General features: G+C 44.7%; 2 protein-coding genes across 4 annotated transcripts in view; both read right to left on the reverse strand.

The window, feature by feature from the left end:
* Positions 1-21611: 21611 nt before the first annotated feature.
* On the reverse strand, positions 21612-29479 carry LOC127695390 (ly6/PLAUR domain-containing protein 8-like). Its single transcript, XM_052197498.1, has 5 exons — positions 29425-29479; positions 28949-29062; positions 26982-27140; positions 24646-24780; positions 21612-21975 (listed from the first exon to the last, which is right to left on the reverse strand). Exons 1-5 carry the CDS (start codon positions 29477-29479, stop codon positions 21638-21640), a joined length of 801 nt encoding a protein of 266 aa, XP_052053458.1. The 3' UTR covers positions 21612-21637.
* Positions 29480-69849: 40370 nt separating this feature from the next.
* The window catches only part of Sh3bp5l (SH3 binding domain protein 5 like), a 14194-nt gene continuing 11954 nt past the window's right edge, over positions 69850-72089 (reverse strand). For all 3 annotated transcript variants that reach the window (XM_052195099.1, XM_052195100.1, XM_052195101.1), the window contains exon 7: positions 69850-71615. In XM_052195099.1, the coding sequence (XP_052051059.1) occupies positions 71148-71615 (468 nt within the window). In that variant the 3' untranslated portion in view covers positions 69850-71147. The remainder of the gene's footprint in view (positions 71616-72089) is intronic.

Below are 72089 nucleotides of genomic sequence, written 5' to 3' on the forward strand. Positions count from 1 at the left end.
GTACTGTGGTGGTCAACATTACATTTAAGGTTTGAATTACTATGCATAAGATAACAAAATGTACAAATATTTTTAAGCACTGCTAACATATAAACCCCTAACTTATACAGACTGTACAGTAGCAACCCACTTCCCTTTTCCTTCTCCTCCTCCTTCCCCTCTTCCTCCCCCTCCTCCTTCTCCTCTTCCTCCTCCTCCTCCCCCTCCTTCTTCTTCAAGTAAAATTAACAAATAAAAAATAATCCATGATGTAGGGGGAGAGAGAGAAGTTTCCTAGACATAGTGACAGTCTTCAGTTGAGCCTATGTGCTTCACCAAAAAAAAAAAAAAAAAATCTCAAGTTTCTGGTGCTTATAGTTGTGGCCCTAACTCTTCAGCTATATATGTATGTGTGATCGTCAAGCCTTTATTATCCATTATCTAGCATAATAAAGATCTCAGCCATCCTAGTATCTCCAAAACCCTGGCCAGATTATATCTCATGGCATTTGAGATAAAGGTGACATACTGAAGGCCTGTTTATTTAATCCTTTTTCCAAAAGAGTAAATAATGATTGCTCATAGTAAATAAAACCTCACTCATGTTAATTTGATTGAAGAATAAATTTATTAGAGGTTCTAGAAAATAAAGCTTAAAATAGATACAAAATGATAAACTTTCCAAAATTCAACATTTTAACATATTAATCAATAACTCTAATAAGTTATTAATCTAGGCTTGATAAAGCACTGATGACTATTTTCATAGTCACAAGCTTAGGATTTTGAATTTTCTTTAAATGTCTTCTAAATATAAACTTAAAGATGCTTCTTTTATGCTAAAAAAAATCTATCTCTGTTCAGTCCACACACACACACACACACACACACACACACACATCCAGCCCTACATTTTAAACTCAGAATCACCTTTTGGATCCTCAAGCTTTTACTATGTCTCAAAGACATGAGTCTACTGCTTTTTCTACAATATAGATTTTAGTATAAATCACAAACATTAGTAATACTAATATATCTAAAACTTCTATCTCTTTTTGTAATTTTTTTAAAATTCCTGTAAGCTTTAGGAAATCAAAAGTTGGATCCACCTATCACAGGTCAAATGGACTCAAGATAAATGTTCCTGTCAATCAACAGCCTAGGCTTCCCCCTCCTACTGCTTATACCTGAGGGGGAGTTACAAATGTACAGTTCTCCCTTGAGCTCCTAAGCTTTAGCTTCTGTCCCTAGTCTATTTCCATCCCAGAAGATTTCTATCAGCTGAAAGACATCAGCAATCATCTGTAGACTACAAACTGCTCCAAAATCAATGAGCCCTAAACTTTCTGAAAGCTGATAAAAGCCAGTTCTATCTATGTGATTGAATCCTGTCTCTCCATCTGGGTCAACAAACCAGATGTTTCTAATGAATTCCCACCTATTCCCCACCACCTGTTGCTTGAATCCCCTCCTGGCCTTTGACCAATATTCCAACTTTCCTGGCCTCTGAAAACTGAGAAGTTGAGAAATACTTACAGAAGAGACTACATCATCTTTTATCCTCAACAAAAGGTTTGAATGTTAGGGCCAAAGGAAACTAACTCCCCTCTACCAGAAGGTTATTATATGGCTTTAGAAATATGAGCAAGTCATCCACCAAGGAGCAAAGATTTGACTCAGGCAACAACTCAAGGGGAGGAATGGATGGTTAACATTGCATTAGATTTTAATTAATTTGCTTAAATTGTGTGTGTGTACCAATATATATACACATATACTTATTTATATACATGCATATACACATACACATGTATGTACATATACACATATGTATGTCATATACATATATATACCTCTAATATGTAATCCCCTAACTTATACAGGCTGTACCCTAGTAGCCCACATTCCTTTTCGCCCAGAAATTGAAGATTATTCTTTTTGTATTGATATATTTTTTATTTACATTTCAAATGATTTCCCCTTTTCTGGGTCCCCACTCCCCACAAGTCCCCTAAGACCTCTTCCCTCCCCCTGTTCCTCCATCTACCCCTTCCCTTGCCTGTTCTGGAATTCCCCTATACTCTTGCACTGAGTCTTTCCAGAACCAGGGGACACTCCTCCATTCTTTTTGGACATCATTTAATTTGTGGATTATGTCTTGGGTATTCAAAGTTTCTAGGCTAATATCCACTTATCAGTGAGTGCATACCATGATTGATCTTTTGAGACTGGGTTACCTCACTTAGTATGATGTTCTCCAGCTCCATCCATTTGTCTAAGAATTTCATGAATTCATTGTTTCTAATGGCTGAATAGTACTCCATTGTGTAAATATACCACATTTTTTGTATCCATTCCTCCGTTGAAGGACACCTGGGTTCTTTCCAGCTTCTGGCTACTACAAATAGGGCTGCTATGAACATAGTGGAGCATGTATCCTTATTGCATGCTGAAGAATCCTCTGGGTATATGCCCAGGAGTGGTATAACAGGGTCCTCAGTAAGTGTCATGCCCAGTTTTCTGAGGAACTGCCAGACTGATTTCCAAAGTGATTGCACCATCTTGCAATCCCACCAGCAGTGGAGGAGTGTTCCTCTTTCTCCACATCCTTGCCAACACCTGCTGTCTCCTGAGTTTTTGACCTTAGTCATTCTGACTGGTGTGAGGTGAAATATCAGGGTTGTTTTGATTTGCATTTCCCTAATGATTAATGATGTTGAACATTTCTTAAGGTGTTTCTCAGCCCTCCGAAGTTCTTCATGTGAAAAGTCTTTGTTTAGCTCCGTACCCCACTTTTTAATGGGGTTGTTTGGTTCTCTGGGTTCTACCTTCTTGAGTTCTTTGTATATATTAGATATTAGCCCTCTGTCGGATTTAGGGTTGGTGAAGATCCTTTCCCAATCTGTTGGTTGACATTTTGTCCTTTTGACAGTGTCCTTTGCCTCACAGAAACTTTGTAGTTTTATGAGGTCCCATTTGTCAATTCTTGATCTTAGAGCATAAGCTATTGGTGTTCTACTCAGGAACTTTTCCCCTGTGCCCATGTCCTCAAGGGTCTTCCCCAGTTTCTTTTCTATTAGTTTCAGTGTGTCAGGTTTTATGTGGAGGTCCTTGATCCATTTGGAGTTGAGCTTAGTACAAGGAGATAAGAATGGATCTATTCGCATTCTTCTGCATGCTGACCTCCAATTGAACCAGCACCATTTGTCGAAAAGACTATCTTTTTTCCACTGGATGCGTTCAGCTCCTTTGTCGAAGATCAAGTGACCATAGGTGTGTTGGTTCATTTCTGGGTCTTCAATCCTATTACATTGATCCACTTGCTTGTCATTGTACCAATACCATGCAGTTTTTATTACTATTGCTCTGTAGTAAAGTTTAAAGTCTGGGATACTGAGTCCCCCTGTAGTTCTTTTACTGTTAAGAATAGTTTTAGCTATCCTGGGTTTTTTGTTATTCCAGATGAATTTGAGAATTGCTCTTTCTAACTCTATGAAGAACTGGGTTGGGATTTTTATGGATCTAGTTTCATTCATCTACATGTATGTGGTAGTTTAAATGAAAATGACTGAACTGGAGAGATGGCTCAGCAGTTAAGAGCACTAACTGCTCTTCCAGACATCCTGAGTTCAATTCTCAGCAACCACATGGTGGCTCACAACCGTCTGTAATGAGCTCTGATGCCCTCTTCTGAAGACATCAACAGTGTACTCACATACATAAAATAAATAAAACCTTTTTTAAAAGACTTATGCATCTAAAAATAAGTGAAAATGGGCCCCATGGACTCAGATTTGAATGCTTGGTCACCAGGGAGTGGCCCTATTAGATATAGCCTTGGTGAAGTAGGTGTGGAATTATTGAAGGAAGTGTGTCTCTGGGAGTAGGGGATTTGAGGTATCAGAAGCCCAATCCAGGCCCGGTGGCTTTCTCTTTTTTTCTGCTGCCTGCAGATGCAGATGTAGAACTCTCTCAGGTACCTCTCCAGAACCATGTCTATCTATGTCCCTCCATGCTTCTATGATGATACTGGACTAAACCTCTAAATAGAGTCTCTTCTCAGCAACAGAGCATTGACTAAGACAACATGGTTATACATGTTCCCTATAAGCATTTGTCAAAGACTCTGTCTTTCTTCAACAAGCAAGTCTGATTTTGACAACTTCATTTAAAAACACTATGTGGTTTCAACTGTTTGAGTTTACCCCAGGGCCCTCTATTCCATTCCATTTGTCAAAATGTGTTTTGTGAAAGTCCCGTGTTGATTTTGTTACTATGGAGATTGGATATTCTGTTATCCAATATTGCTCTTTATGCTCAGGATGCTTTTGGCTGTTCAGAGTCCTTTATGCTTCCTTATGAATGTTGGGAGTCTTTTTAAGCTCTGTGACAAATGTTGTTGAAATTTTGGTGACAATTACACTGAATCTATAGATTGTATTCAGTAAGCGAGCACTCTTCAAAATATCAATCTGCCCTCCCATTCAAGGATGGGCTTTTCAGTCATGTAGCTGTCTTCAACTCGGCCATATTGGTGTAAGCTAGTGGACCTCAACCAGTAGGCTGAGATCCCTTTGGAAGCTACATATCAGATATTTACATTATGATTCATAACAGTAATAAAATTTTATAAAGTATAACATTATTGTCAGGAGCCATAATAAGATAAGATAATATCATCATCATCAGGTGATATTTCAGGTGATCATCCTGAAATGGCCTTCTTCAGATTATTATATAATCTGCAGCAGGTGAGCCCTCATTAAGCAAGGCTGTGAGTGACTAATTTTAGGAAAGATTCCTGCTATTAATGTGCTTTTCCAGTTATTATTAAACATATATATTAATCAATAAGTAATCTCTTTGCATCCACGAAGATGTACTCTCTTATAGTGATGCTATGTAGACAAATAGATGACTTAAGTTTTAATGATGATCCTATAAGAATTCCTAAAATTATATCTGTGATTATTAAGCTCTTTTATAGTGGGACTGCTATTAGGTCCTTTTCCCATAGTCAAAACTGCATTGAGAACTCTTCCAGTCTCCTAAGTTTCACAAGTTAATTGCTCTTAGATGGCAACCAGACATTCTCCTACTCTGAGCACATTCCAAGAGGTTGTAAAACAATTAACCAAAGGTCATAAAAAGGGAACTAGGATTTATTACAGGTGCTAAGACAGAAGATAAAATATTGACTGGGTTTATCTATACAAAACTTCACTAATAACTTAGTGATGGTTTTAAACTTTCAGTGAACTTGTGAAAGACAAGTGATAGATGTTTAGCTAGATAATTACTCCTTTTTTGTATTCGATATATTCTTTATTTACTTATAATATTTATTTAATATTCTGGTATTCCCCTATACTGCTGCACTGAGCCTTTCCAGAACCAGGGGGCACTTCTTCCTTCTTCTTGGACATCATTTGATGTGTGCATTGTGTCTTGGTATTCCAAGCTTCTAGGCTAATATCCACTTATCAGTGAGTACATACCATGAGTGTTTTTTGTTGTTGTTGTTTTTTTTTTTTTGAGACAGGGTTTCTCTGTATAGCCCTGCTGTCCTGGAGCTCACTCTGTAGACAGGCTGGCCTCGAACTCAGAAATCTGCCTGCCTCTGCCACCCAGAGTGCTAGCATTACGGGTGTGCACCACAACCGCCAGACTACCATGAGTGTTCTTTTGAGACTGAGTTACCTCACTTAGGATGATGTTCTCCAGATCCATCTATTTGTCTAAGAATTTCATGAATTCATTGTTTCTAATGGCTGAATAGTACTCCATTGTGTATATATACCACATTTTTTGTATCCATTCCTCCGTTGAGGGATATCTGGGTTCTTTTCAAATTCTGGCTATTATAAATAGGGCTGCTGTGAACATAGTGGAGCATGTATCCTTACTACATGCTGGGGAATTGTCTGGGTATATGCCCAGGAGTGGTATAGCAGGGTCCTCTGGAAGTGTCGAGCCCAGTTCTCTAAGGAACTGCCAAACTCGATTTCCAGAGTGGTTGTACCAGCTTGCAGTCCTCCCAGCAGTGGAGGAGTATTCCTCTCTCTCCACATCCTCGCCAACACCTGCTGTCTCCTGAGTTTTTAATCTTAGCCTTTCTGACTAGTGTGAGGTGAAATCTCAAGGTTGTTTTGATTTGTATTTCCCTAATGACTAAGGATGTTGAACATTTCTTAAGGTACTTCTCAGCCATCCAAAGTTCTTCAGGTGAAAATTCTTTGTTTAGCTCTGTACCTCATTTTTAATAGGGTTATTTGGTTTTCTCGGGTCTAACTTCTTGAGTTCTTTGCATATATTGGATATAGGGCCTCTGTCAGATGAAGGGTTGGTGAAGATCTTTTCCCAATTTGTTGGTTGCTGATTTGTCCTTTTGATGGTGTCCTTTGCCTTACAGAAACTTTGTAATTTTATGAGGTCCCATTTGTTAATTCTTGATCTTAGAGCATAAACTATTGGTGTTCTGTTCAGGAACTTTCCCCCTGTGCCCATATCCTCAAGGGTCTTCCCCAGTTTTTTCTATTAGTTTCAGTGTGTCTGGATTTATGTGGAGGTTCTTGATCCACTTGGAGTTGAGCTTAGTACAAGGAGATAAGAATCGATCAATTCGCATTCTTCTGCATGTTGACCTCCAATTGAACCAGCACCATTTGTTGAAAAGGCTTTTTTCCACTGTATGTTTTCAGCTCCTTTGTCGAAGATCAAGTGACCATAGGGGTGTGGGTTCATTTCTGGGTCTTCAATCCTATTCCATTGATCCACCTGCCTGTCACTGTACCAATACCATGCAGTTTTTAAAACTATTGCTCTGTAATATTGCTTGAGGTCCGAGATACTGATTCCCCCAGAAGTTCTTTTACTGTTGAGAGTAGTTTTAGCTATCCTGGGTTTTTTGTTATTTGAATTTGTTATTTGTTGATGAATTTGAGAATTGCTCCTTCTAACTCTATGAAGAACTGAGCTGGGATTTTGATGGGGATTGCATTGAATCTGTAGATTGCTTTTGGCAAGATGGCCATTTTAGCTATATTAATCCTGCCAATCCATGAGCATGGAAGATTTTTCCATTTTCTGAGGTCTTCTTCAATTTCCTTCTTCAGAGACCTGAAGTTCTTGTCATATAGATCTTTCACTTGTTTGGTTAGAGTCACATCAAGGTACTTTATATTGTTTGTGGCTATTGTGAAGGGTGTCACTTCCCTAATTTCTTTCTCAGCCTGCTTATCCTTTGAGTATAGGAAGGCCACTGATTTGCTTGAGTTGATTCTATAACCTGCCACTTTGCTCAAGTTGTTTATCAGCTGTAGGAGTTCTCTGCTGGAGTTTTTTGGGTCACTTAAGTAGACTATCATATCATCTGCAAATAGTGATAGTTTGACTTCTTTCTTTCCAATTTGTATCCCTTTGACCTCCTTATGTTATCTAATTGCTCTAGTTAGTACCTCAAGTACTATATTGAAAAGATATGGAGAGAGGGGGCAGCCTTGTCTAGTCCCTGATTTTAGTGGGATTGCTTCAAGTTTCTCTCCATTTAGTTTGATGTTGGCTACCGGTTTGCTGTATATTGCTTTTACTATGAATGTTTGGGTATGGGCCTTGAATTCCTGTTTGTTCCAAGACTTTTAGCATGAAAGGATGCTGAATGTTGTCAAATGCTTTTTCAGCATCTAATGAAATGACCATGTGTTTTTTTTCTTTGAGTTTGTTTATGTAGTGGATTGCATTGATGGATTTCCATGTATTGAACCATCCCTGCATCCCTGGGATGAAGCCTACTTGATCATGGTGAATGATGGTTTTGATGTATTCTTGGATTCGGTTGGCAAGAATTTTATTGAATATTTTTGCATCGATATTCATAAGGGAAGTTGGTCTGAAGTTAAAAATAACATCAAAAATGACAGGAAGTAATAATCACTATTCCTTAATATCTCTTAACATCAATGGACTCAATTCCCCAATAAAAAGACATAGACTAACAGACTGGATACATAATCAGGACCCTACATTTTGCTGCATACAGGAAACACACCTCAGTGTCAAAGGCAAACACTACCTTAGGGTAAAAGGCTGGAAGACAATTTTATAAGCAAATGGTCTCAGGAGACAAGCCAGAATAGCCACTCTAATATCAGATAAAATTGACTTTCAACCTAAAGTCATCAAAAGAGCCATGGAAGGACACTTCTTGCTGGTCAAAGGAAAAATACACCAAGAAGACCTCTCAGTTCTGAACATGTATGCTCCAAATGCAAGGGCACCATCATTTGTAAAAAGAAACCTTACTAAAGCTCAAAGCACACATTGTACCTAACACAATAATTGTGGGTGACTTCAACACTCCACTATCCTCAATGGATCGATCAGGAAAACAGAAACTAAACAGGAACACAGTGAAACTAATTGAAGCTTTGGACCAATTGGAACATGTAACATGTGATCATGTATTCTGAAAGATGTTTTAGGGCTGAGGACAAAGAGTGAGACCAGAAGAATTTAGATAAGAGGAACAGAGGTGAGAAGAACAGAGCTGAGAGAAGAACTGAACTGAGGAGAAGTTTTTAGTCAGAAGAGAACAAGATTAGAAGGAGAATGCAGAGTGGAATAACTTTGAAACTATAGGTAATATTAAAAAACTAAGAGAGCAATCTGCAGAATGCAGAGGGAAAGAGGAAAAAGAAGATGCTGCAGAGAGCAGAAGGAGCAGGCAGGCTTCTCCTTACCATGGGACAGGACAGGTCCCAGGGTAAGGACAAGGTAAGCTTATTCTTTTAAAAGGAACAAAGCTTTTTTCTTATAAACATGGATTTAATTTGTTTAGCATTAAAAGGGTGGAAGCCTTTTCTTTCTCAATGCAATAAATATTGGAGTTCATTTTTCATCCAGAATGAGTGAAGTCTTTCTGCACCGGTGCTTGGTCTTTTGCTCCATATGCATATGTAAGTATGGATATGTATATACATATGTAATTGTGAAAATGCATGCAAGCTGGGCCCAACTGAATTTGTGTGGAAATGTATATGTTTGAAGCTGTGTATGAACTTATGTGAGATTATGCATATTCACTTATGTAAAAGTTTTTCTTTCTGCAAGTGTTATTCTTTTCTCCTGGTTCAATAGAAGTTTCTTGCTCCTAACTTCCCCCTAGCCTGACAAGCAAGAGACATCTGGACAATGGGGAAAAGGCTCTAGCAACTAACCCTTTATTTAATCTCCTGCTGTTTTAGGATGAGGTACTAAGTGCCTGAGACTGCAGTCTCTGTCTTCAGAGGAACACCAAAGGCAGGTTAGCATAATAACTTAGACTTAGATAAGTAAACTTTTTATTATACAGCAACCATACATTTTCCATAAGACAAAGTTTTACCCCAGAATTTCATAAGACCAAGTCTTACTCCCACCAATGTTCTTCCCCCCTCCCCCGGCCCCTTAGCTGCCTCAAGAACCGACAAGAAGACCTCCCAGCCAGGACTGGCTCCCAGCACATTATGGTTGGTGGATCACCACAAAATGATGAACTGTATTAAAGGGTCACAGCATTGGGAAGAGTGGGAACCACTGGTATAAGGAATCCTCTCTCTGGTGCTGAAAGCAACCTCAGTAAACTCACTGTCTCAGCAAAGCTGAATTGTTTATCTAACACCATTCGTTTCTCTCTAGGGTAAATGGATTCCCTAGACACAAATTGTTCATATTTCCCCAGGAAAAGCCAGACAACACTTGACTGTTGTGAACAGCCCTGCCTAACCACAGGAATGAAGATTTCTCTCTGAGAGCCTGATTTTTATTCTTTTGCAAGATGAACATATCTAATATACAGCACAGCACCTATCACTGATAACCCCACAGGTACACCTGAAAATCTGCTGAAGAGACATTCCATGCTAAATGTTTTCAAGAGAATTTAACATTAGGATTTGCAGTAAGAAAAATAAATTCAAATAGAACCTCATTTTCATATTGTGATTTGAGATACATTTTACTCTTTCTTTGAGAATTATAGTGACTGAGTATTTTGTGTGAGTATATGTGTCAGGCAAAATCAATGATACTCTTAATCATTAGCTTACAGTAAAGTAATTAAGCCTTTGTTAAATAGATTAAAATCTATATTGAACAGAAGGCATTTTATCCATGGTTAAGATGACTGCATCTGGGATTGAGGAGATGTCTCAGGGGGGAAAGGCACTTGTGGCACAATCATGGGGACACACACACACACACACACTGGATTAAAGACTCTAACACAAATGCTCATAGCATCTCTGTCACCCTCTAAAAACACCACAAGCATTTTTTCAATGAGGACATTCTGCTTTTTCTTCTTCTGTGACTACCTCTACAGTGAACTTTTTAGCAATGCCTTTGAGTCATCCTCGCTCCTAATTAAGGAATCAAGTACACTCATTGCTTCATCCAGGTAGACTTGGATGAGTCTATTTCTTTGGTTTGTATCAGTACACTTTCAAGTCTCTTCAAGAAGTCAGATAACACATTCCTAGTGCCTCCTCCCAGTATTTTCCAAGAAGTGACTCTCAGGGTATGTGTGTGAACTGTTAGAAAACACCATGTAGTGAGAACAGGGGATCTGCACATTCTGTTTTATATGGGCACATTGACACTTCATTCTGAAGGAGGTAATCTCCACAAGATGGAGTAACTTGAGAAGGAAGATCCTCAATTGAAAAAATACCTCCATCAGATTCATCTGAAGGCAAGTCTGTGATGCATTTTGTTCATATATGATATATATGGGAGGGCCTAGCCGTTGTGGGGGATTCTGTGCACAGAAGGTGGTCCTGGGTTGTGTACAGAAGCAGGCAGAGCAAGCCATGAGGAGCAAGCCAGTAGGTAGCACTCCTTCCTGAGTTTGGCTTCAGGACTTGCTCTCCTGTAACTCCTGCCTGAGTTTCCTCAATAATAGACTCTAATTTGTAAAAGAAAATAAACCTTTTTCTCCACAAGTTACTTTTGGTTATGATGTTCATCACAGCAACAGAAAGCAATGGTCAATAGACTTTATATGATCCTTCCTCTGGTGGTAATGGTTTTGGCCTTATGTTGTCAGAGCCAGAGATGTGTCTGGCATCTAGAGAGAAAAGGCCTGGGATGCTGCTCAAGTCCTCTAACACAGTAGATAGTGGACCCCTCAGGGATGCATCTGGATTCCAGTGTCAATAGCACAAGGCTGGGCCCTCCAACCTTATGCATAGTGTCTACAAGAAAATCTAGAGTATCTTGATAGATTATTCACTGAAAGTGAATATGAAATAACATGAAAACATTACCCATGGTATCCAGAAATACTTTACACCTTGACATGTGGCGTTCAACCCCACTGAAGAGCTAGCAAGATGAAGCACATCCATAATCCCAGCACTGAGGAAGTAATTCCAGAAGGACCAAGAGTTCAAGGTCATCCTCTTGCTCTACACAGCCTGAGCTAAATGAAGCCCCATCTCGGAAGTCCTAAAGGACCATGGGATTAGAGATCTTGATTTCTTGTATGGAAAAATATGACTTCAATGGTGACCAAAACAAAAACTGGGGACAAAGGAACCGAACTGCACTGCTGCACACAGTTCAACAGCTCCCCCTAGCCGCGTGACTCCCAAGGACTTCCGCACACAAGGACAAGGACAAACTGCATTTATGGGTGGTGACAGCTGCTTGACTTATAGGCAGATGAAGCCAGGGCTTCAGAGAACTGTAAACTGAAATTTAAAAAAATCTGATCTCAAGAAAAAAAATCTCTCCTATTGTCTTGTCCTGCCCCCACTCCACCCTGACATGCTGCTTTGAGACAGGCAAAGCTGGGAGTTGGGGGTGGGCTAGTAGCAGGGTGGGGGAGTAACAGGGGCAGGGATTGCAAGGGAGACTGAGATTGAGCCAAAGCCACTGCCAAGAAAGACCAAGCCAGTCCTAAATTGAAAAGTGGTCAGAGTCCGTCCGGGTATATCTGCTGGACTCCTATTTGATGTTTCAGTCAGTGTGATCAGGCAGAAGGATTCAGTGTCTAAGAAAGTCTAAAGAAGTACTAGGTATAATTATGAGTCTGTGTGCTGAAAAACACTTAATCCTGAAAGAAGATATGAGGCAGGGGAAGAAATAAAAGAGGGAAGGAAAGAGAAAAAAGAGGTAAAGGAGGGAGGAAGAGAAGGAGGGAGGAGGAAGGGAAGAAGGAAGGAAAAGAAGAAGGGAGAAAGAAGTGCTCAGCCTCGGCACCTCCTACAGACCAAGAATAGGGCTCACCACCCACTCCCATTTACTTTGCTTTTTGAAGCAAAGAGTTTGAGAAAGCATTGAAATATAGATTTGAGTTCATCAATACAGAGACATATGAGGACAGTGGCTGACGCTTCACAATACATGTGGGCATCTAAAAGAATCATGTTGACTCACCTTAACAATAGTTATATACATAAGATATCATTACTTCCTTATACACTGTTCATAGGACTTAGACTGTTAAAGCCTGTTGGAACCCTGTCCTTAGCTAAGGGAGGGTTCCTTAGTAAATAAGCTCTAAGGTTTATGGGGTGCATTCTACATATTTATAGACTGGTGATATAAAAGCACAGCTCAACAACAGCATCGTTACTGTAGGTAGGTCACAAGGAAGTAAAGATACATGCTTTTATATGCATGGCCTACATCTTATTTGTGAGAGCCTCTTTTGTTTCCCCTGTTTTTCTATCCGTTTCTCCTTCTGAGACATGGATCCCTTCACTTTAAGGGCTGATGAGAGTTGAAACTCCTTGTCCTAAGGTTTTTGTTTGGTTTCTCTTTGGTTTTGTGAGATGTGTGTGTGTGTATGTATGTGTGTGTGTGTGTGAGAGAGAGAGAGAGAGAGAGAGAGAGAGAGAGAGATTGATTTATGTACGTACTCACAGAGTCCAGAAGGAATGAGATCTCCTGGATCTGGGGCCATAGGCACTTGTGAGTCCCTCTGTGTGTGTGTGTGTGTGCGTGCCAGGAACCTACTCCAGTGTTCCTAACTTCTGAGCCATCTCTCCAGCCCCCTGAGGCTTCTTCAGGCTTGAGAGGGATGTGAATTAGGGGATTGAAAGTCTCTATCTGCCTGGACACCAAAGGCCTGCATTTAGGAAGCAAAGGATCAAAATAATTACATTAGAATTTGAGAAAGATTTCATCAGTGAGACATCAAATCATACAAAGTACAAAGCTTGCAGCCGATTTTCATGTTTAATTCAAGATTAACATAAAAAATGAGATGTCTTTCTCCCATGAAGATCTGAAGATGATACTTAGAAATCATCAAAACTGAAGTAAAAAGCTGGCAGATTTAGCATGAACATAAAGATCCAGAACAGATGATACATTACCCATGTTATCAGATATATACACACAGAATTCTTCCTTAATAATAACAAAGACCCCCTGTGATGTCAAAACACCAAGCAATGTTTGCTGCTTCTTAATGAGAAAAGCAGATGTGCATACTAAGATGGATACACTTGAGAATCTTCACAAAGAGAATAAATTTTGGCTGAGCATTTGGTATTAAGGGACACAGATGATCCTCAACATTTTTCAGAGCTGATATTTGGGTTTTACAATAATCAATGCTAAGAAGACCCTGAAAGGACCAGCTTCCAAACTGCAGTCCTCTACCTACCACTAACATTAATGTGCACAAGACATCTCAAGAACCATCGACACCTCTCCTGACCATTGTTCCCATTGCACAGGTGATAAAGCTAAAATACCACAGGTGAGAACCAAGATTGAAATTGAGAACCGTACTTTCAGATTTTAAAGATCCAGTCCCTGAACACTAAGCAAGAATTCTTCTGATGTATATAGCCTGAAGAAATGCACATGGGTAAACTCCCACAGGCCATGTGTCTGGGATCTGGCCAATGAAGAATAAATATAAACTGTGGATGTTACTACCAACCCTGTCTCTTCAGGAACACTGCACTGTCCCTTAGATTCTCTCTCTCTCTCTTTCTCTCTCTCTCTCTCTCTCTCTCTCTCTCTCTCTCTCTCTCTCTCTCTCTCTCTCTTTCTCACACACACACACACACACACATACACACATCAGAGAACTACATGCATAATATTCATTGAGTATTTTAAAAGTCCTAGGGGATGGTGGGATAGAAAGACCTTGGCCTCTTTACTCTCAAAGAAGAACTAACTGGTCAGGAAAACTGCCCAACTAGGACCATCTGGTAGGTAGCACCTTCACCAACTGGACAAGGATAAGTAACACAACCCATTAGTATCAAATTCCTCCTTAAACCCACAGCATTGCCAAAATGCGTAACTTCTATAAGAAAGTTGAGACAGGCTCAAACTGAGAGACCCTTTAGAAAACACTTGACAGATAACATTCTTACTTATCAAGGTCTTGAAAGATCCCAAAACTATCATAGACTGGAAGAGAAACATGAGATTCATTGTAGAGAACTAGAAAGAAGACCTGAAAGAGAACATAAGAGAAACCTGACAAATACAAATGAAATGTGCTAGCTGTTGAGATCTACTCCTTTTAGCATAACAGTAGCCATTTTATATTCAGTCTCTGTTTTGTTCATAAGGTGAAATTAAGTTCATGTTCTCAGACTCCTCTTCCTAGAAGTAATTATCCATAGCTGACACTGGAAGCATTCTCCTAAAAGATCATAACACTACTGTTGTATTGCTTATGCTTTGTTGTCTCAATGCTCTGAAACCCACCCCCAACCCCCATACACCACCCATCCACCACCCCTCTTACTTCACTTAGGGCCAATCAGCTTAAAAGTCAGCTGATAATACTTTATCTAGTTATCCAAAATGTAGTGCTGTCTCCACCCTTGCCTTCTGAACCTCTGGACTTGATTTTTCCTATAAAATGCCTGCCCTAAGAACAGACTAGTATCACAATTAGGCTCCCTGGTCCTTTCTTGTGGTCAGTCTTGGTGCGTGTGTTCAATAAACTATCCTTGCTTAAATGAGATTAGTGTTCCTATGGTTGGTTTGTGTGGTGATTCCTGAACCCCCAACATTGGCCAATGATGCCGTTCCAATGCTCATTTCCTCTTCAGTGCTATATTGAGGTGATGTGAGATGCATACCTAAAGAGAACTTAGCATGGTGGTTAGCTTTAATTGTCAAGTTGACACAACCCAGAAAGGGAGTGTCAATAAGAGTCTATCTGTGTTGGGTTGGTCTGTGGGTATGTCTAAGAAAGATTATCTTGATTGAGTCAATTGATGGGGGAAGACCCAACCCACCATAGATGGCACCATATCCTAGGAAGGGTGTCCTGAGGTGAAAGTGGAGAAGTTGAGCTGAGTATACACAAGCAATAAAGTAAGGTATATGCATACATTTCTCTTTGCTCTCGATTATAGATGTGGTAGACCAGCTGTCTAAAGCTCCTGCCCTGCAATGATGGACTGTAACCTGGAATTATGGTCTGAAAAAAATCCTTTCTTCCCTAAGTTGTTTTTTTTTTCAGAGTATTTTATCACAGAAACAGAAATTAAATTTGAGTAAAAATTTATACCGAGGAAGTGGCTTTGTTGCTGTAGTAGACCTGACTACATAGCTTTTATGCTTTGAACTGTTTTATAGGAAAAATGAGAGCATTTGACACATTGGGCTAGAAAAGCCACTGGATACTGGAAGAAGAAGAATGGGACATTTTAGTGGCAAACTGGAAGATTAAAAAAAAGTCTGTAAGAAATATAGACAGTTGAGACCCAGATTGTGGGTTTTAGAGAATATCTAAGACTCTATCAGGAATGGGATGCAGTCATTCTGTGTGGTATTTTGGCTAAGAATCTGTGTGTGTTGATCAAATTGGGACTGAAAAAGTAACTATGACGATCATAGAAATCCACACCACTGAAATGAAGTTCTTAACTTCAATGGAACAAAGAAACGTATTTCCTCAGGGTCAGCATACAGATCCTGACATAGGTGTGATCCAAGAGGGGCAGGCCACATCTCAAGCTGGCAGCAAATCTTAGAGCTAGAAGTGTCATCCACATGGTACTGGTTAGGAAAGTATAAAAGATAACAAGATTGAGGGCATCATGGAGAGGAGCTGAGGAGATGCTAAGACCATGTAAAGCTACTGGTATGGAATTGAGTCTCCCTAAAAAAGAAAAGGTGCATGTGTTTCAGGTGTTGGACCTAGATGGGTGGGGTTTCCTAAGTCATTTGGAGCAAAAAATTCCATTAGGAGCTTTAGATTCTGGACATTGGACCCACAAGATTTAGAATGTGCCCTGCTGGATTTCCAGTTTATTTGTATCTAATTGTATAATAGGATCCAAGACTTTTGTAGATCCCAAGACCTTTGTACAACTGATGCCATATTAGAGACACCATTCTGACCTTAGAACCTAGCATGTAGTCTTCAACACCTGCCAAAATGGGAACAAACACCTAGTCCAGAGTTCTAGGATCTGGGAAAGACCCTAAATGGACCAACCTTGCTTTTTGGCTCCTATAGTTCTGCTTCTCCCTAACTGTTCTTCCTAAGCAAAGTGTGTCAACCAAGATGTGGATTTTGTGCATGAATGGAAAAGAATAGGGAAGCTTGGGGCTACCCATTTCAAGCAAGTTCCCCTTGTAATCCTCCAGCTGGCAAATAAAGACTTTCTGCTGGTTTTAGGAGTCTGGTGTTCTTTAAATATGTCGCCTCATGACATTCTGAAGTCCCCAGCAAGATTCCCAGAGACACTAGAGCCTCAGATCCCCTGGGCCAATTGCACAAAGGACTGGTATTTCCTAGGGAGTGTGCACCCTGAGACGTTCCAGAATGCCAAGAACTTGTCCCACCTCTGCTCCAGATGTCTCCATCCTAAACAGGAAGCTACAGAAAGTCAACCTGGATCTGTCCTCTCTGGAGGTGAGTCTGTTTATAACACCTGCTGCATGGGGCACTTACAAAAGTCTGGACCCAGCCCTAGCTCTAGCATCTAGGATTTACATAGTTTAAATCTGGGTGGTGGCCACCTCTGGTTGTCCCTACTATGTGTCTTTCTGCGTTTTCCCTCTGTGTGTTTCCATCAAATCTGTTAGTAGAAGAAACAGATCTTTAATGGAAAGGGAAATGAGCCATTTTGCGATAGCTCCTGTTCCAGATAATACAATTCCCTCTCCTGGCTTCGGCGGGCACTGGGGGTGCTTACATCATGCACAGACATGCTTTCAGGCAAACACGCACACACCCTCAGACATCACAAATACGGTAAGTTGATGTCTGTAAGCATCCTGTAGATGGGCACCGTGGGACCAATTACTGCTGGAATCTTGACAAGTGCAGCAATTGCTGGGGTTTACCAAGCAGCAGGGGAGGGGATGAGCCTCTTTAAAGCCCTCACCCTGGGCCCCAGGCAGACATTTTGCGGAGTACTGGTCTCTTTTTTACGGGTCTTAGCTACTCTATAGCATACACCCTTTCACTGTGATGTAATCTCCTGCATTTTATAGACTCATCAAAAGGAATGGACAGTGTCATAGTTTCTTCATTCCTCAAACGGAAGCAACTAGGAGGCCTGAGAGTGTGAAGACCACCACAGCCCTTTCTTCTAGTTGAAGCTCCAGAAATCGAAGACCCTTGTGGATACCCATCATCCTTAGCCAAACAAACTCCTTGTCTTTTCTTCTCTTGTGACAATTTAAGAAGCTTTACATGCACACACCATCACCTAAGCCAGCAATGCCTAGGAGTCTGCATCCTTCCCTCACAAAAACGTATCATTGCTGTTTCCCAGCAATAGTGGAGAGCGCTGCTTGATTTCGAGGGGGCAAACTGCACTGTACTGAAAGCTTAGCATCCTGGCAGGAAAGCCACACTGGTTTGGGTTGGTTGAGAACAAACTGGTGGATTGTCACCAGAGCTGAAGTAGAGTTCAAAGCGACAGCTTTGGTTCCACTGTCAAAAGTAGGTGACCACTGAGATTGTGACTTGTTATGGATAACTATCTTGACCTCTGATTTATTTAATATATTTCAACAGATGTGAATTTATCATTTGATCAAAGTAAACTAATCAAGGTGTGTTTTGGAGGGTTTGTTGTTGTTGTTTTGGTTTGGTTTTTGGTTTTTGGTTTTGTTTTAAGACATGAGATCTTGCTTTGTTGCCTAGGCTGGCCCAAATTCCTGAGCTCAAGCCTTCTGCCTCAGTCTTCTGAGTAGTCGGGACAATAGGCATCATTGTCATGCCTGATCAAGGATCTTTTCCCAAAGAATGTCTGTGACACCTTGTCATCTTTAACACTATCCATTTTATTCACTGTCTCTGAAAACACACACTTTCTTACGTGGCTTGACAAGAACTTCAGAACCAGGCGGCTAGGATACTCTCTGGACATTCAAGCTCAGATAAGACACTTGCAGGGTTCTACTCGAGTTTTTCTTGGTGGTTTTTGTTGATTTGGTGAATTTATGCAGTGCAGTGTACTGAAGGGATTGGTGGCTATTGGTTCTCCTCACACTGTGTTTACCTAGCAGTGGCTCCTTAGCCTGCTCTCGCAGTTAAAGTGGCTACTCTATCTATAGTAGCTGAGTATACACTAGATAGTCTGAGTATTCACTCCCAGCAAGTGCATAAAACTTCCCCTCTAGCCTTCTTATTTTTCTTCAAGAGAATTTGTATCCTTAAGAGCAGTAGTAGTTTTTAACTCAATTTTAGCTAGTTTAATTTTTAACTCTACTGCCTAACTTTGATTTTCCTTTAAAAGGCCTCCAAACTGTGACCTTTCAAAAGGGAAACAGGGGTGCAGAAATTAAGCACCTTTCATTAATTCAACAGTTTTATAAAAACTACAAAAAAATATATAAAATACAACAGTCGTATTGTTACCTGTTTTCAAAGTAGCTTCTGGTGATTAACAGGCATTTTTAATTAGATATTTGCTTTATTTGCATTTCAAATGGTATCCCCTTTCCTCATTACCCCTCTGAAAACCACCATCCCATTCCCCCTCCCCCTCACATTTTTAAAAGAACATTTTCATTGTCCGATTAAGGAGCTCACAACCTATGAAGAAATAAATTTATCTTAAAGCAAAAAAAAATAAAATAAAAAAAGACTATGTTTTAAAAGTGTCGCGTTGTATGTCAAGCTGACAAAAGGCAGGGGTGATGATTGGCTTTAACTGTCAACTCAACTTAGAACAACCTGGGAAGAGAGTCTCGAGGAGGCATTGTCTATATTAGGTTGGCCTGTAGGTATGTCTTGTTGTGTGTTGGGCCAAGGGGGGTATCTTAATTAAATAATTGATATGCAAAAACACATTCCCCTATGGGTGGTGCCATTCCCTGGGCAGGGGGCCCTGAGCTGTATGATAAGAAATCAAGGTGATCAAGGTGATGCTGTGTGTGTCTCTCTGCTCTTAACTGTGGATGCCATATGGCCAGCTGCTTCACACTCCTGCTGCTGTGGCTTCTGAGTGTAAAAATGGAAACCGTGGTCTGAAATAAGTCATTTATCTTCTAAATATTGTGTGTGTGAGAGAGAGGGGGGGGAGCACAACAGACATGAGCACTAGATAATGGCACTCCTGGTTTTGTAACTTTTCAGTTAACATGAAATTCAAAATAAAAAACTAATGTGGGCTGGAGAGATTGCTCTGCGGTCAAGAGCAATTGCTGCTCTTGCAAAGGACCTGGATTCTCATCACAGAAGCCATATCAGGCTGTACCATCACCTGAAACTCCAGCCTCAGAGGAACTGGCACCCTCTTCTTGTCTCTGTGAGCACTGTACTCATGTGCTCACACACATCATACATACATGCATACATACACACATACATACATACATACATACATATGCACACATACATATGCACACATACATACACATATACATATATACATACACATACACACACATACATACATACATACACACATACACACACACAAATGCACATACTGTGTACATAGAAATAGCAAAAGTTAATGGTTTTAAAGATCTAAAGTAAGTCAGAACTGGCACAGTGATGTGTGCCATCATAGCCCCTGTGGTGGCTTGCTCCTGCTTCATTGTCAGTAGCTCTAAACAATAAAAACCCTTGCTAGCTCATACCTTTTGATTTCATTGTTGCAGAAAACCCTATTTATCCAAAACTAGTCCAATGCCCACCTTACTATTAAACCTGAACCCTGCAAGCTTGAGTCTGAGTGGCTGTCTTGTCCCCTATGTATCTGCTTTAGAATGGCTGACTAGGTTCAAGTCTCTTAAGTGAAGGAACCAGGGCTTTCTGTAAGTATCTGACACCCTGCACAGTTCTACCTCCTAACCCCAGGCTCTGAGCCCTGGTCCTCTGTCTTCCTGAAGACTTAATCACTCAACCAGTGGGAGCATTCTGGTCCTCAGAAATCCTTCTGCATATGCCCTTCTTGTTCTTCAAAGTGACAGGACCCTGCGGTGACATTTTTTTTTCATTTGCTGTGTGCCTCTGAACACAGCCAAGACAATGAATACCAGATTGAAAAGCTGATGAACTTCTGGTTGGTACTAGGAGCAGCACAGGACATGACAGAGCTCAGCTAGGGTACTTCCTGCATGTAACTACATAAGCAGTAGCAGGTGGGATGCTGGAGTACACGGATGCTAGAGTGCAGGGGTGCTGGAGTACAGGGATGCTGGAGTGCAGGGGTGCTGGCGTGTAGGGATGCTAGAGTGCAGGAGTGCTGGAGTACAGGGGTGCTGGAATGCAGGGATGATGAAGTGCAGGGATGCTGGAGTGCAGGGATGATGGAGCGCAGGGATGATGGAGTGCAGGGATACTAGAGTGCAGGGATGATGGAGTGCAGGGATGCTGGAACACAGGGATGATGGAGTGCAGGGATGATGGAGCCAGGGATGATGGAGTGCAGGAGTGCTGGAGTACAGGGATGCTGGAGTGCAGGGATGCTGGAGTGTAGGGATGCTAGAGTGCAGGGATGATGGAGTGCAGGGGTGCTGAAGTACAGGGATGATGGAGCGCAGGGGTGCTGAAGTACAGGGATGCTAGAGTGCAGGGATGATAGAGTGCAGGGATGCTAGAGTACAGGGACGATGGAGTGCAGGGATGCTGGAGCGCGGGGATGCTGGAGCACAGGTATGCTGGAGTGCAGGGATGATAGAGTGCAGGGATGATAGAGCACAGGGATGATTGATGGAGTGCAGGGATGATGGAGTGCAGGGATGATGGAGTGAGGGGATGATGGAGTGCAGGGATGATGGAGTGCAGGAATGATGGAGTGCGGGGACGCTAGAGTGCAGGGATGACAGAGCACAGGGATAATGGAGTACAGGGATGCTAGTAGAAAGTACCAGCAAGGCCACAGTTTTAGCTTCTCAGAAGCAAGATGAACCAGGAACAGAGATGTCATTGAGTCCTGAGGCAAAGAAGCAACCTATCTCCAAAGCTAAGACCCCCCCCCCACCTCCATCCAGAGATGAGAAGGTCTGGGCAGTGACTTGAACAACAACCAGCCCCAAACATATCAGAACAGATTGTCTAGACTGCAAGCAACACTTTAATAAAGGAGATACTGTGGCTGCTAGCATTTGCCTGGAGTCCTGTGACTTCCAACCCACTGGACAGTTTAACTGGAAGGTATGTGAAAAGAAAGGTGTTAACATCCCTGGGACACTGGATATGGGGCAGAGCTCAGGGACCTCAGAACAGCAGCTTCAGAAGAAGGAGGCTACTGAAGATAGAGGAGGTGAAGGAAACTTTGATGCCCAGGCTGGCCTGTGGGGTAACGGAGGTGGTAGAAGCTTTGATTCCTGGTGTGGTAATGGAGGTGACAGAAGTTTTGCCTCCTGGTGGGGTAGAAGAGGTGAAGGAAGTATTGGTGCCCGGTGGTGTAATGGTGGTCAAGTTGGACTCAGTGGGCTCCATGCAGTTAACCAACTGGAAAGCAAACTCTCCAACTGTTGTGTTAGCAGTGGACAGGAATTGACAAGTAGAGCTGGTGATATCGGAACAGCCCTTCAGCTCCACTCTGCCAGTATCTGGAGAGGTAAATGAGACAATCAGAACTCTGAACAACCCTCTGCCCAAGCCCCAGCCCATACAGTTATTCATCTGCAAGGAGTTGAACAGTGTGCAACAGCCCCTCGACTCCTGGAAGCCATCTGTAAGGAAGACGTCCAGAGTTAAGAATACCACACAGTAGCAGTACAAGAACTATGGAGGTCAGAGTCCAGGCCCCTCCTCACCCAACCCCAAAAGTCACTGAGGCTGTGAGAGGAGGGTTGCAAACCCAGACTTAAAAGAGAGCTGGGAGCTGGATCTTGGATGCCCTGTCTCTCATGCTCCTGTGGAGCTGTCCGATGAAAAAGCCAAAAACAAACCAGGTACGGCGGTGCACACATGCAAGCCCAGTACTTGGCAGACTGTAGCAGGAAGACCATGAGTTCAAGGCCAGCCTCAACTATGTGGCAAGACTCTATCAAGAAAAATACAAAAGGGAGGGGAGGGCAAAAGAAGGATGAGGGAGAGAAAGAGGAGAGAGAGAAAGAGAAATCAAAAGAAAAGGGGCAAGCATGGGTAACAGACTCAGGGGCCGTTATTTCTCACAACTCTCCACTCAGAAAAGAATGAGTCAATAGGCACCCTGGGCTCCACCCTGCCACCCAGCGTTTTCTTTCAGAAATCTTACTCCTCTGGATCTAACTTCTTCCTGTCTGAGCTTTCTTTGAGAAAAAAAGAAAAGTCAACAGAAAGTGCAGGGCAAATTCTCAGTATCTCTGTCTTATTTAAACTCAGAGCTCTGTTTATTTAAACCCAGTTTCAGATTCAAGTTGTAGGGAAAGGTCCGTGGCTCTTTGAATGACACAGCTATAACAGCAGCTACTTCTGAGTGGCTGTGCCTCTGAGTCTGTCAGCCGCAATTCAACTGTTCCTAGGAAACAGGGAGCTCGCTGAAGACTGAAGGAGCTCAAGGGTGTGAAGGGACTCGGTGCAGTCAGAGCGTAGTGTGAGAAAGAGTCCACTGAACCCCAGGAAGAAAGCAGTTTGCTCTTGCTTCACTGGCATCAGTGCTGACAGCTGAAATACTGTGTCAGGAAGTACAGTGCTTGACACATCTTGACAAGCAAGAAAAGGTCTGTTTGTGGGCTTTGAGCATTAATGAAGCAACATCACCAGGAGACGCGGGAATGACCTGAGCACAGAAAGTCTTTGCTGCTGTTGCTGCCTTTAGGCACAATTTCAGAATTAAAAATCAGGGCAGTGTGGGTACCTCGAGCATTTCCAAAGGAAAGTATGACTTTTGCAGAGGAAGAATGCATGTTTTGCATATGTGAGGCATCTGGGAGGTAGAGAAGGCAGACAGAAAAACACAGAGAGATTGAGAAAGTGAGAGGGAGAGAGCAGACATTCTGAGATATGAAATTTACAGAAGCAGTAAATATAGACCAGTGACTGCCAGAGGCTTGTAGGGTAGAAGAAAAGCTTGAGCCGGGGGAGGGGGGTCACAGACATTTTTCAGGACATGGCCTTCCTCTATGTGACACTGTCCTGGTGGAATGGACTATATCAGGAGTGACCCTGAGGTAAACTGGGGACTTGGGTGACAGTGAGTGCCTGTGTAGGCTCACCACTGAGGTGAGTGCCTTAACAATGATTGCAATTACACATGAGCCAGGCAGCAGAGGTGCATGGAGGGTGTCTGTGCCTTTAACCCAGCTCTACTGTACTCCTAAAATGTCTCTTCAAAACAGTTTTAAAGGGTTTAAAAAAAAACAGAATACCTGGATACACTGAAAGCTTCATGCTTCTTGTTAAGCTTTGAAGTTAATATTACACAGAAATCGAAATGAAATTTGTATTTGGGTGCAGATCTTAAACTCGTATTAGTCTGAGCTGTGTTTTAGCTGAAACAGGCTGGTTATTCATTTTTGATTGGTACCTTTTTTTTTCCTTCTTGGACATCACTAGACCACATTCCCAAGAGGTCTGTTAACCAGGATGGGCACCTTGGTTCCACCCACTGTACTGTGTAGGACACTGCACATTCACTTCCGGCCCTGACTCCTGACACTGGCCCTAGCCTTCCCCCACTATCCTCCTCTCTGCCCACTGCCCACCACCACAAAGGACCAGCAGAGATCCACTCTCTTCTAGGAAAAGAAGGACAGAGCTACAGGGCGGTAGTGGCCCCCGGGGCTGTTCCTTTAGGAAGAAGCAAACATGCACTGCAAGCTGCTATCAGGTTGGCTGGGTACTCTGGCAAAATGATGGTCATTCTCAGGTTACTTTTGTCGAAGAAAAGAAATAATTAGATTGCCCTAAGCTGCCCCAAACCAACACCTCTCAAGATACAAGAGAATGTGTGTGTGTGTGTGTGTGTGTGTGTGTGTGTGTGTGTGTGTGTGTGTGTGTGTTAAAAACAAATAAAAGTCATACATGTCCACACCTAAAGAGCAATGGCAGACGAGTAAAGAAACAAGTGCCAGGAGGACCATGCAGCCGGATAACTGAGCCAGGGTGTGACTACAGAAGCGCAGGAAAATGGCAACCAGATGTAGCCCTGGACAAAGAGCCGAAGTAGCAACCAGCAGAAGGCTGCCTGACAGTCTCTAGCTGAAAGCCATCCTGAGCTTATGCCCCCTCTTAGCTCAGCACTTGAATCTTGTTTCAGTCTGAGCCCAGGGAAGGAGCCGAAGCTATAGACTTACCATTTGTAAGCTGAGCAATGATGTGGACACATTGTTCTCCTTCATAGCACCACTGGGGTTTCTCCTCGCAGGCTGTGTCTTCGTGACCATAACAAGACATGCACTGCATGGCAGTGAAGTTCTGTGTTTTAGATTCTGGGTAGAGGAAAGGCGTTACTTAGATCCATGTTATCACACTGTCCTGACAGGCAGGGACAAGCACACAGAAAAGCTGCTGGACCCTCAGATCTAGCCCTGAAGATACGTGCTTTGCTCAAAGGGCTCCTATGCACAACTCCTGAGCTCCGCCCTTGTGAGACAGCCAGTTCTCAAGAATGGTGACACACGGTGCTGCGGACTAGACACAAGCGAGAAAGAGAAGACAAGCTGCAGTCAGTGCAGCATCAGCTGAGTGCTTGAAGCCTCCGCCAACAGGTGTCTGGTTGGCATGAAGACTTGCTCTGAGCATATGAAAATGGTCCATTTTCATATTGTGATAGAAAACTATTTTAAATCACATTGTCTGTGTTTATGATGATGAACCTCACCATCGCTGCCCAAACTTTTTGTTTTGTTTTGTTTTGTTTCTTCTTCTGAATCAGTGATTCACAACCTGTGAGTCATGACCATCAGAAAAACACACATTTCCAGTGGTCTTAGGAACTGAGACACTGCTCAGTAGCAAAGTTACAGTTATAAAATAGCAACAGGAATAAATTTATGGTTGGATGGTTATAATCCACAGGTTGAGAACTGCTGATCTAAATGAAGACTTTGATCTAGAAAACCATTTCACAAACTATGGTCCAGGAACTCCTGGTTCCCTGAGACCTGCAGAGACTCCAAATGATTAAAACCACTTTTATAAAACACCAAGATATTATCTGCTTCTTTTACTACTACACTGTCACATTGTGTGCATGCGGCAAATTTTCCAGAAGCCCCATGTAGTGGATGAGACCAAAGCAGATTAAATACAACAAGCAAATCTGAGATCCCAGCTTCCTGTGAAACCAGGAGTTAAACACTCTGTGAAAAAATATATTTGGGGGTGAGGAGGCTAGAGAGATAGCTTAGTAATTAAGAGCACAGGCTACTCTTCCAGAGAATCCAAGTGCAGTTCCCAGAAAGCATATGGCATATTACAATTCTTTTCGCTTTTTTTAGATTGATTGATTGATTGATTGATTGATTGATTGATTTATTATATGTAAGTACACTGTAGCTGTCTTCAGACACCCCAGAAGAGAGCATCAGATCTCATAACGGATGGTTGTGAGCCACCATGTGGTTTCTGGGATTTGAACTCAGGACCTTTGGAAGAGCAGTCAGTGTTCTTAACCACTGAGCCATCTCTCCAGCCCCATATAACAACTCTTTAACTACAGCTCCAGAGAGCCGATACCCACTTTTTAATTCCATGGGAATTACATATGCATGGAGCTCATAAATGCACACACATACACATAATATTTATTTTAATAAATAATGAATATATTACTATATACTATACATTAGTATATATAGTATTAGTATATATATAGTATTAGCATATTATATATAGTATATCTGTTTACATATATTCTGCTCATTAAATATTTTTGGAAGTTATTTCTAAGTAAAACTCTTACTAGTATATATATAAAACTTACTATTTGTTTTTCTTTTTTTGAGATAGAGTCTCACTATGTAGACCAGGTTGGCCTTGAACTTATTAGAGATCTAGCTACCTCTTCTGCTTCCAAAGGCGTGCTAGGGTTAAAAGCATGTGCAAACCCATTCAGCTAACTGATTTTACTTTGGAATATTTGAATTAAGATTTGTGAATTTGCTTAACTTTAATATCTAACCTGGTAAATGTTGACAAATGGAGGCCATATAAACAAAGGACTTGAGAAGTCTTCGATTGTTACTGAGACTTACAATGTTGCCAAGCGAGGTAACACACACCTATAATCCCAGCATTCAGGAGGCACAGGCAGGAGGACTGAGTGAAGGTCATCCTTGGCTCTGTAGCAAGTTTGATGTTAGTCTAGACTGTGGGAGACATTGCCTAAAAGAACTTCTTAGTTGAGGCCCTGATATCACAAAACTTAAAAATGACTAAGGAGCATTTGCTTCGCTTGCCACAGGAATGACCCGTGAAATCCCTGTCTTCACTGATGCAAAAGCATGATATCTGAGGTGGTTTAGCATTTCCCACATTTCTTGTGTAATTGCTATGAGTCGGATGTTAATGTTATCCAACTGTGTGCAGAAGTGCCTGGACTTGAGACATCCACCCCCAAACCAAGCAGAAAAGCAATCGTAGAGTGTAGAGGTGTGGCCCAGGACAGGCTGCTGGGCCCTATACAAACCATAGTAGGTGCTATTGCATGCCTCTCCTTGGCAGCACTGGCTTGCAAAATGGTATCTTTGGTCATCAAATAGACGCACAGTGAAGGCCACCTCAGTGCTGTTCTCGGTGCAATTCAATGCAGAGCAGAACTTGTTCTGGTACAAATGGAGGGACCCTCCTACACCAAGGCAAACACAGACTGTTAGTACCCAGAGAGCTTCAGTGAGAGCAGCATCCTGAGAAGACAGTGCTTCAGACAGGCACAGTTGACTTAACCCTTTGCTCAGCACAGTTTGGGAGAGACTGGAGAAAGATTCTTATACCAAGAAGAACCCAGCTGGGTAGTTTAACCCCAGCACCTGGGAAATAGAAGAAGGTAGATCTCTGTGAGTTCAAGGCCAGCCTGGTCTACATAGTGAGTTCCAGGCCAGCCATAGTGAGACCTTATCTTGGAAACAGCAACAAAAACAAACAAACAAAACAAACAAACAAGCAAAAAGCAAAGAGGAAACTGCTCCCCATCAGAGAACTCTTTCCTTCGTCAGATTAACAGAGAGATGGGTTAAACTCTGCCATTAGCTAACCTACACCTTGTAAGCCTCACTCATGTGGTCACGTGCAACCCAGAAGAGATAGAAGTGAGCCTGGAACATAGTTAAAAACTTACATACTGCTAAAAGTTTTCATGATATTGTTCATGCCATTGTTAACTGCATGTCTTGTTCTTGAACATGAGTTTTGCAGTGACAACCTTGTATCATGATGCCAAAAGGTTGGGTAAAACGCTTAGGCAGGAGAGACACCAGAAAAATGGTGGTCTAGACTAACATATAAACAGTACCACCACCACCCCAAGCCACTAAAGGTCTCAAAAAACAATAAAGCAGGCACAGTGAGATTTTGTATATGATTCAACATCACAGTAGCAGCTGTGGTTCCTTCCTAGAAACTACACGACTATCCAATCAGAGCTATGCAGTACGGAAACGTCAGCTGCATGTGGCTGTTACATTAAATGTGGATCAGTCAAAATGAATAAATTAAGGGATTTGGAGTGTGGCTCTGGGGTAGAGTGCTTGTCTGGCACATGCAGAGGCTTGTATTTAATGTCCAGTATCATACACGTACACACATACGCACACACACACACCACCACCACCACCACCACTACCAAAAAACATTAAGTTAGCTGGCCATGTTGGCATATAATCATAATTCCAGCATTCAAGCAGTTGAGAATGACATCAGCTTCCTCAGTGGCTCTCCACCTAATTTTTTGAAAAAGGGTCTTGAGGTGGTCTGGACCTCACCAGTTTTAGGCTGGCTGGCCATCAAGCTACAGGTTCCTCTGGTCTTAGCTGCCACCATGCTGGGGTTAAAGGCATTCACTACCATGTCTAGCCTTTGTACATAGATGCTGAGGGATAGTCTTTGATCCTCATGCTTTGTGGGCAAGCACTTCGCTGACTGACCCATCTCCTGGGCACCCATGCTTAGATGTCAGCAGTTGTCCTTGCTGCTTTTGTGCATGGAAGACTGCTAAGTACCCTGAGAGATAGATTCCCGGAGATCAGAGTGCCTGGGGAGGCATTCACTGACGAAAATGCATTTGATCTAAAAGAGAAAGAAGCCACGCTGTAGAAGAAAGAAATGACTGGAAAAAAAAATACAAATGTCTTGGGCAAAACACCTGCCTCTTATTCAGTCTGAGTTGCTCTAGCTGTTTACATCTACAAAAATGTGTCTACAGTGAGGTTTCAGTCAATAGAAGTGATTTCCACAATGCCACAGGGCCCATTGATTGTTTGATTCTGTGCCCGTATTCCCATCCAGCCTCTGCTCACCTCAGCCACTAGGGAGTTGCCTGCATGACCCAGTATTCCCTCTGCACTGTACAGCCCAGCTCTGACTCAGGTATCCCTCCTCTGGGCCTACCCTCCTTAGCTCCCACCTCCCACAAGTCCCAGTGACAGCAGCCCCACTCACCTAGAGTAGAATTGACATAGAACTCCACACAACTGAGGGACTCTGCCTTGCATTCGGTGGCATTGGCATAACAGGTGCTATTGAATTGGTTACACTGTGCACAACTCAGGGAGTCTGAGAGGACAAAGTATTTACAGAATACAGTCAACAACCAGCAGACATTCACAGAGCACCACACCTACAACAGGAAAAATATCCAGATGGGATGCCCAACCGTTCTCTGAGGATCCCGGAAACGGACATTATGAGATGAAGCCATGCCCATTAGTTTAGCCTCATCATTCACCATTCCCCAACAGGAAAATCCAACCCTGATCAGCCACAAAGTGGTCTTTCTGAAGGCAGAGTGGACACATGGGTTCTCTCACAACACAACAGGCCAGGTGGTAAGTACCACAGGACACCAAGAGCAAGAATGTTCTGCCGGGGTGGAAAAGAACACTGTATCACAAAGGGGGCTGTGTGGCCTCTCTTACCGACAACTGTGATGGCGAATGCCGCAACGACACCAACAATGAAGATGCCTCTCATGATGCTGGAGCTGGCTTCCCCAGAGGATGGGGGCCACAGAGCCTCAAACCTGGAGAGACACAGGGGGCAGCCCAGAATCTCAGAGGAATGCCTACTACCATAGTGTTTTAAAGACACTGAAACACTGATGCTGACTCTATCCTTGTGTCTGGGGAAAATATAAACCAGAGTCCTGCATGGGTGCACAGGGCTGTGACTCATATCCATGCAGTCCTGACACCAGGTTGAATTTAAGCTGCAGATGGGCAGACAGGCCAATTTCCAATTCTGCCGGGGCCAAAGTTGTGCCTATCAGATTTCTGTCACTCCAAAAATATGCCTGCGATGATCAATTTATAAGGAAGAAAGATTCACTGTCACTGATGGCTTCAAAAGTGTCAGTCGGGCTGAAGAGATGGCTCAGCCGTTAAGAGCACTGACTGATCTTCCAAAGGTCCTGAGTTCAGTTCCCAGAAACCACATGGTGTCTCATCTGTAATGGGATTGGATGCCCTCTTCTGGTGTCTGAAGACAGCGAGTGGCAGGACAGTGTACTCATATACATGAAATAAATAAATAAGTCTTAAAATAAAAAAGCGTAGGTCATTTTGACCTATCATAGGGACCTGTGTGGAAGGAGGTCTGTTCACCTGTGGCAGCCAGGAAAGTACAAGGAAAGAGGAGAGAGTCCCAGTGTCTGCCTCGATGAGCTAACTTCTTCTAGGCACCCTCCTAAAGGTCCCAGCACCTCACTGTAGAGCTGCAGGCTGATGACCGGACCATGAGCTTTTGGGGGCTACTTGAGATTCAGATCCTAACAGAGTCCTAGATAAATAGAGCTGCCCTGGGTTCCGTGTCCTCCTCAGGTCCCTCTGACTCTGCCTTCCCCTCAGCTTCCTCTCAAGTCCCCCGACACAGATCCTGTGTCCCCTCCCCACTCCAGTGTGCAATGAGTATTCTCCCTCCAGGAGTCTCCTGCACTCTTTCCCTGTGATGCTTGGTGGGAGGGGGAGGGCTTAGCTGTCGCCACCTATGCAGGTACCTGTGAGCTCTCTCTCTACTCCAAGCCCTTTACACACACTCATCTGTCCACCTTGGCAACCCGGTACTATTCTTAGAAGCTGGTCAAAAATGAGATGAAAGAAATGTGCTCAAAATCAAGCTCTTCCTCTGGAGAGGTGTCAGGGCTGGGACACACCCATTCCACTCTGCCATCCAACACTTGTGACATGCCTCAAAACCCCAGACCTGGACACATCAAAGCTCCTGAGTCAGATTAAAGTGTCACCAATTTCTCAGTACCTAGCCCTCTTTTTTGCAAATCATCTGAATTAGCTCTTTGAGGCTTGCTAGGGTTTTGGGAGTTTTTTGTTTTTGGTTTTGGTTTTTGTTTTTTGGCCACCTTTGTTAGGATCTTAGGTCACAACTTGGGAGTTTCACTTTGCCTGAATTAGCAACATGACACAGAAAACAAACATTTGCATGTATCCCTCCCTGGTCATGATCTTATTTACTCTATAAACTGCAGCCATGCCAAGTGTGGCTCTTCCGGGTTAATCTACTCAAGGGAGATAATGACACACCTGTCTGTCAGTGCAGGAACAACAGTACGGTTCAGATGCTCAGTAGCCACAGAGGCTGAGCAGCTGCCCCTAGGCAGGGCAGGCAGAACTCTTGCATCGATGGAGCTCCCCCTAATACCACTGCCACCACTACCACCACCACCACCACCACCACTACTACCCTGCACCCAAAAAATGCTACCACAAGCCGGGCTGGTGTCTGCACTTCCCCAGTCATGCAACCACAGGGAACAGCAAATCAACCCAGGCTCAAAGCAGGACATGCTCCAGGTTCTTCCCATGACAGTGGCCACAGACTGAGGAAGAGCTGACCCTTTCCAGGGAAAAGAGCCCTTTTCCTATTCCATCCAGTACTACCGCTCAAACGCACATCCCGTCACACTGCACACAGCAGTGTGGCCTTCTAGGTGACTTACTAGGGACTAGGGAAGAAGTAAAGGAAACTAGCCTGGTCAGAGGGACAGGAGGCCAACATGTTTTCCCAGTGGCCATGATGTTTAGAAACCCAGAAGATGGATAGCATATGTCTTGGTTAGAGTATGTGACATGCGAGCTCTGCATTCAACTCGTGTGTATCCATTCACATACCAAGGCACCTCTCCAGGCTGCAACCTCAACCGCTGGGAAAAGACTTCTAGAACCTAACTACTGGGAAGGAGGAGAGGAAGAGAGATAAAAGATGTCAGGAGAGGCAGCCATAGAAGGGCAATCACAGCACAAATCACCTCAGCTCCACCACCAGCCTAATGGTGAGCCTTATCTCCAGACGCAGAGAAGTCAGGACCTGGCTAGCAGACAGCAGAGAGGCAGAGCCTAGCAGAGCCTGTCAATCATGTCTATCGGCCAGAAGAACAAGGGTCTTATGTAGGCCAACCTAGCCTCAAAGTGACTTCGTAATCAAGGATGACCTTTAACTTCTAATCCTCCTGCCTCTGTATCCTGAGTTCTGGGATGACAGACATCCACTGTATCCAGTCTCCGAGGCACTAAGGATGGAACCCATCACTTCCTGTATCTCAGGCAAACACTCCACCACTTGAACTCCCATCTCCAGTCCCCTTCCTGACTTGCAACATTCAGCAAGGCAGATAGCATGCTTCCACAATTGTTGGCATCTGCCAGAGATGCCAGAGCTCAGAGACAGTGTGCCACAGGGACAATGGAATGCCACACAAACAGCCCCCTTCCCCTGGCCTCAACCTCTGCTACAGCCTGCCCATCTTGGGATCAGGACAGCAGTGGGCAACACTAAACTGGACGCTAGCCAGAGCAAGCAAGCCTGAGTTCCCTGAATGCTATCCCCTTACCCCCAGGATTCAGATTCTCCCAGGATCAGGCTCCAACCTCAGCGTCCCCTCACCTTCTGAGTGCAGTCAAGGACGCTATCCCAAGGAAGCTGCAATGTGTTGGAGCAAGCGTGAGGAGAGGCCTTATATAGTAGGTGTCTGTATGATCTGAAAACCCAGCTGCCTTTTGGGGAGGGGCCTTTTTGTTAGCCAGGCCCCAGCTTAGGGCTGTGAGACAGTGCCCTGCCCAACTATAGTGATCAAGTAACCCTTGGCCCCTGTGTAGGTGGTGTTCTCTCTGAGACCAGGAATTGGAAGTACCTGCCTTTCCCACAGTGTATGAGAGGACACAGTATGTTCCTGGTGTCAACCATAGCCTACTGACTCACTGCTATAACCTGGGAATGGCATTCCTGAACAACAGCTTGATTTACAGTCAACTCCCAGTTCTGGCAAAATCCTCATTTATACATGAGGAATTCCAGCTATGGAGGGAAAATGTAAGAGGCTTGCCCGTGGCAGGTCACGGGATGGGGTGGGATGGATCACAGGAGGGCCACACCACACAGAAAAAAAGAGTCTCAAGTCGTTTTTTGGCAAATGACTTAACTAGACTCAGCTTCAGAATTTTTCCAACGGAGATAAAGCTAAGCCTACTGTGCAGCTGCATGGGATAATGGGTGGGGCCACGAAGGGAAACTTGCCCACAGCAGGCTCTGCTCGGGCCTCCAGCAGGGATGACTGCCTTCTCTAACCACCAGGGTAGCTCTCTGTGCTCCATCTGAGCAGTCAGCATTGACTGGAGCCCAGGTCAGGTGCACTGGGAACCCCTCCTGGTCCCTCATGGGATGCTATGGTTCTCCTCATCTTTCTGTTGTCCTACCAACACACACACATACACACACACACACACACAGAGAGAGAGAGAGAGAGAGAGAGAGAGAGAGAGAGAGAGAGAGAGAGAGAGAGAGAGAGAGAAAGGGAACAACTCTGCCAAGAATGAAATTGATGAGCGTACCCACACCAATGCCCACAGTCTGAATTCAAACTCAGAAGTTCTTTACTCTTCAAAATAAATATCTCTTAGGCCGCTATGGTGGTGTCCACCTTTAATCCCAGAATTTGGAAGGCTGAGACAGGCAGATCTCTCTGAGTTCAAGGCGAGCCTTGTCTACATAGCAAGCTCTGGGCCAGTCAAGGCTGCATAGTAAGAGCTTGTCTCAAAAATAATAAGTAGAAATACATAAATACCACCTCTGTTACCTATCCTAGATCTCTCTCACCACACACAAACACACACACACACTTCCCTAGACACTTCTGGAGCCTCCTCCACATGTCAAGCTGACTAGGCATGTAGGAGAGGGTCTGTGACCTTTACTCTCCTGAAATGTTCTCTGAAGAGGAAGACAGAACATAAACAAATATACAATCAAGCAAAACAGAGAATAAGATCAGGGTCAATGCATCACCCAAATTGGGGGTGCGGGTCTGAGTTTTAAATAAAAACATCAGAATTGTCTGGAATAGAAGGCATAACCTGAGTCATATTTCGGAGTCCCAGCAGGACGTGGAGGACTTTAAGGGTTTGTGAATTTGTTTGACAGTTCTGAGAAACCCTATCAAGTGTTAGAATGAGGATGGACACAGGAAAACTAGACTAACCAATGCTAAGTCTCTTCAAGATACCCAGGATAGAGAGACAAAAGCAACCAAAAATATACGGTCTGCACACAGACTTTGCACTTCATGTCGCATATGTTACTTATTAACCTTGTTCACTATCAATGCTAGCTGTGTGAAATCCCAACAGCCCTAATAAAAATGAAGTCCTCATAAAATAAGACCTGCTGGTCATTTGTTCCTGGAAACCTCACGCCATCTTGCCATGTGTTTTCCAAGGCCATCTATTAGGAATGTTGGAGGGGTGTTAAGCCTTCGGAGTTGCTCACACAGATGATCTCGATCATGCTCCCCAATCAGTGTCAACACTGAAGGCAACAACAGCCTCTGGACTAGACTAGGAAGCTCTATATGATCACCCATCACAGCCCTGGGTTTAGTGCCCTCGATGTCCTGAATACCACACAGATGGGTATCACACTGCCTTTGACAGATGAGGAAAGTGAAGCCCAAAGAGGTCTAGAGAGACCTTCAGTCACAAGCCAGTTTTCCCTGCATCCCAACACAACTCAGGTGCACTGAGCCTCTCTACCCAAAGGGCTGGACACTGATGCCACCTACTAAGACCCTAGAGGTAAGGTATCTGTCATTGGACATCAAACATCTCATTCCATCATGTTGTAAGAAACCACTTCCCTGAAGCTGACCCTCAGTCTAACTGGCTAAGATGCCCAAGGACCCAAAGGAAGCCAGGCCCAGTATTTGGTCCAACTTTCACTCTTGAGCTGAGAATCATTGAGAGTAGCTCAGACACGCTGGTTTGACCATTTCTGGGGAAGAGAGTGAGGTCACCCCTTCTTAAACCAGGTCCCACTGAGGCAAGCCTAGCTGGGTCCCAGAAAGCTGTATGTATGTATGTGTGTATGTATGTATGTATATCTATGAATGTATGTATGCATGTCATCTATGTATGAATTATGAGTGTATATATGTATGTGTGTATTGTGTGTATGTATGTATGTAAACCTGGAGCAACTATAGGAAGTGGTTTCCTCCCAAAGTTTCTCTCAGTCTCCAACAAAGCTTACATGTGAGTTCCTCCAAAGAGCTCCATTGTAGTCAAGTGTGTAGAGTCATCAGGGAAGAGTTTGACAGAGGACTCCATCAAAAGGAACCACCCTTGCCCCGTCTGCCCTCTGTTTACTTCTGGGAGCTCTCATTGGCTGCCTTTGTCCTCTAGCTGCAATATCAAAACAGGCTAAAAAGTAATCAAAATCATAGTCCTCAATGTTCCCTGCCCCCACTCACTTCACAGAGGACCCAGGCACAACCTGAGACACAAGCTTCCCCATGGTCCATGCTCCTTGTTGAGGTGATGATCCTCAAGTTCCGTTCCTGTCTTCTGAGCTAGAAAACTGTCATCACTCACTCCTTAAGTGTTCCCAGCGACTCTGGCAAAGCCACCAACAGGGCCCTTTCAAAAGGGTGAGCATCTGTCTAGGTATAAATCCACTAACCAACACAGAAAATTTTCAGCATAATCATTTCTACAAAAACCTGTGAGCAGGTGACCCAGATCCCAGCATCCCAGTCAGCCTGGCAACTGGTAGCCACCTCCAGCCTCGAGGGATTTGACAGCCTCTTCTGGCCCGTTTGGGTACCTGCACATATGTGCCATACACCCACACAGACACACACACATATACACATAAATAAAATTTTACATTAAGATGTGGCATCCATTTTCTTTTTTAAACATTTTTTTAAAAATTAAAAAATAAAAAAGAGGCAGCAGTCCCCTCTTCCTCCATTGACCTCTTTGTTTTCCCATGCACCCTCATCACCAAGCTTTAGATTTACTCATTTATTCAACAAGGCACTAAGAGCAGGCTGCCCTCCCTAGGGTTTTAAAAATCTACTGAAAACAATGACAAGCAGACAGACATGTGCAGACCTAAGCAAATTGCGGTGTTGTGGTAGAATAGTTTTTTTGTTGTTGTTTTTGTTTTTCCAGACAGGGTTTCTTGTGTCGCCCTGGCTGTCCTGGAACTCAATCTGTAGACCAGGCTGGCATCAAAATCAGAAATCCACCTGCCTCTGCTTCCCAAGTGTTGGGATTAAAGGCGTGCGCCACCACTGCCCAGCTTCATGGAAGAATTGAAATGGAGCAAAACACAGGAAATAGCAAGGCAACTCCATAGGCATACAGTATTCCAGCAAGGAAGATCCTACTGTGAACTGAGGAGAAAGCAGGCAGGGAGTTAGAGAGGCAAGATGGCCCAAAAGGTTTTGTTGGCTTTGGAACAGTGTGTCTTGCTTAAGGAATCAAATAAAGCTTACTAAAGGGTTGCCAATTGGTGAAACAAACCAGTTTATGGAGAATTTAAAAGACAGTGCTCCTGCCCTCCTCCTGAGCTCATTTCAATATTCTGTATTTGTCCTCCTCATAAGCAACTTAGATGACAGGCAAAGAAGGCCTGTCCTGCTTACAACATACTAGAGCCATTTATGAGTTGGGAGTCAATGCCCCTTCAAAGGTTACAATTTCCTTCTCCATAAAATGGTGTGTTCAGAATTTGCATCTTTACATGCCAATGATAAGCATACCCAGACAAGAATTTAAGGAAGCACACACTTTTTTTCCAAGAGTGGCTTTCACACCTATATTTGCGCCCCTGGAGTGATGGTTAACGTTTTCTTTTCTGTTCATTGTTGAACCAATAAAGTCTGTGAACCCTAGAGGAAAGAAAGAAAGAAAGAAAGAGAGAGAGAGAGAGAGAGAGAGAGAGAGAGAGAGAGAGAGAGAGAGAGAGAGAGAGAGAGAGAGAGAGAAACCACACTCACATGCCCGGTAAAAAACACAATGATAAGATACTTGAAGATAATGTTTGCCAAGTAAGTAAAGAAGAACTCTGTGATGATTGATTGATAATGGTTGTCAACTTGACAGTTACCTCTGGGCATGTCAGTGAGGGAATTTATAGACTGAGTTAGTTAAGGTGGAAAAGTCAACTCTAAATGTGGGTGGCACCCTTCTGAGGGATGTAGTCTTACACCAAAGAAAAGGAGGAAATGAACTGAACATTGTGCTCTCTTCTTCTCCTTCTCCTTCTCCTTCTCCTTCTCCTTCTCCATCTTCCTGACAAGCCCTATTGATGCCTTGAAGCATTCCCCTCCTATATTTTCTTCTAGAAATTTCATGTCTTACATAGAGTCCTATGATCCATTTTCTTTGAGACCTGCCATATGGCTGGCCCACTATAACAGACTAGACCCTTGAACAGTGAGCCAAAGTAAAACCATTTCTTCTTTAGTTGATTTTTATTGGGTATCTTGTCACCACAGTAAGGAAAGTAACTAACACAGACCCCTGTGATATAATGTGAAATATAATGTGATGAAGCAAAAAATGGCACAAAGAATGGATGATCATTCATTGGAGGATCATTTATGCCATTATTCAAAACAACTCGAAATTCAATGCAATATGCAATCCCCATAAAAGTCCCACCAAAAGTACTTCTCAGAGCTAGAAACAATAATGCTAACATTCATACAAAGGCATAACAGACTTCAAGTAGAAAGTGTTTTATTATTATTATTAGTATTATTATTATTATTATTATTCATTGTATTTGTTTACATTTCAAATGATATCCCTGATCCACCCCTGACAAGTGATCTTCAATACAACTGCCAAAATATGTATTGGAAAAAAAGAGGATGTGTTCAATAAGCATTGATAGGAACACTGGATATCCATAAAAACAAAACACAGCCTTGTCTCAATTCAACTCAAAGGTACCAATGGTAGCTCCAGGATGATGGAAAAAGCAACTTCTTACTGCACTTATTTTTGTGTGTGTGTGTGTGTGTGTGTGTGTGTGTGTGTAGGTCAGAGGACAGCTGTCTGTTCTCTCCTTCTATCACATGAGTCCCAAGTCATGTCATCAGCCTTAGCAGCAAGTACTTCACCTGTTGAGAATCTCACCCACCCAAAGCAATGATGAACTTCCAAAGCACAGGAAGCAACAGTGAAAACTCAAGTGAGATCCTTTCTTTGGTTCATAAACATGATGCTTGAATGTTCATACCACAGAGTTGAAATCTTGTTATCACATAGGAATGCTACCCATCTGATGTACAGTGGGTCAGGGGGAGTGTTAAAAAAGGAAACAAAGACAGAAGAAGGAGAAGAAGGAGAAGGAGGAGGAGGAGGAGGAGGAGGAGGAGGAGGAGGAGGAGGAGGAGGAGGCGAAGAAGAAGAAGAAGAAGAAGAAGAAGAAGAAGAAGAAGAAGAAGAAGAAGAAGAAGAAGAAGAAGAAGAAGAAGAAGAAGAAGAAGAAGAAAAAGAAGAAGACGACTACTGATGGAGTCATTTCAAATTGAAAAGTGTCTGATTAGCAAAGGAAACAAAGAATGAGAAGACAGTTCACCTACTCTTTGCCCCATCTACTGTGGAAATGAAGACCATACTCAGCCACCAGACTGTCAACATTCCAGAAAATGTCAACATCACTCCGAAGGGGCAGGGCACACAGTCATTGTGAAGGGCCCCACCAGAACTCAGCTGAGGAACATCGCATCAGTGTAGAGCTGAGTCTTCTTGAAAAGAAAAAGAAGAGGCTCCAGACTGACAAATGGTGGGATAACAGAAAGGAACTGGCCATGTCAGAACCAATTGCAGTCATGTTCAGAACACAATCGAGGGTGTTACACTGGGCTTCTGTTACAAGGCGAGGTCTGTGTGTGCTCACTTCCCCATCGACATCATTATTCAAGAAAATGGGTCTGCAGTGGCTATTTCTGGTTGTTGTCAACTTGACTATATCTGGAATGAACTACATTCTAGAATTGGAGGGCTCATCTGTGATCCAGATCTTGATGCTGGAAGACACAAGTTTCTGACCTGGGTCTTGACATGGAGATCTTGAGGCAGAGCACCAATGAAAAGCTTAGGCCCAGGCAAGGTAGTACGCGCCTTTAATCCCAGGAGACCAATGCAAGGGCTCTGAGTTCAAGGTCAGCCTGGGACAAAACAAGTTCCAGATCCAGGTGTGGTGGTACAAGTCCCACCTGGCAATGATATGATAACTTACAACCACTTGTAATTCCATCTCCAGGGAATCTGGCACCATCTTCTGACCTCTGAAAATAACTCACATATATGGCAGACAGATACACACAAACATATAAATAAAACAACAATAATGAAATAAATAATAAATGTTTGAGTTAATGGACATAATAATTGCCTTTATTTTATTGTTACACTTTATATTCATACAGCAAAATCTCAATTTGAATCAATAAATATGTACAGCTATTTTGCAACAATTGACAATACTAAAGAATAAGAAAAAAAAAGAAAATGTACCTATCTGAGAGAAAACTTGTAGTGTCTCATCTTCATTATTTGTGAAGCAGATTGGAAAATAATTAGTTCCAGGCTCCACCAAACCTAATCAATGGAACATGGGAGCTGAGTCCTGAAGTCCAAATCCTTTTATGATGTATCAAGAACAATCTTCCCAGATCCAGAACCCTCCACTGTCAAGGAGACTGCCCTGCATCCAACTGTCCCCTAGCTCACCCTTCCACCCACCAGATCCAGAAGCCACAGACACAGGACAGAGGACAGCCTGCACTTGCAACTAGACATACCTGTCAAGGAATCCAAGACTCCAGAAGGAAGTGAGGGACAGAGTCATAGGCTGTTAGGATGGCACACAAGTTCCTGGGGAAGTGGAAAGAAGGAAGAGAAAAAAGAAGACTTCGTACAACAAGATGAAAGCAAGAAAGCTTGGAATAAGCATGGAGAGACAGAGGATGAGAGATGTGAGCCCTCCATTCCCTGCTCCTCTCCTCTTACCACTTCCATGCTACCCAGGACTGGAGTCATATGGTTACCACCTCAGAGGCAAGTACAGGAGCCTGGTCTGTCTCAGAGCAAGACACTACCTCCAGGCTTTCTGGGGGTATTGTTGGTTTTCTTAGTCTAGTAGTGGGTTTGTTATCCCAATAGAGTCAGTGGCTCCCTTGACATTTAGACCTTGCATTCTCCATTCTTCTGGATCTAAATTTGGATATCTTGGTCTTGTGTAGACCACGTGTGCAAGACACCAGCATTGGGAGCAGGGGTTGAATATGCTTGGCACAGGGAGTGACACTGTTAGCAGGTGTGGCCTTGTTGGAGTGGGTTTGGCCTCATTGGAGGATGTGTGTCACTGTGGGGGTGGGCAATGAGACCTTCCCCCTAACTGCCTCAAAGACAGAGGTCTTCTTCCATTTACCTTCAGAACAAGATATAGAACTCTCAGTTTCTCCAGTGCCATGGCAGCTTGGGTGCTGTCATGTTCCCACCTTGATGATAATGGAACCTCTGAACCTGTAAGCTGGCACAATTAAAAGTTGTCCTTTATAAGAGTTGCCTTGGTCGTGGTCTCTCTTCAAAGTAATAGAAACCCTAACTAGGACAAACATGTAAAACCTTTCAAATTCTTTAGAGTCCAAAAATTCTTAAAATGTTCACAGAAGAACAAAGGCAAAGCACCTATCAATAGTTAATTTGATCATCTCAAACAACCTCTGTTTTCCTACAAACAAAATAACTTTTTTTTCTTTACCCATTCCTCTGTTCTGGACACATGGTTGATTCTGTAGCATTGCTGTTGCAGATTGCTCTGCAGTGAACACTGATGTGCCTGTGCCTGTGATATGCTGACTTGAGGTCCTGAGGGTAACTAGACAGCGGTGCTGAAGGTGGGTCATGTACAACTACTTTTACTTATTTGAAGAACTTCCATACTGATTTCCATACTAATTGAATTAAGTCTATCTCAAAAAGATGAGCATCAAATATTTTCTCTCACTCGTGGATCCCAGATTTTACATAGATGTTTAAAATCATGTGTGTGTACAACATATCAAAGTAAAATGAAGACTGTCTAAAAAACAGAGGGCACTGGGGGTGAGAGAGAAATGAAAACGGGAGGTAGAGGTAAGTATGCTCAACATACTTCATATAGTTTTGTGAAAACAGCCTGTGTGTTGGGTAATCACTGTTGTCAATTTGACTGGATTTAGAAGCAACTAGAATTCAAGCCATTGGGCGCCCCTGTGGAGGATTTTCTTGATCACATTATTTCAAGCAGTAAAACCTACCTTAAATCAGTGCAGCACCCTTTTATGCTGCCCATATTTTAAAAGCATGGAAGCTTTGCTTTTTGCCTGCTTGTATTCACTCTTGCTAGCAAGCCTATCTGTTCTGATGCCGCTGCATGATTCCATCAATATTAGAACCAGCCACTTTAGCTCCAAAGTAAACTGAAGGCCAGCAGCTCTCCAGGAATCCTCAAGGCTTCTGTGCTGATTGGGAGTGTATGCAAACATTCAGCCTAGTGGAAACATTCAGCCTAGGGGAAACATTCAGCCTAGTGGAAACATTCAACCCAGTGGAAACACTCAGCCTAGTGGACCAAGCAATTGCTGACTCATAGCCTCTCCAGGGTGAGACGGCCACTATTAGACTACCTGGGCCACATGGTGCAGCCAATCTTATAAATCCCCTTTTAATGCATATGTATTCATTCTATCAATTCTGTTCATTTAGATAATCCTGACTAACACATCTGTGTAACCAGTATAATAAAATAAAAGACTTAATTTTTCAAATGAAGCCAATATTTTAGAAAGTGGATTCCCTTTCACAGCAGTAGTCTTAAGGATCCATACACAGACACCTGCCCTGCCCCCTGCTGTGAAATCAGCAAACTGCTGGAAAACATTTTGACAACCAGCCAAGCAAAAATCTGTAATGAATGAGTATTTATTCGGGGATGGAAAGATGGCTCAGTGATGGAGAGACATCTCTTCACATTCCTCTTGCAGAGAACAGGGGTTCGGTTCTCAGCACCCACAACTGTCCTTAACTCCAGTTCCAAAGGAATCTGACACCCTCTTCTGACCTCCACAGGCTCCTACGTGAAGATTGTAGACATGCATACACCCAAGCACACACACATACATACATAATAAACCAATTAAAATATATATGCATATATATACATATATACTTGTATATGCATATACAGGCATATATGTGTATATATGCATATACATATACACTCAAGAAGGTCTACAAACATTGTAAGAGCAGCAGTGCCTGAAACCTCTGCTCATCCACCCCCATCCCAGCTCCATCCCATTCCCTGCACATGAGAAGCCTGACTCCAGGCAGGCACAACCAAGGTGCTACTGCCTCCCCAGACCCAGCCTAGTTGTGAAGTGGTGAGATACAGCATATTTCACACTGCAGAAGCTGAATTCCAGGGAAGGGCACCTTCCTGGGACCTATGGTGGCTACAACAGCTGTAACTCAAACTCTAGGGCATTCAACACCCTCTTCTGCACTCCAGAAACATCCATGGTGCTCATGCATGCATGTATTTAAAACATACACTTACAATAAAAATAAATAAATCTTTAAGATGCCTCAACCAGTAAAGGCACCTACTGCAAAACCTAACCACCTGAGTTTAGTCCTGAGTTCCACTTGCCAAAAGGAGAGAACCAACTCCTGCAAATTGTTGTCCTCTGACCCCTCCACACATGTGCCATGATGTGTGTGTGTGTGTGTGTGTGTGTGTGTGTGTGTGTGTGTGTGTGTAAAAGAGTAATAAAGAAGAGGTCATGAATTTGAGAGGGAATGGTAACAACTCCTGTATCTAAAAACATTTCTGTGTTAGTCACTTTTCTATTGCTATAAAAGATACCATGACCAGGGCCTCTCTTGTTTTTAAAAAGGCATTTAATTTCAGAGGTTTAGTCCATGATCATCGTGGTGATGGAGAAGTAGCTGAGAACTGCATCTTCATCCACAGACCAAGAGAGAAACAGAGATGCTGGACCTGGTTTGAGTTTTTGAAACCTCAAAAACCACCTCCAGCTACACACTTCCTCCTCCAACAAGGCCACACCTACTCAAACAAGGCCATACCTCCTAATCTTTTTAATCCTTCTCAAACAGTGGCACTCCCGATGAGTAAGCATTCAAATGTATGAGCCAAAGAAAGAAACTCTAATTCCAACCGCAGCAGACTCCAAACACATGCCCCATAAAAACGAAATGCCTTGGGTTAAAAGATAGCATCTCTATGTTCATTGAGGTTGACCCAGCTCCCACCACATCACTGTTACCATGGTGGGTCACAGATTAAGACCTGCCCCTGCCCCTGCCCCTGCCCCTGCCCCTGCCCCTGCCCCTACCCCTACCCCTGCAACTTCAATATGCTGCTGTTCTTCATTTCTGGCACCCCACCCCCTGCCAAACACAACCCCCATATTTACTACTGTTTATAACATGTGGCAGAAGACATTGGGCAGTTAGCTACACAATTACAGGTCAGGCCACCGGGCATTGGGACCACCTTGCTGATCTAGTGAGACATCAGATAGCATAATTAAGGAAGACGAAGTTTACAGATGCGATAAGATGGGTTGATTATGAAATCTCACTAACTGGTCTAGCAATGATCACCTAAAGAAAGGGAGGAATGAGCTGGGTGGTGGTGGCACATGCCTTTAATTCCAGCACTTGTGGGACAGAGGCAGTCTGTTCTCCGTGAGTTCAAGGCCAGTCTAGTCTACAGAGTGAGTTCCAGGATAGCCAGGGCTATACAGACAAACCCTGTATTGAAAAACCAAAAAGAAAAGAAGGGTAGATGGAGAAATTTTCAGCATAAAATTTCCAGGTTACATGTAGACAACCATTTTCTGTCTTGTCTTTTCTTTAGAGTCTTACCATTTTCTAGGGTTTACTTGTCTTGTATCTTAGAAATTCACTTTTCTCTGTAGTTCTGTAAAGTTACCAGAATTTTCCATGTAGCAACAGCACCCTACCATGCATTGTCCTGCATCCTGGTAACTGGTTTTATTGGGTCCTGATGCATGTGTATGGACTCAGGTGGATCAAAAGTATTCCCATTCCTCCCCCTTCCTTTCCTTTCCCTCTCTCTCTTCCTTCTTTCTTTTCTGTTTGTCTGGGGATTCTTGTAAGATATTTAGAGGTATTTTTATTAATTTTACTACTTATACTCACATATTTGAGGTCAGTCATTTATTAAATGCATACATGGGCACTAGAGGGTCCTTGGTGCCAAACTGGCTCAGTCGTTTGATATGTTAACAAAACAGATTTCATGTAGCATGAGTGAAATTTCAGTCATGGCAGAACTGTCCCCACGAAGGAACTCCAGAAGGTAGGAAGCGTGACACACATCAGTACACTTTTCCTTCTCTCTGGAAATCAGGGTAAAGGGAACATTCTAGAGTCCTGAGAAGAGGGAGGGTAGGAACAGTCTCTCTGGCACAGGAGGAGAAGCTTGTAGAAAAAGAAAAACTGGTTTCGTTTCTCTCTCAAGAGCTCCTCCACCCTGCCACCGACCTTAAATGTCCCTTGGCAACTCCTCAAAGGCAGGTTCTTCCTGGGTCAGGAAAAGGACGTGTATTGTCAGAGGTCAAAGGGCAAGGGGCATGGCAAGCTCGGCAGCACAGGCCGGGGCAGCAGTGGTGCTTGGAAGGCAGCCTGGTCAGAAGCCTCCTTTCTGGAAATATCTGTTTTTCTCCCTCAGATTGGCTTCAGTGAAAGTGAGGGTAACCCACACACCCCACTCCCTCACTGGTGTGAGGGGAACAGTTCTTGAACTCTCTCCCAGAGTAAAACATCTGGTTACTCTCCATCCTCTCGCTCCCTGGCCATCACAGAGCCCCTGACCACAGTGACCACCCTGCAGTGACTGACTGGCTCGCTCTGAAATGTGAATGAAGAAAAGCCTTTTCTCCTCCAGATTCGGGCTCGGCTCCCTGCCCCGCCTTGCAAACACTGCTGGTCCTCTCTGGACTTCAGACTCTTCGTCTATCAGCTGAATAATTGTCCCATTGATTCCCCCATACCTTTGCTGTTTTGAGGAAAAGTGTACTACTCCTTGTTCTGGAAGGCCCCAAGCTAAGAATGCCCAGCCCTTCATTCTCGGGGCCTGAGAGTTCAACAAAACATCCAGAGACAGTAGACACTGTACTGCAGAACCTTGATCTGCCCTATGCCTGTGAGATTGCAGGATATGCAAACCAATGTAGGATCCCTCCCCAACCTATAATGGCTGTCTCATCTGGAGGGGAGGTTGGCAGGGGTGGGTTGAGGCATGTAGGATACCTTGGACCTTCTGCTTGATTTTTTTTTTCATGCACCTAAAACTACTCTTAAAAAATAAATAAATAAAATGGCTGGGAGTGGAGAGATTGCTTGGTGGTTATGTATGTCAGGTGAATCAGAACTGACTATAATTCCTGACACCTGCTATTGGCCTCTTTGAGCATCTACACACACACACACAGACACACACACATTTAAAAACAAATATTTGCTAGACAGTGGTGGTGCACACCTTTCATCCCAGCACTTGGGAGGCAGAGGCAGGCAGATTTCTGAGTTCAAGGCCAGCCTGGTCTACAGAATGAGTTCCAGGACAACCAGGGCTATGCAGAGAAACCCTGACTCAAAAAGCAAACAAACAAACAAATAAATAAATAAATAACAAAGATTTTTAAAAGTAGACTCTTTAATTTAAAAAGTTGCCGAATCCTATGTGGGCACTTCATTTGTCCCCGAGCCTTTGCTCTTCAGCAGGAAGAAGATGCCCTGTCCTGCGACCCACTGTCCCCTCCCCAGAGCCTTCATGCTGTCATGGATGTTGGCCAATTCCCTTGGCTCCACATGCCCAAGCTCATCCTTAGGGAGAACCTGGCCTGTCCTCTGCATGAGGTCAACCAAGTTCTCATCCTGACAGACTATTTGGAGAGAGGTAGCTCCACATCACTACCCCTTCACGGTGTCACCTACAGCCTACTTGCCAATATAGTCTCCCGATTCCCTGATCCCAAAGGGGCTTCTCCCTGAAAACACCTCCAGGCTCCTGTCCCACTTCTTTCAGTCTAGTTTGGCCAAAAGGAGGCTCTGGTGGGTGACACAGGTGGAGGTTCAAAACCCAGGCTCCTCTCTCCTGCTTCCTGCTTGGAACTTCTCCAGCTGTCAATCCTCTCCTCTCTGCTTCCTCCTGCTGTAGAAACAACTTAGAGCAAGTACCCATGTCAGAGCCTCTCTTTCCCTGCATAGGTCACAATGTGTCTCCGAATAATACTGAACAATGCAACATTACCTCTTATGTCCACAAAGGTACTCAGGTAACACCTCTATAGAAAAGAGATACCAGTCCCCACCCCCATCCCCACTCCCAGGCCTCCAGAACCTCAACAAGGTGAAGGAGAAATGCTAGGTCTCAAAACCAAAGTTTTTCACTCAATCATCGATGAGGGAGGGTCTTGTGAGGTCCAGTCCCACCCAGGGGAGCCAATAGCAATAGGGGGTTAAGGGAGGAGAGGGAGCCATTGTCTTTAGTGACATAGCCACTGGTGAGTTAGTTATTCATATCGCAGTGGGTGGTGTCACACCCAGACTCACATGAGTTATCTGGCTAAACCTGATGTGTTTATAAAAAAACAAAAAAATCAAAATAAAAGCAAAAAACCATGAAAAGGGAAAAGGTTTTGGTGAGAGGTGGGGAGAGAAGGAGGTTGGAAGGTAGGAAGAAGATACAGGGGCGGGAGGAGGGTTTGGATGTGACCAAAATGTGTTACACAAGAATAAACTAATCTGTAAAAAGCATGGATTTTCCTTTCCCCTCATTGGCTATCTCAGAGCAAGGTGGTACCCCGGAAGCTCTGTAGAGTTACTGCAGAAGCTCAGGGAGGTTCCCACTCCAGCCCTGCCTGCTCAAACCTCTATGGCCTGACCTGGAAATTCAGGTCAAACTTGTTTGAGCACTGTTTCCATGAATTCAAGAAGCACATATATGTCACTAAGTTAGACTGAGTGATTGTACTGCTGGTTCTGTGTGTCAGCTTGACACAGGCTGGAGTTACCACAGAGAAAGGAGCTTCAGTTGAGAAAATGCCTCCATGAGATCCAGCTGTAAGGCATTTTCTCAATTAGTGATTAAGGGAGGAGGGTCCCTTGTGGGTGGTGCCATCCCTGGGCTGGTAGTCTTGGGTTCTGTAAGAAAGCAGGCTGAGCAAGCCAGGGAAAGCAAGCCAGTAAGAAGCATCCCTCCATGGCCTCTGCATCAGCTCCTGCTTCCTGACCTGCTTGAGTTTTTCCTTTGGTGATGAACAGCAATGTGGGAAGTGTAAGCTGAATAAACCCTTTCCTCCCAACTTGCTTCTTGGTCATGATGTTTGTATAGGAAGAGAAACCCTGACTAAGACAGCGACCTTCCTTGAATGGATTATCCCAGAGCCTCTACCCAGGGAAAGAGGCCATGCTAGCCTTTGTGCAAAAAAGATCAAGAGAAAGAACTTTAAAAAATAATCAAGGATTCTGACTCCAAGCCACCACATCCCTGCACACCACAAACTGCCCAGCACAAACTGAACACCACAGCCCTGCACATCACAACCTGAACACCACAACCCTGGCACTAACACCCATCAACACTACTACACGCTGGACAGACCCAGCTTAGGTTATTCTACAGTGGCCCCAGCATCCATCTGACAACCCACAGCATAGGGCACAGGATCCTGGGGTGAGCTTACGAAGCATAGCGTGCTTTCCCAGCCCTTCCACCTCTAACTTCTATATGAGTGGCACTTGCTTGCAGTCAATTCCAAGAACTGGCAGAGGAAGTTAATCACTAGCTACATTTTTTACTAGGATTGTTGTATAGTTGCTATAGAAACCAGGGGCCCCCAGCACATGGAAAGCCACCTTTGGAAATTCCCAGCAAGGACCACGCAAGCTAGTTAAGATGCACCAGATGAAATGGTGCTTCATCGTGAAGGGGTGTGGTGATGGGTGGGGGAAGGTAAGAGAGCACACCTTGTACTCTTGTAGCTGTTCTCAGATGGGTTTCGTTGTCTGTGTCCTGTGATAAAACCGTCACACAGACACACACAGGGATGCGACTAGCCCACTAAGCCCTCTAGGGCAACATCCCACCAGCTTGCTACGTATTTCCTTCCAATAATCTAAGTGACATGTTGAGACAAACTTAATAAAAAAAATAACATTAACTGAGGACCAAAACTGAAGAATCCCCACTGAAGGATTCAAGATCAGCCCTCTCTACTGTCTACTCCTCCCCTTCAGAATTCCACATACACTCCACATACTGGCTGCTCCATCGCCTTGAAACGCTTCCACTGAGCATTGTGCGTCAATACAGCCTACCTCAGAGCCCGGCCTGGAGGATCAGGGCAAGCATGTGTTGAGGTAAACCCCCGACTGAGGTCTAAGGGACTGAGTCAGTCACGTGCACCTGTTCCAAGAAGAGATTTGACTGGAAGGAATGTGGCTGTGGAGTCAAGCACACTGTCCCCAGGATCTGCAGCTTACAGTTCCTGAAGCCAGAGCTCAAATACAGTATCAAATAGCCACCTAAGGATTCTCACGTTGGTTCTCAGTACATCAGCTATGACCGATTGTGAGGGGTGACTGGATCCTGAGGACTCTGACCTCACCTACGGGTTAACGGGTTAACGCATCAATGAATCCATAACTGAAAAGCTCGGTCTTCAGGTGGTGGGTTTGGTTGGAGAAAGAAGGTCACCAGGGACGTGCTTTGGAAGGCAGCGTTTTGTCCCTAGCGCCCCATTCTTTTTTTTTTCCCCCTTGGTTTTTTTTTGGTTTTTTTTTTTTTGGGTTTTTTTTTTCTTTTTTTTTTTTTTTTTTTTTTTTTTTGGTTTTTTGAGACAGGGTTTATCTGTGTAGCCCTGGCTGTCCTGGAACTCACTCTGTAGACCAGGCTGGCCTCAAACTCAGAAATCCACCTGCCTCTGCCTCCCAAGTGCTGGGATTAAAGGCATGCGCCACCACCGCCCGGCCTAGCGCCCCATTCTTGTTTTCCTTCTGATTATGTCATCGATGAGGTGAGCACTGCTCAGTCGCAGCTCTCTCTCACCTCAATGCTCCCTCACCGTGGGCCCTAACAGCAGAGCCTGTGACCATGTCCCTGAAACCTTGAGTCAAAACACACAGGTTCTGCTTCTTGTCAATTACTTCTCTCGCGTATTTTGTCACCTAGACAGAAAGATGACTAATACTGAGCATTCAGCATTCCCTTCCCCTGCCCACACAAAATGTCCCAGCCCACCACTGCCACTGCAGGTGACTATCAGGACTTTGAAATATGTTCTTCAATCCCTAAAGCCTTCCTAGGGGATGCTCAGGACAGAGGGGGTTCTGATTTTTGGATTGTTTTTCCTTTTTTGAATATTCACATACACATAATGAAACACCTTGGAAATGGGTTTTTGGGTGTTTTGTTGTTGTTGTTGTTGTTTGGGTTTGGGGGGGTTGTTTTTGTTTTTGTTTTTGTTTTTGTTTTGAGACAGAGTTTCTCTGTGTGACCATGGCTATATTGGAATTCACTCTGTAGACCAGGTTGGCCTCAAACTCACAGAGATCTGAAAGCTAAGTGCTGGAACTGAAGGTGTGCACCAGCACCAGAAGCTTGTATACTTAATCTTAAGGTAGAATTATGCAATTTTTTTCAAAATTCTGTTTGAAATAGTTTCATGAACACCAACCCCCCACTCAGAAATAAGGTGTGGAATAGAATTTGCACTTGAGATATCATATCAACATCTATTAATCATTCCATAATCATACTGAATTGTGTTATTGGATTATCAGAAAGCCTATGAAACACATGTTATCATGGGAGCTACTATATCTACACCTTGTGATAATTTAACGAGATAAGGTGCTTAAGTAGTGGTTATTGCTTTTCAAAGTGCAATTCGAGCTAGACATTATGAAAGGCTTGGTAGGAGGTAGGAAGAAACAAGACAGGTAACTCAAGAAACAAGTTGAAAATGGAGATACAACTTTCAGGAAGGCCTTGGGCAATGGGGAAGTTGGGACTAAACCATAAGACACCGGGGGCTCTCTGGGAAAATAAAATCAGTTTCCAGGAAGCAGAGAACAGAGGGCGAGCAGCTATGGCAAAGGACAAAGCCAATGTTTAAAAAAAAATTGCAGAGAGATGGAGAGATGGCTCAGCAGTTAAAAGCACCAACTGCTCTTCCGAAGGTCCTGAGTTCAAATCCCAGTAACTACATGGTAGCTCACAACCATCCATAACAAGAACTGATGCCCTCTTCTGGGGTGTCTGAAGACAACTATGGTGTACTTTCATATAAAATAAATAAATAATTTTTTCAAAAGGAACTGTTTAAAACAGATTTTTGTTAAATTGCAGAGTCTGGGGATGGGTGTTCCAAGTCATGTCCAGGGAAAGCATGGAGAGAAAGCTTGCAACTCCTCTGTGATGCTCTGGTCTCTGGTCATCACCTCCAGCCACAACCAACCTCAGGCTTTGTATACTTCAGGCCCCTCTTTGAGGATGAGTAGTCGGAGGCTCAGAGAAGATGCAGAACTTGACTGAAGCAAAATGAGAATCTACCTGTAGCCGTCCCTGTAGGCTTGAAGACAGCACTAAAGAGCTACTTATGCCTTCCCTTTGGCTAGCAGGCAACTGAAACCCTGAACCCAAGAAATTAGAATGTCCCCCAGGAGTCTCATGCTAGAAGAAAGAAAATTGAATCCTGGTGCCAGCCAAAAGTAGACCTGTCTTCCAAAAAGAGATTTTCAGACAGTTCTGACAACTTGTCAGACCAACTTGCAGGGACTGAGGCAATGATGGGTCAGTGTTTGATGGACAGGGGTCAGTGATGGACAGGACCACACTTTGACCAAGACGACCTAGCTCCACACACATTGTGCTCTCTGTTTAAACGTAAGCCTCCTATCAGAATATGACATCTTGGCATCTCTGCTCTTCTTCCCCATGTGGCCACACTGACTAAAATCCTTCTTCCGCCTGTCACTATGATTGTCTCCTTATTGACCTATTGAGGATGAATGATCAATCCTCATGTTTTCTGACTGCAGGGCCCAGGCTCTGACCCTGGCAACTCTGATAAAGACCCAAGTGTCCTGATTCTCTCAAATGCCCATTGCCTCCACCAGCTGCTATCAACATTGGAAGATCCAGAGAAAGTCTGGTGTGACCCCTGCCTCGATAGACTTCCCAGTTCTGAGAAGAGTGTTCTATTTTCATATCCAAGCAGGGGCTGAGAGAATGGAGCCACACTTCCAGCCAGTCAGTGGGCACATTTCACAGGCCTACATGACTGATGTCAAAGTTGGTCTAATGAAATCTTAGCAGAAGTTGTATCAGTTTGTAAGAGGACTAGTGACAAGCTCCCATGCTCTTATTAAACTCGGGCTCCAAATCAGGTCTGACCACTTGTCCTTACTAAGTGATTTAAAAGAAGCAAATTAAAAGTGGAAAGCAGAAAGATGAGATTTATTCAACGTGGCCATACTGGAAAGAGGGACAAGGAGATCTAGTGAACCCCCAAGTCTGTCTTCCTAGGTCCTGAAGTGAAATAAGTAGAGAGCTAAGGAGAAGAGTACCAGTCAAGGTGCAGCTCTGCTTACCAACCACCCACTGGGATTCAGTCTCATCCTGTAAGGTTGTCACACACATGGTTAGAACTATGTGACACAGCCTTCTGGGGTCCCACGCTGCCTGAAACCCTTTGTCTCTCCCAGCTCGAAATTCCTGGGGTGATCCCTGTTTCTTGGGGGATCCATTATTTCAATGGTCTCATAGATTGAGGGACACAAGCATTTCTTTAGAATATCTTCATTCTGCCAGGCCTGTTACCACGCTCTTTTTTTCCTCTCCCATGGAAATTCTTTTGTTGTTGGTTTGGTTTGGTTTGGTTTGGTTTGGTTTGGTTTGGTTTGGTTTGGTTTTTTGATTGTCTGTTTGTTTGCTAACTCAGTTGTTGAGATGGACTCTATCTATAGAGCCCTAGCTGTCCTGGAACTCACTCTGTATACCAGACTGGCCTCAACTCAGAGATCTTCCTGCCTCTACCTTCTGAGAGCTAGGATTGAAGGTGTGTTCCACCACACCCAGTCTTCAACAATTCTTCATGTAGAATATTTTCTTTTCTTCCTTCTCTTCTCCCTCCTTCCAGGGCTTCCTTCCTTCTCTCTGTCTTTTTTTTTTTTTCATTTTGTTTGGTTGGTGTTTTAAAACAGGATTTTCTTATTCTTGCTGACCTGGAATTCACTGCATTAACCAGGCTGACCTTACAGCAATCCTCCTGCCTCTGACTCTCATGTGGTAGGATTAGAGGTATACATCATGGTCTCCAATCTAGAATCTTTTCCTTTAGTCTAGGTTGAGATGGCATGGCACAGAAATGTAACTAGCTCAAAGAACATATGCAAGAAATAAGTCTTTGTCATTGTAGGCTCTGATACCTTGAAATAACTTATTAAAGCAGCTTCACATAACCTATGTTGACTGATATACAGGATAGCATAGCTATTGTCTCTCCCTTGCTAGCCACACTGCTGGCAGCAACCATGAAGATTCCATAATACTGCATCTGCCTTATGCAAAAGGAAGAGATATGTTTCTATATTCTGAAAGCTCAAGATGCAGGATGCAGACCTGCAGGGGAAGAAGCTGAAAAGCAAAGGCAGAAAATCACTGCATAGCTGCCCTCACCTTGATCTCACAAGGATCAAGGACAAGTGACATTTGCATCTCTCAAGGACAGACCTGTGTCACACCAAAGTGGAAAAGAAAATAAGACTCTGCAAACATTCAGTCTTTATGACACCCAGTCATATGCCTGGCAGCCAGCCAAGTTGCCTGAATCTCTTCTTCCTGGGCATATGCCATGGCTGAAAAAAAAAAATTAGCCAGCGTGAGGGCCTAGCTGTGGGAGAGCTGAGCTGCATGTGCGACAATGCCCACCAGACAATAAGCAATTAGCTGTGTGGCTTTAACCTGGCTTTGGGAACCCTAAAGGCTTGACAGATCCATGAAGCTACTTGTAAGAAACCAGACAAAGGTGAAGACAAAAACTTATGATTTTCTTCCATGACCTCTAGCTCCGGAATGCCTGTGCATGGGGCCCGGTACCTGGTGTGATTCATTCCGGATATGTTCTAGATGCTTCTGCCCCAACACTGTCCTTATCTAATACTTCTGTGGAGCTTTTAACTGACCTGTTAGGGCTGCTCTAAGACTGAGGCTGGGAAGATGCATGAGATTTTCAAGAGTCTGAAAATTGAAGAGATGGTTTTGGGGTGAGGGAAGCCACCAAAGCCTCGGGGGAGCCTTGACCTGAGCCTCAGAGAGTGTGACAACATGAAGGCCCACGACCAAAGTGCATCTGAAAGCCTGCAGTAGCTTTCCAAAAAGTGGAGCTTCAGATAGTGAGGTAGTGAGTAGCAGGCAGCTCAGGCGTTCACGGCTGCAAGGCTGGATGCATCAGGTGTGAACTCACTGAAGGTGACCTGGACAGACCATGGTTCCAAGGTGTGACAGGATAGAAACACTAGGTTACTTCCTTGAGGTGATCCATCAAGGAAAGCCTGGAGAGAAGATGCAGGCACCATGGAAACCTGACGGAAGGGCTGAAGGAGAGCTTATCCCAGCTGCCTCACTTCTTGCCTCAGAGTTTTATTTTCCACTCACTGATTCACATTTTCAGAAAGAGCACAGGTGAGGCAGGGTGTGGCAGGGTGGGGAACTAAATTGTACCTTGAAGAAAAGTAGGGTGGAATAAGAAGGGGAGGATACTGAAGTGTGTGGAGAATATGTTCAAAGTACATTATTTACTTGCATGGAAATGGCCTTTTGTAAGCCAGAAGGAGGAAGAGGAGGGGGAAGAAAGGGAGGAGGAAGGACAGGAAGAGGAAGAGGAAGAGGAAGAGAAGGACTTGAAGAGGACCTGACTTCAGTTCCCAGAACCCATGGGGCAGCGCCCAACCACCTGTAACTCCATCCTGAGGAGATTCAGTCCCTTTTCTGGACTTCAAGGGCACCAGCACATCTGTTGCACACACACACATACTGTAACATTCAAGAGCCCACACATCAAATGATGAATAAGTAAATAATGAATAAATGAGTGTGTGTGTGTGTGTGTGTGTGTGTGTGTGTGTGTGTGTGTAAGGAGAACTCATGGTAGAAGAGGCTTTCCTGACCTCTTAGCCTCTCTACCAAACTCTGGAATTCCATTCATGTGTCCTAGAGAAAGGAGACAGTGTGAGAAAGACTCCAGTCATCAGAAACTGAGTCAGACCCTCTTAGAACTAAAAGTGTGTTTTCCACAGACTCCCATTACATACAGAGTAGAGAGATTGCTGAGCTTAAGGATTCTCTAAAGGTAGGCATGGAGAGCAGGGCAGGTTGTAGAGAAAAGCCACCGGGAAACTGATGATTGCCTCAAATTTACATATTCAGACCCTAAACCCCAGGGTGATACATAGTATTTGGAAGTAGGGTCCTTGGAAGGTAATTAGGTCATGAGGGTAGAACCATTATGAAAGCCATCTCAGAAGAGCACACTTCCCCAGGTAAAGAGAACCATCACAAGAGACTGATTGTCCATGCTGGTATCCTGTTCTCCTGGTTTCCAGTGCCAGGTCTGGCATGGCCTTGGTAAGGGTAGAATGACATGGTTCCCACTCCTAGGACAGGGCTAGCAGGTGTGGCCCTCCATGAGTGTCCTCAGCTGCTGTGGGCATAAGGCTTGTTTGTATAATAATGTATATATTCATCCTTTGAGGAATGTCCTCCCTCTTAACATTGATGACTCTATGATAATCAGAGACTGTTGCAAGATATTTCCTATCCACTCTCATTGAGGAAGTGAGAGGCCAGTGATTGGAGGGGAAAGAGGAGGAGTAGCTAAGAGAAGTGAAGGGAGGAGAGACAGAGAGAGAGGTGGGCTGGAAGAACGGAGCAGAGGAGGAGACACAGATGTCCGGAAGACTTGAGATGTATTTCTGGTGTTTTGGAGAGGTTAGAAATATTGGGATAACACTTTATCATTGTAAACTGGCATTATGAAATGGGGAGTTTCTTATACACAAATATATTTGGTTAACTATTCAAGATTAAGAGTCATGCTTTACCAGACACATGGAAGGAGTGGGTGCTGGGCAGAGAAGTGTGGCACTACCATTTAACACTATAAGAGACAGCATGAGTCCAGGAGGCAAAGGTGTGGCTAGTGTCTCAGCAAAATGGTAAATGCTGGGACCTTCAGGACAGCCCTTAAGGCTGTGGAAAAGAACTCTAAAACTATGAGTTTGAAAATATATAATTTCTCGGGCTGGCGAAATGGCTCAGTGGTTAAGAGCACTGACTGCTCTTCCAGAAGTCCTGAGTTCAATTCGCAGCAACCACATGGTGGCTCACAATCATCTCTAATGGGGTCTGGTGCACTCTTCTGGTGTGTGTCTGAAGATAGCTACAGTGTATTCATATAAATAAAAAATATATTTTTAAAAAGAAAATATATAATTTCTCAACTATGCAAAATATAAGGATGCTATATGAATTATGTAAGGAGCTTCACAGTTCAAAAAGAACAAAAGCAGCTGTGCTGTGAACCAACTTGTCAGAAAAGCAGACAGATTCCTAAGTTCAAGGTCAGCCTGGGACTGGAAATTTAGGTCCAGACCCAGACTTAGTAGAAAAAATAATTTCAGGGCAGGGTCCCACTCAGCTAGTTTATCTGTGCTTAACAGAGGCAGGTAGATCTCTGAATTCTTTTGCTATGTTAAAAGAAAATGTGAGCTTGCTGTCTCCTAACAATCAAAGGACTGAAGTCACAGGATGCTGACTCATAGGATAATCAAAAGGAAACCTGGAGTAAATGAGTGGATTGGTATGTAGAATAAAAGACTGGGCTTATGATCCGCAAGAGTTGAGCTATCCAGAGAAGTTTTTAGAATAGCAAGAGAGAGCTGCTTGGAGAACTGTCTCCAGCACAACTTAGAGAGAGTTGTCCAGAGATCTCCAGGAAAAGCAGACCATAGAAAAGGCAATCTGGGAAGCTGTCTTGAGCAGAGCATAGGCCACCAGCTTGGACCCACCACCAGCTTGAAGTTTTCACTGCTCCCAGACACCCCTTCTCTCAGAAGTCCTCTCCAAGCCTCAGCTGGTCCTTGGCATTCCAGTCTCCAAGGCTGTGAGAAACACAACTTCAGTTATTTGTCACCCTGATGTCATGGTCAATCTTCATTGACAAGTTGACAGAATTTAGAATTATCTAGGAGATTTCCCCCTTGGCTCTGGCTCTAAGGATGTTTCCAGAGAGGTTTATGGGAACACGGAAAGCAACTATACTCATCTACACAATGGAATACTATTCAGCTATGAAAAGCAAAGATATCATGAATTTCACAGACAAATGGATGGACCTTGATAATATCATCCTGAATGAGCTAACCCAGTCCCAAAAGACACACATTGTTATGTATTCACTTATAAGTAGGTGATAGCCCTAAAATGCAGGATGTCTGTGCTACACTCTACAGACCAAATGAGGCTGGACAGAAAAGAGGGCACAAGCAAAGGTGCTGGTGCCTCACTTGGAAGGGGGAATTGAATGGGCATGGAAGGCAGATGGAGGGAGGAAACTGGGTGAGAGAGGGGATAAGGAGGGAAGTGGGGGTGTCGGGTGTGGGGAGGTGCTGAAGAGATGGCCAGATGGCATGAGAGTGAATGGAAATCTTCAACCTACAGGGTGCACAGAGGTGGGGGACATCTCCAGGAAGAGACAGAGATCTGAGATAGGAGAGGCACCCAAGAATTAAAAAGGGGAGTCCTTAGCTATGACTCACATATGGAGCCTGGAGAGGTTGCCTCCTGTGACCAGACAGAAATCCCAATGATAGGGACATTAATCCACACACAGAACTTTCTACCCAAAATTTATCCTGTCTACAAGAAATGAAGGAATTTGGATGGAACAGAGACTGAGGGGATGACCAACCAAAACCAGCCCAACTTGAGACCCATCCCATGTTCAAGCACCAATCCCTGACACTATCAATGATAGTCTATTGTGCTCGCAGACAGGAGTCTAGCATGGCTAACCTCTGAGAGGCCCCGCCCATCAACCCACTCAGACAGAGGCATACAGCCACAGCCAAACAGCGGATGGAGCTTGGGGATTCTTATGGAAGAATTGGAGGAAGGATTGTAGGCCCTAAGGGGATAGGAACTCCTCAAGAAGACCAACAGAATTAACTAACCTAGACCCTTGGAGCCCTTGAAGACTGAACCACCAGCCAAAGGACATACATCTTTGAACCTAGCAGATTCAGTTTGGTCTTCAAGTGGGTCCCAAACAACTGAAGTTGGGCCTATCGCAAAAGCTGTTGCCTGTCTGCAGGATATGTTCTCCGAGTTGGACTGCCTTTGTCTGGCCTCAGTGAGAGAGAATGCACTTAGCCCTGCAGAGACTTGAATTGGCAAGGGGGGGGAGGGGATACCCAGAAGGTCCCCCACCCACTCAGAGGAGAAGGGAAGGGTGGAGGAAGGATTGTAAGAGGGTGACCAGGAAGGGCAGTGAGCAGAGTGTACAATAAATAAGTAAAAAAAAATATTTTTATATATCCTGCTCAGGGAACTGACAAGGGATCGCCAGCTTGCTGTGATGTCACAGGGTCAATAGTCAAACCTTCTGAGCCCTGTTTAATACTTTGTATTGCTTCTTTTCACAAGCAGTTAAGATGGTGTGTAAAGAGCCCTGGACTTATTGGGAAGCCAGTGTGGAAGTTTATAAGCTGTGTGACCACTTCTCTATGAGTCACACATTCACAATCTGTAAAAAGCCATGAGTTTCAATATCAGTTATACTTACCAGGGAGAAAAAAAGAGATGCACCTCACCCAGCTCGTTTATGAAATAGTCCAGGAAACCATTTACCACTGGCCCCACGGACCTAACAAACGAGACGCGTGAGCCAAGCCCAGGAAGAAGTCCCATACCCTCTCATGGTTCTGTTAAGGGTGGTATTCCCAGTGGAGCAGTCCAGGGCAGGAGCTTGCTTTCCTCACAGGAAAGCTGAACAGCATGATGAGAGGACTATAGAATACTCAGCTCTCCATCCCAGGAAGTGTGTGCTGTGCTGCTAAGGAGCCTGACCTGGACAGACCCTCCAAACCCTGACGGTGTGGACAGGTAACACCCTGTATTTACACCTGACCAGCTTCCCAGGGTCAAGACATCAGGAACTCCAGAAGGAAGTGTGGAGAGTGGGGGTGAGGCTCTGGGCCTCTTGGGATGCCACAGAGGTTCCCAGAGTGTAGAAAGAATGGACAGGAGGAAGACTTCACAGAGGGACATAAGTGGGGGCGGGGGTGGAGCTAGAGAGGAGCACAGAGAGGCAGGGTGTCTCTGAGCTCTCTTCCTGTCACCTCTGAGCCGCACTGGGTGGGAGCCACACAGGCACCACAGCAAAGGCAGGGGGATGAGCCCGGTCTGTCTCTGAGCAATACACTGCGGCCCCGGCGGTTGTGACTGATGGCATCGCTGTGTTTGCTTGTGCTGTCTTTAACGATGTTTTAGAAGCAATTTAGAATTGGCCTTCAAGGTGGCTCAGCAGGTGCTTGCTGCCAACCCCGGTGCCCTGAGTTCAGTCTCTAGCTCCCACGTAGCAGGAGAGAATAGTCTCCTTTAACTGCCACACATGTACTGTAGCACTCACACACCCACACAAATATGCACACAATAAATAAAACAAAAAATTTATTGAGGAAAAAAAATATGGGGTCTAAGTGAGGTGGCCTGTGCCTGTAATTCCATCATTCAGTGGCCGAGGTAGAAGGGCTGAAAATTGAGGCTAGCCTTGGGCTACATAGAAAATCTGTAAAGGAAAAGAGGAGGAGCAAGAGGAGGAGGCACAGGAGGAGGAAGAACAGGAGGAGGAGGAGCAGGAGGAGGGGTGAGGAAGGGAGCTGGAATGCTGAGGATCTTAGAACTAGAAGGGGGATATCGGAGGGTCAGGAGTTCGAGGCTAGCCTCTCCCACATAGTGAATTTAAGGCAGCCTGAAAAACAAGAAAGAGGGCCCGAAGATTCTTTTGGTTACCTGAGGGTTCTGGGAGCCTGACAACCTGAGTTCATTCCCAAGAACCCACATAGAAGCTGGATATGTGTCATGCATCTACAGCCCCAGCATCCCCACGGCAAGGTGAAGGCAGAGACAGGAGACTCTCCCAGGAGCTTGTCATCCCGCTAGCCTGGGACACGCAACACAGCAGCAAATGCGAGAAAGGTGGAAGGCACAGGCCAAAGTGACTCCTGAAAGCTGTCTACTGACCACTGTGTCTCACACAGAGAGAGAAGAGGGGAGGGGAGAGGGAGGGAGAGAGAGGGGTAGAGAGAAAATACTCTTTAAAGAAAGAAAACCCAGAAAAAGAAAGAAAGAGGGAAGAGGGAAGAAAACGAATTCAGAAACTGTACAACAGTTCAATGCTTTTATTTAAGAGGGCCACAAACATGCATTTTGTTGTTTTATTTGGTTTGTTGGAAAGGTAATAGGTAGAATGGAGAACTGTGGAGGACTACCAGGTCTAAAGAAACAAAAACAAAACCAGAAGAGCCAATGAGGGTGGAAAACACACAAAGGCTCTCCTGCATCTGCTCTCAGGCTTCTAGAACCTTCTGGAGCACTGGAACACTGGAGTACTGAAGCACCGGAGCACTGGAGCACTGGAGCACTGGAGTACTGAAGCACTGGAGCACTGGAGCACTGGAGCACTGGAGCACTGGAGCACTGGAGTACTGGAGTACTGAAGCACTGAAGTACTGGAGCACTGGAGCACTGGAGCACTGAAGTACTGGAGTACTGAAGCACTGGAGCACTGGAGCACTGGAGCACTGGAGCACTGGAGTACTGGAGTACTGAAGCACTGGAGTACTGGAGCACTGGAGCACTGGAGCACTGGAGCACTGGAGCACTGAAGTACTGGAGTACTGAAGCACTGAAGTACTGGAGCACTGGAGCACTGAAGCACTGGAGCACTGGAGCACTGGAGTACTGAAGCACTGGAGCACTGGAGCACTGAAGCACTGGAGCACTGGAGCACTGAAGCACTGGAGCACTGGAGTACTGGAGCACTGGAGCACTGGAGCACTGGAGCACTGGAGCACTGGAGTACTGGAGTACTGAAGTACTGGAGCACTGGAGTGCTGGAGCACTGGAGCGCTGGAGTACTGGAGCGCTGGAGCACTGGAGCACTGGAGTACTGGAATACCATTCTTCTGGACTAGGGTGCTAGCTTAGGAACTACATGTGACTTACCAATGTGTGATGTCAGAGGCATGGGAAATAGAGGGTATTTACATCTGATTCTTATGGCCTGTCACTTGATCAAAAACCAGTAAATCCACTGAGATGTCCTGAATTCAGCCTGGCTTCAGGTGCACAACCCATCCTAGTTCAAGTCTTTTTGATTTCAAATGTGTCCATCTGGCCTGTGTAGAACATAAGTGGAATGTCACGTGAAGCTTTTCCATAATTATCTTGGGGTTCAAATGTCTTTAAAGCCGGGTGGTGCTGGTGCACGCCTTTGATCCCAGCACTTGGGAGGTAAAGGCAGGCGGATTTCTGAGTTTGAGGCCAGCCTGATCTATAGAGTGAGTTCCAGGACAGCCAGGGCTACACAGAGTAACCCTTTCTCAGAAAAAAAAAAAAGTCTTTAAAAAATACTCATAAGATGAAAGGAATTGAAACACCTGGGACATTAACCACAGCCAACAAAGCCCCTGTTTGCAAAGGCGGGGTCTCCGTGTGCAGTGGCGGAGTCAGGGGTCTGTGTACATACTCTCCGGGGGAGCTCAGCAGACTCAGGAAAACTACTTAGACCAACAACCAAACACCCATCTCTGAACTTGTACACTGTGCAAATAAAGAGGTATTTATTCAAGAAAACCTTCTAGAACATTGCAAGGACAGCAAGCCCTTTGCAGCCCTTCAGGTAAAACCAACTTGTTTTATCCAAAGCCCAGGAGAAATGAAGACACACTAGCTGGATGCAGGCAAGCGTGTGGAGCCTCTGTTCATGTCAGCTCCCAGCTGAGGGCTGTGCTGTGGCCACGCACGTGAGGACAGAGCCTGGCACTTCTAACAAGGCAGGTGTGGCTACCCATCCTCCTAGTACAGAAAGAACAGAGAAAAGACATCAAATGTGCTCGAGTCAGGAAGAGGAATGAATGAGGATATCCAGGGACCACCAAGTCAATCTTTGGAGTCCTAACACGAGGTTTAGCTTTAGAGGGCCAGAGGGCCAGAGGTCCGTATTGCTAAGCAGCCCTGATTGTGGTGTGGTCCTGACTGTCATTGCCTCTGCTTCGGTCTCTTGCAAGGTGGCCTGACAAGTTGTCAGATCTGTATGGGATCTTCTAGGAGACGAGCTCCACCTCTGGCTGCCACCAGCCTTCAGCCCTCCCAGCATGCAATTCCTGTGGAAATTTCAATTCCCTCACTAGGCTGCAGTCTCTGAATCGTGTTTAAGAATTGGGTGGTAAATACGCCATCTTCTGTTTTCACTGCATCGTGGGCATTTGATGTTCAAACCTGAAAAAGTGCATCCCACACAACACAGACCTCACACAGCCCACGAGTCTTCCAGAGAGCAGCAGGGTTTTGGTTTTGGGGTTTTCTTTTTTTCATTATTTAGAGAATATAATATTCTCTAAATTCACATAGACTCACATAGACAAGAGCTTAAATATTTAGTGACTTGAATTAGTCCTATACAAGTGATGAGAAAAGTAAGTTTAACATGTCTAGACCATTACAGCTGTTAATTTCTTTATAATGCAACTCAACACAATAAGATGGAAGACATTTTTTAACCAAATTTGAGAAACTAAATTTCTGAAACTTCAAATTATGTACATGTGTACACATGCACATGTACACACACACACACACACATACCTACACACTGTGTATGTGTGTATGTTAAAATACCAAGAACATTATTAGCATGTTCTGCATCAATTACAGCAGCAGTTTCAGGCTCTGCAGTCACCTGAGTGTAATTGTGGAGATATCCAACACATTCCGTTAAAAACAAAAACAAAAAACAAACAAACAAACAAAAAAAAACAGTAAGGGGCTAGAGAAATGGTTCAGTTGTTAAGGGTGTTCCCTGCTCTTGCAGAGGACCCTGCTTAGGACCACAGAATCCACATCAGGCACATCACAAATGCCTCTAACTCCAGCATCTGGACATGCAATGCCTTCTTATGGCCTCCGAAAGCACACAGACTCATGTACCTATTACCCGACAGACAGACAGACAGACAGACAGACACACACACACACACACATACCTTTCTTAACTAATAATAAGTGAAGGGGCTGAGAAGGTAGTGCATCAGTTAAGAGCACTGGCTGCTTTTGCAGAGGACCTGGTTTCAGCTCCTATCACCTGCATAGAAACAACCATGTGTAACCCAGTACCAGGGGATCCAACGCCCTCTTCTGCCTCATGGGCACTACTCAAACATAGTACACAGATATACATGCAGACAAAATACCCATGTGCATCGAATAAAATAATAAAATAGCAAATAAAAATCTGACAAAACATGAAAGTTCCGAAGTAGGCAATTGCATTTTTAACTAGCAAACGGCTCTTTCTGAGCTGGCTGGGTTCCAGGCAGGTGGGAGTCACAGGTGAGTCTTCAGGCCTGTTCTCCTGGTCCTCTTCCTGCCGGGAGCCATCCTCAGAACTCAGTGCCAAGAACTCTCCATATCAGGAGCCATCCCCACCTGGCTCTCAATGCCAGGAGACCTTGATACCAGGAGTCATTCTCACTTAGATCTCCATGCCAGAAACTATTCCTATGTAAATCTCAAACCCCCTCCTTTTGAAGTTCATCTGTAGATAGGTTACTATAGCAACCCCTTTCCACTTCACCGCCTCATGACCCCCCTTTTATCATGCCAGAATTCCAGCAGCAATAACTAGATTTACCAGAAATTATGAGAAACTGTTTCCTAGAAATGATGCCAACCCCCTGAGATTGTTCCCCCCTTTACTCCTCCCAAACCTTGTATGCTTCCCTTTATATTGACTTGTCTGAAAATTAAAGTTTGACAGCTTGATCAGAACTAGACAGGCTGTCCGGCCTCTCTCTCTTGTGTCTTGCTGCCCCATCGCCTTTCCTCTAGGTGGCTTAAAGGAACCCTGTTGACTGTCCTACGGGTCGGGACATCTTCCTAAAGAGCATTCCTTCCAGAGAAGACTTTTAAAACATTCCAGGAATGTGAACATGCCTTCCATAGAGCTGCATGCTCTGTTGTCCTCATGGAGTCTGCCTTCCTGTTACAGCATTAGATATCAGAGGCCACTGGAGCCAAGAGAGGGTGGGGCCTGTCTAAAACTCCATTTATCAGTGATTTCCTTGACACCAGATCCATAAACTCCTGTCTGTCGACAGCTGAAGAATTCAGTGAGCCCCAGGAACAGCCCCACACCTAGAAATCTAAGGCAGGACAAGATAAGCGAGGGTAAGATAAGCGAGGACAATAAATAGCACAGCTGTGCATGGTGCCAGTACTTCTGGGCATCCTTTGTGCTACTAGTCACTAGGCGTCTACCTCTTCTTTCCCTACGGAACCCTCTCCCAGCAGATCACACATATCTTGGGGCTCACTTCCTCTAGGCTTTGCACTTCCTTCTGTTGTCCCCAGGGCTTTTTTATGTTTTTAAAGTTCAATAAAACCTGAGCCAGACAGCCTCAACCAGCCAGGCTCTACTACCCAAGCTTAATATTTCAATCAAAAAGACATATGCGGGGCTCAAGAGATGGCTCAGCAGTTAAGAATGTGTGCTGCTCTTCCAGAGGACCTGAGTTCAGTTCCTAGGGGAAGCTTACAAGTGCCTGTAACTCCAGACAATCTGGTGCCTCTTCTGCACTCCTCGGGCACACACAGAAACATGCACATACACATAAATGAAAGTAAAAGTTAGAAAAGCTACTTGTACTAGATAGTTTTATGACAATTTGGCACAAGCTAAAGTCATTTGAGAAGAGGGAGGGAATCTTAATTCAGAAAATGCCTCAGCCATAGAGAGATGGTTCAGCAGTTAAGAGCTCTGGCTGCTCTCCCAGAAGACTTGGGTTCAATTCCCAGCACCTACGTGGCATCTCAACTGTAACACCATCTCAGGGCATCTGGCACCCTCACACAGACATACAAGTAAGCAAAACACTAGTGTACATAAAAATAAATAAATCTCTCCCAGGCGATGGTGGCACATGCCTTTATTTCTAGCACCCTGGAGTTCAAGGCCAGTCCTGCCTCCAGGACAGCCAGGACTACACAGAAAAACCTGATCTCAAAACAAAACAACAAAAAGAAAAAGAAGAGAAAACGCCTCCCTAAGATGGGGCTGTAGGGCATTTTCTTAGTTAGTGATTGATGGGAGAGAGCCCAGTCCACTGTGAGGGGGGCCATCCTGGATGAGTGATCCTGGGTCCTATAAGAAAGCAGGCTGAGCGAGCCAGGAGGAGCAGCCATCAAGCAAACTTCTTGCACGGTTTCTGCATCAGCTCCTGCCTTTGGTCCTTCACCTGCTTGAATTCCTGACCTGACTTCCTTTGATGATGAACTGTGATATGGAAGCATAAGCCAAACAAGCCTTTTACTCCAACTTGCTTTGGCCACAGTGTTTCATCACAGCTATAGTAACCTTACCTAAGACACTAAGACAGGATAGAAAGATGGGGAAATTTATAGAGATCTAGGGGGGAAAGGGGAGCCCTTCACTCCAGAGTCTGGTTGAAGCCCTCCCAAGACTGCAGCGCAATTAACTTGCACTGTGAAGTGCACATAGTCAATAGCTTTTAATGTGGAAACATTTTCAGGGGTGAATGCTATAGTAGTAATAAACTAGGCTTCAGGCCAGAATATACACGACCTCAGGTCAGGCAGGTCTCACCACTCCCAGACATTTTCTAACAATCTCACAAAAATATTGTGTGTTGAGCTCAGGCAGTGTCCTGCTATAAGTCACTTCGTACAACGTAAAAACAGCGTAAAACTTTCTTCCGTCTGTGGCTTGCCCTGGGAGACTCCATTTGAATAAGTAGTTTTGGTTTCAAGTTAGGATGAACTGTGCACCTGGGAGGATAAGAAAAGACACCATCCACATGACACAGGCTGATAAATGACTTATTTCTGGGAACAAAACAGGTGCCACCCTATACATATATCAGTACGATCAAGACTGTAGATGCATATAGGTATATTAACTATCATTGCCAGGTGGTGGTGACATATGCCTTTAATCCCAGCACTCAAGGAGGCAGAGGCAGGTGGATCTCTAAATTCAAGGTCAGTCTGGTCTACATAGTGAGTACCAGGACAGCCAGGGCCCTATAGAGAAACCCTTTCTCAAAAACACCCAAATAAATAAATAAACATCCTATCAGAAGGGCCAGTAAGTTGGCTCAGCAGTTAGAGACTTGCCATCAAGTCTGAAGACCTGTCTTCAATCAATATACTAGATCCTCGGGAAGACAGAGTGGCTCACTCCCACAGGTTGCCCTCTGATACCCCTGCCCCAAAGGCTGTAGTATGTATGCTGCCTCTGCCTCCCCACCCCACCCCACCCATCCACTCCCCGCGTCTCTCTCTCTCTCTCTCTCTCTCTCTCTCTCTCTCTCTCTCTCTCTCTCACACACACACACACACACACACACACACACACAGTGCTCTTCACTGCTGAGTACCAGCAGTTTCTCTCCAACCCCTGGTTTGGCTTTAAAAAAAAAAAAATTGGTATGTGAGTACACTGTTGCTTTCTTCAGACACACCAGAAGAGGGCATCAGACCCCATCACAGATGGTTGTGAGCCACCATGTGATTGCTGGGAATTGAACTCAGGACCTCTGGAAGAATAGTCAGTTCTCTTAATCGCTGAGCCATCTCTCCAGCCCCTGGCTTTAAGATAAGTTCCGCTGTAGCTCAGACAGACAACTCACCGTGTAACCCAGGCTGACCCTGAACTCCTGACCTTCTGCTTCAGCCTCAGGGCTGAGACCCCCACACTCGGCCTGAAAGGGATGTGGAAGGATCGACTACTGCCCAGCGAATGTAAAGATGACAAAGACACACGAAGTGTAAGTGTAGATTATAAAACACTGTGATATGAGACGATCAAGGTGACTTTGAATCTGTATAGATGATTTGGAAAGACAGGACCCAAACAAATCAGAGGAAGATGTGCCTTTCTGTGAGGAGTAAGGGATGGATGCAGAGGAGACTCACACTCATGGCTCTGAAACTCTTCCTTTCATTTTGCCCTGTTTAAAGTCTTTTATAAGCAGTTGTTACTTTTGTAATCTCAATTCTAAGCATTTTACTAAGTAAGGCTTAGGTAGAGTGAGGGTGTGGCTCAAAGATGGGGTGTGGGGTGTAGGACATTGGTGGGGAGTAGGGTATAGTTCAGTTGCCAATCATGAGTTCAATAGGTTTGGTCCCCTGTACTGTAAAAAAATAAAAAAGAGAACAAAGTTCAAACGCCTGCAAAACTATGCTTCCTTCAGCTATACTTTTAATCTAAGGTGGCCAGGAAGTTAGCCTTTTAGTAGAAATATGCAATTTGAATGATTTTTATGTTTTTCATGCTTTATGGATAAAAAATATTTATATGATTTTTCCCAATATGTAGACAATGCTTTCCTGTTTCAAAATAAATGTATTTATTTTATTTTTTTTAAAGATTTATTTATTTATTTATATATATATAAGTACACTTTTTTATATATATATATATAAGTACACTTTATTTATATATATATAAGTACATTATATATATATATATTTATATATATATAAGTACACTGTAGCTGTCTTCAGACACTCCAGAAGAGGGCGTCAGATCTTGTTACAGATGGTTGTGAGCCACCATGTGGGTGCTGGGATTTGAACTCAGGACCTTCAGAAGAGCAGTCAGTGCTCTCAACCACTGAGCCATCTCTCCAAGCACCTGTCTATTTTCAAAAGACTAAAAAGGCTAGACCAGTGGCCTAGACAGAGCATTCACAATGAGGTAGCAGGTGAGCCTGTCTTCTCTCAGCTCCAGGGTCTGCTCCTTCAATGCATTCCAAATCTAGAATGTTCTTTCCTATTCAGGAAAGAAACTCATCTTGAAAACCCATTCCTCCAAGGCTCACTTGAATATATCAGCTGTAGTGTTTGAGGGTTTTGTTGTTGTTGTTGTTGTTGTTGTTGTTTTTCATACTATACAGTGAACACCAGCTGCCTTCCCCAGGGAAGAAATTCAACACCAACAGGCATCCCCTCATGCAGAAATCTGTATCTTCAGCTGCCTCAACTACCCCAAGCTGGACTTGCTCTGTCTTCCCAGTTTGCTATCACCACCCCATCTTCTGTGTAAACACATCCACCACCTTACCTCACTCACCAAACAGTTCACAAGGCTTAAGGGTCACTGCCACTTAGGTGCCTTAGACTACCTGGGACTATCTGCCTAGTCCAGCCCTCTCCCTGCACACACAGGGATGGGGAGCCGGGGGACTCCTCCATGTGCACACAGACCATGGAGTATCACACTATGGCCCAAGGGAATCCCTGCTTTCATGTAGCTTCTGCTTGCTGCACACAGAGCATGGTTGACAGCTGGAGAAGTCCCCTCCCTGTCCCAACACGACGGAGCTGTCAAATACACACCAAGGAAAAAAATGCAGCCTCTGTTTTACATTTTCTTGTCTTGCACAAGGACCAGAGCCTTGGATTTAAACATCTGAAGCTGCAGAATCAACGAGAATCACTATAAGTAGTAGTTACTGTAACATCACACTATACACAGTCATACTGTGATAAAATTCTGAGATTTCCCCCAAGAGACTGAAGACTTGACTCTGGGGCTCTGTGCCACTCAATACTGACCTCCTAACCACTGTGATGATCAAGTCGACTGATGTAGGTTTGGGGAGCAAGAGAGGCAAAACAGGAAACCACCATTAAAGATTTCCAGGTATAAGATGTGTGCTGAGCGTAAAGGAGGCTGAAGCCCCAGCCCCAGCCCCATGCAGAACTCATCGAAGGTGGCATGCAGTAGGACCGTGTGGGAATGGGGAAGAGGCCTCACAAACGGGAACATGTGTCTGGCCAGAGATACACTGGTTAAGTAAAAACCATTGTTGTTAGCAGAGTGGGGCAGAACCTTTCTGGGGGGTTGCTGCAGGGGATCACCTCGGAGGAGGCTGATCTTTTCACTTGTAGGAAACACCATTTTCTGACCCTCCTAGTCTCTGCTCTCTTAGCTAGCAGGTGACAGAGCCAAGGACAAACTGCATGGAAACAGCCCAGGCATTCTCCTCTGATGTTTCACTGAACTAGAAGCCTTAAGGACTCTGCCTGCCAGGGGTTGGCTAGGGCCATCTCTAATGCTCAGTCTTGAGAACTATGACTATGTTCTAGGTCATTAAGACTGATTTTAGGTGGGTTTTCTTTGTTTACATAAAAGAGAAACTAATCACAAACACACACACACACAAAAACCCGCACTAGGTTTAACTATAGTAACTGTCTCATTACATGTACAACACTCCAATCTGAACCTTTAATGAAGACAATTTTTAAGTCTATTCACGGTACTTATGGTACATCCTGATAGATCAGGAAGATGGCCTCAAAGATCTTTGCAGTGCCTGTCAAAAGGTACAGTGAGCCGGGTAGTGGTGGCACACGTCTTTAATCCCAGCACTTGAAAGGCAGAGGCAGGCGGATTTCTGAGTTCGAGGCCAGCCTGGTCTACAGAGTGAGTTCCAGGACAGCCAGTGAATGTTCAATTGTCTTGGCTCCTGGTGGTCTTAGCATCTAGTCAGTGTCCCCAGGACCAGAGCTCTGCTTGTATGTACCTCTCCATCTTTGACCTCCACCCAGCCCTTCCGTGCCACCTAAAGTCCTACCATACTGGTAATTCTCTCTCTCCTGGGCTGACCCACTGTGTCAGTGGGCCTCACTGGCCAGCCCTAGCATGCCTTTTGATCATGGTCTCAGGCAGCCCAGACCGGCCTCAAATTCACTATGTAGCTGAAGGTGATTGAACATACAACCCTGTCCTTCACTTCCTGGATGCTGGGATTACAGATGTGGACCACATCTGATCACACTGCTCTAGGGAGTGGCCTCTGCTCCAGCCCAATCTTCACCTCTAGGGCTCCCAAGGACCTGATTTACTGGATGTTCACAGGTGTCTCCCATCTGTGTCTAAATATACTCAGGCCTCTCCTACCTAGAACCAGATGTGCTCCAACTCAGGACTCACTCTCTGTGAATATCTCCTGACACTGCAATGGACAGAAACCACCATCTACTGGAAATTCAAGATTCAGCATCACACCAATTTTAATAACCAAGTGTCCCTAACTTGATCCCTCCCTCCCTCCCTCCGTCCCTCCTTCCCTCCCTCCCTCCCTCTCTCTCTCTCTCTCTCTCTCTCTCTCTCTCTCTCTTTGATTTTTCGAGACAGGATTTCTCTGTGTAGCCCTGGCTGTCCTGAAACTCACTCTGTAGACCAGGCTGGCCTCGAACTCAGAGATCTGCCTGCTTCTGCCTCCCAAGTGCTGGGATCAAAGGCGTGTGCCACCACGCCCGGCTCCTCTCCTTTCTTAGTGTTTATGTGCAGACACAGCAGGACTATGTGCCTAACAGTGGCCACTCCACCCTGCAGGCTCTCTGCAGCAGGGCCACCCCAGCACTCGTTACTGTTTAGCACAGCCTCCTGGGCTCTGGCTCCCCAGCCTTGTCCACTTAGCTTGTGTGTGACCACCCCAAAGCTGACACCTCTCTCCCCTCTTCTCAGTTGGTGTGTACCATCTTAATTCCTTGACTGCATCGTCTAAAGAGCCCCTTGCCTCACCCCCACGTCTCTTTTAACAGACAATAAACATCACTGTTACATAAACTATTTTATTTAAATAAAATCAGGACTGACCCTTTCCCACACGCACCAGCACATGCACTCGCACAATCATGTCCTCATTTCTGTTCTTCCTGAACAGCCACCTCAAACCCCACAGGTTCTCATTGTGACCATCCTGAAACCTGAAAATTGGGATCCCATGCGAGACACTCTTCTCCCAGCCCTGGGCAAGCACTCTCCTCATCCTCCTGGTGGGACAGGAGGTTGGCTCTTCCAAGGCACCCAGATCTGGTGTGGTTTCCCTTCACACAGCCCAGGAGCACCAGCACCCAGAGCTGTTCTTGTGAGGCTGGAACTCCTCTCACATAAGAAAGGAGGCTTTGCAGCCATGCTTAAGTGCTCTCCAAAGGTTCCCGGCGTGGGTGCCACCTGGCGTGAGGAAGAGGGACGGAGAGCAGCTGAGCACCAACTTCTCTAACGCCACTCTGGAGGAGGGTGCCAGGCTCCAGTCCAACCTCTACCAAGAAAAAGCGAGCCCAGCGCCACACACAGGAAGGCAGGGATGGCAAGGTCTCAGCCTTGAGAAGCTCACATCTCTACCCTCCAGCACAGAGCCCATCAGGGACCCACTAGCACCTTGGCAATTGTAAGGGCTCAGCCCAACTGGAGACACACCATACAGACTGGGGCCATTTGGAGTTGGCCAAATGCCTGTGCTGATAACAGGGTTTGACTCCCCCACCTGACACTGAATGAAGGGCACACAGCACAGCGGCTAAGGTCACAAGAGGTGCACTGACAGGAGGCGGTGTCTTCCCGATGCACATGGACACTTTACACATTGCTCACAGGCAAGCTGGGACAGGACAAGAGCACAGGCTGCCGGGGACTCAGCAGCATATCTAGGGCACGCCTTCTGGGAAGACAGGGCCAGGAATCAAAGGGTGAGGGCCTGTCCAAACTCGTGGGCTAGGACGCTCATGTTCTCACATGACCTCCTCTGTCTTCTAGACCAAGTTCCCTGAGGGGAAAAGCCAGACAGACAGAAGTCAGGTCAGAATAGGAAATCAAGAGAGCATCAGAGAGACTTGAGTGCCAGCAGGGGAAGAGGAGACAGGGCCAGAGAGCAAGCCTTCTAGGTGGGTAAGGCAAAGAGAGAGCTGCCTCCTGAGAGAAGAAACGCTGAGGAAGCCAGGGACACAGCACTGAGACGGCTGATCCTGCCCAAGGAAGGCTGCAGACCAGGATCTGGGGCAGACAGGACTTGAGGAGGGAAGGCCTGTGGGCCCTGATTGCCCATGGTAGAAATCAAGCTAGCTCTGGCCAGAGCTACAGGCTAACACTGCGCTGGTGCCGGCCCCCTCGGACTCCGACGTCACTTCCCCTGCGTCCTCGACTCTGGGCTCCCAGCTCTTGGCCATCTAGACTGGCATGGTCCGAGAGGCCACGCAGGTGCTCCACTGAGTCACACTTCTGCAGGTCAGAGGCCACAGTGCGCAGACTCAATAAGCTCAGCGTGTCCGTATCTGGGCCTGGGCCGGGCCCAAGGCTGCCGCCCTCCTCCAGGCCCCCGCCCTCTGCCCCTTCAATCCCACTGTCCCCATCCTCAATGCCCTCAGGTCCAGCTTCAGCCCCAACAGGGGAGGATCGCCGTGGGCCCAGGGGATGAGGGGGCAAGCCCCGGCGCCTGGCGTGAATCTGCTCACTGATCTGCTCTAGATTACGCAGGGCCACCGAGTAGCGGGTCTTGGCCTGTGCCACCTGCTGCTCCAGTTCTGTCACCTTGGCCTTGTGCTCCTACAGAAAAAAAAAAATAGGTAAGCCATGAGATGTCTCCTGACCCCACTTGTCCGAGGTTAGACCTCCTACCCCAGAGCCCCTGGACACCTTCAGCACCTCTGAACTGCAATAGTCTCCAGCCCCACTGTCCTCTGAATGTCCGTCCTGACTTGAGGCCCAACTAGCCCTCCTCCTGTGTCTTCACCCCACTGGCGGCTCCTCCCTTTCTCTCCATTCTTCCTCCCCACCTGGCAGGTCTTCCCCCATTCCCACCTCCCACCACTTCTCACTTTCCTCATTTACCTTTGCTTCTGGATCAGTGTTCTCCCCCAGCACAAGCCGCTCCCCCCTGCCTGCCACTCCTGCAGGGTCATTCTGAGCACAGACCAGAGGACTGGCTGGTCTAGCAAGGTTTTATCTTTGTCAGTTGCCGGCACTAACCAAAGAAGCACACCAGCACTCGATCTACCTGCCCATCCTCCCCCATTAGCT

The sequence above is a fragment of the Apodemus sylvaticus genome, chromosome 10, assembly GCF_947179515.1.
Source record: "Apodemus sylvaticus chromosome 10, mApoSyl1.1, whole genome shotgun sequence".
NCBI classification, from domain to species: Eukaryota; Metazoa; Chordata; class Mammalia; order Rodentia; family Muridae; genus Apodemus; species Apodemus sylvaticus.

Coding starts and splice junctions, on each gene's coding strand:
- LOC127695390 (XM_052197498.1), bottom strand. CDS start 29,479: ATGAGAGGCATCTTCATTGTTGGTGTCGTTGCGGCATTCGCCATCACA. Junction 24,781..26,981: donor ATGCAATAGCACCTACTATG/GTTTGTATAGGG, acceptor TCCTCTACCCAG/AATCTAAAACACAGAACTTC. Junction 21,976..24,645: donor CATTGCTCAGCTTACAAATG/GTAAGTCTATAG, acceptor TTACCTCTCCAG/ATACTGGCAGAGTGGAGCTG.